Raw genomic sequence first — 72,089 nt, forward strand, 5'->3', positions numbered from 1 at the left:
TGATATACTATGCTGGAGATGAAAAGGTGAGGAAAAAATGCCATTGCTTTCATAGTTAAAATAATTTCTAGATACATCTTGAAATATAATGTTGTGAGTGACAGGATAATATCCATACACATACAAGGAAGTCCAGTGAATATCACCATCATTCAAATGTATGCACCAACAACCAGAGCCAAAGAGGATGAAATATAAGATTTCTAACAACTTTTGCAGTCAAAGATCTATTGAATATACAATCAAGATGCATTAATGGATTAATTATTAATGCATAGTTAATGCATTAATAATGGATGACTTGAATACAAAAGTTGGGAACAGAGAAGAAGCATCAGTAGGTGAAAAACATGAAATTTGTGATAGAAATGAAGCTGGAGATAGAATGATAGAGTTTTGCACAATCAATGACTTATTAGTTGGAAATGTGTTTTATAAGAAACATAAACACAGGCTATCCACATGGATTTCACCTGATGGTGTGCACAGGAATGGGATCAATGGAAGATGGCATAGGAATAGAAATAAAGTGGCATTCTGTTGTTCATTTTGTTGCTGGGACCTGACTACTAAAATGTAGACTTTATTTATATTTTAACAGCTTTTACATTGGAGTGTCCCTGTGTTTGTGAGTGGGTATAGGGATATTTGTGTGTGTGAAAATGTGTGTTTATGCTCCACTATATGCACAGTATCTAAAATTGCATATAATTTCCATTTGTTTTTGTTGTATGCCAATGACTCAGAAACAACTCATTGCTGACCCTGTAGAATATTTTCAAATGATGTGCATTTCACTTCAATAGGTTTTCTCACAGAGAAGCCAGTGAATTTGAACAGTGACAATGTATTTCCTTACCACTAAGCCACCAGAGCTTCCTCATGTCTTCTTAGTTACCTCCAACATGTGACAACTACTTTGAAATAATTTTCTTTATTAAACTTGACATTTGTGAAAGTATCAATCAAATATTAATTAGAATGTTCCTTAATCTGGGTTTCATTGATATTTTATCATCATTATATTGAAAATATTTTTATAAGAATAGCATAAATATTGTTTACTTTAATCGTTCCATGAAAGATTCATAATGTCAATATTCTAATGGAGATACTAAATTTGATAGTTATTTAAGATACTGTTACAAGATAAATCACACACAGTGTTTCTTCCTTTCAAATTAATAATTCTGTTGAGGGAAATAATTTGCAATCAAATATTCTATACCTTTCAGTACTTTAATCATTCATTTTATTATCTAGTACAGAGAGCTCTGATGGCCTAGTGGAAACAAATTGCATGGTGATCCTATAGGAATGCAGTTTGAATCCACCAGCTATTCTGCAATAGAAAGATGAGCAATTGAGTCCCAAGTGATTTACTTCCTCTGAGAACCAGCTGGAGGGTTAGCTATGAGTCAGTTTTGACTTGACAGAACACAATGGCATCATGCTGGATCTTGTATTCCTCAATTAGTACCATGATGTTGTAACACTATTTTTATTTACCTTTTTTCTTCTATATTTCATCACTTCCTACAAAAAGGAATTGTCATGTTTTCCCAAATCAATTATTTATTTTAATAGTATAGGACGTAGAAAATTTATCCCATTTTAAAATCTTATATTGCTATTAAATACTTTTTGGCAATTTTTTTATTTTTTTAACATGAGTATTTTTTTATTAATTTTAAGGAAAGTTTACAGAGACTTAGGGTTTCCAGTCATTCATTGTTGCCCTTTTCTCCCTTTCCACCCCTTCCCCCCAATTCATTTTTCTCCTTGATGTGTAAAAGAAAAACTCTTTCATTGCTATATAATCCTTCCCCCCAAGTCCATTGCACTGCGCAGCCTTCATTCTGGACTTTTGACATTAAAATAATACATAATCATATATCCTTTTTAAACAGTTCCCTCCCTCATCTGTTGCAATGTAGTATACATCATTCCTCTCCTTCTTCAGTGTAGTCCTGTTTTATAATAGTGACCCTACGCAATATATGTCCTTTTGTGACCGAGATATTTCACTTAGCATAATGACCTCTAGGATCATCCACTTAGCCTAATATTTCATGAGTTCCTTGTTTTTCAGTGCTGCATAGTATTCCATTGTGTGAATATACCAGAACTTCTCTATCCATTCATTTGTTGATGGGCACTTGGGTTGTTTCTAGCTCTTTGCTATTGAAAACAAAGCCACAATAAACATGGGCATGCATATATCTTCCTGGATAGCAGTTATGGTTTCTTTAGGGTAAATTCCCAGAATTTTGAGTCAGGAATTGCTGGCTCAAGTGGTATTTCTATTTGCAACCTTTTGAGAAAACACCACACTGCCTTTTACAGTGGTTCACCATTTCATACTCCCACCAACAGTGAATAGGAGTTCCAGTTTCTCTGCAACCTCACCAGATTTGTTGTTTTCTGTCCTGTTAAATTTTGATATTCTTACTGAAGTGAGATGATATCTTATAGTTGTTTTGATTTGCATCTCTCTTAGAGCTAGGGATTTTGAACATTTTTTTCATGTGCTTGTTGGTCATCTGACTGTCTTCTTCAATGAAGTGTCATTTACCTTTATCTTCTTGTGGTGTTTGAGTATTTTATAAATTCTAGAAATAAATTCCTTGTCAGACATGTCATTACCCAATATTTTTTCCCAATCTGTGGCTTCCCTTTTCATCATTTTGCAAGAGTTTTTGAATGTGCATAAGGATTTGATTCTTAGAAGTCCCCATGCATCTGTTTTATCTTCTCCTGGTTGTAGTTTTCCCAGGATGCTTGAAAGACTGTTTATGTTGTGAGGTAATACTTCTAGGGTTCTTCCAAGCTTTTTGTTATTGAGGTTTATAGTCCTTGATTTTAGTCCTAGGTTCATAATCCACTTTGAGTCTGTTTTTTTGTGTGGAGTGAGGTGTGGATCTTGCTTGAGTTTTCTGCAGATAGTTTTCCAATTTTGCCAACACCATTTGATAAAAAGGCTGTCATTTCCCCACTTGGCTGATATCGTCTCATGGTCAAAAATCAGTTGACCATAGGTAGATGGGCTGATTTCTGGATTCTCAGTTCTATACCATTGATCTATGTGTCTGTCATTGTACCAGTACCATGCTGTCTTTACCACTACGGCAGTGTAGTAGAATTTGAAATCAGGGAGTGAGATACCTCCTACCATTCTTCTATTCTTAAGGAGTACTTTGCTTATTCAGTGCGTCTTTCCCTTCCAAATGATATTGGCAATAGCCTTTTACATCTCGTTGAAGAATGGAACTGGTATTTGCATTGGGATTGCATTGAATGTGTAAATTGCCTTTGGTAGTATTATTATTTTCACAATATTGAGTCTTCCTATCCATGAGCAAGAGATGTTCGTCCACTTCTCCAGGGATTTTGTTTCTGCTAGTAATGTTTTGTAATTTTCTTTGAATAGATCCTTCGTGCTTCTGGTTAGATTTACTCCATGTATTTAATTTTGTGATTAGCAATTGTGAAGGGTATTGTTTTTCTAAGCTCCAGTTCTGTTTTTTCTTTGTCACTATAGAGAAATCCAATTGATTTTTGTTTGTTGATATTGCATCTTACCACTTTGCTGAATTGCTCAACTATGTCCAGTAGTTTCCTTGCTGAGTTTTTAGAATTTTCCCATTATACTATCATATCATCTGCATACAGAGATGATTTTACCTCCTCTTTCCCAATTTGGATACGTCTTATTTCCTTGTCTTTTCTTATTGTTATTGCTAAGACATCTAACACAATATTGAATAGGAGAGGTAATACTGCACATCCTTGCCTAGTTCCCATTCTCAAAGAGAATGCCTTTAATCTCTCTCCATTAAGAACAATATTGGCTCTCTGATTTGTGTATATGCTTTTACTATTGAAGAAATCCCCCTCTAATCCTATTTTGTTGAGTGTTTTAATCAGGAAAGAGTGCTGAATTTTGTGACAGCCCTTTTCTTCATTAATTGACAGGATCCTGTGGTTCTTGTTCTTTGCTTTGTTAATGTGATGAATTAAATTGATTGTTTTTCTTACGTTGAACCATCCTTGCATGACTGTTATGAATCCCGCTCAGTCATGATGAATATTTGTTAATATTATTGGATTTCATATTTATTTAATATTAATTTAATATTTAATACAATTTAATATTTATTTAATACTATTGGATTCTCACCACTGGACCAATTGGCAGCATCAGGATGGATGGTGAAGGGATTGAGATTGTACACAGCTTTAGTTTGCTTGGCTCCGTAGTCAACAGTCTCGGCACCAGCAGCCAGGAAATTAAAAGGCGCATTGCCATGGGAAAGTCTTCTGTTAAGGACCTCTCCAAAGTGCTGAAGAGCAATGGTATCTCTTTGGAGACTAAGGTACGTCTGATACAGGCCATGGTCTTCGCAATCACCTGTTATGCATCAGAGAGTTGGACAATGACCAAGGAGGATAGAAGGAGAATTGATGCCTTTGAGCTGTGGTGCTGGAGAAGAGTATTGAGAATACCATAGACTGCTAGGAAAACAAACAGATTTGTCCTGGAAAAGGTTAAACCGAGTGGCTCCTTGGAGGCAAGGATTCTGAGGCTCCATCTAACATACTTTGGACATGTTGTGAAGAAAGACCGGTCCTTAGAGAGGGACATCATGCTTGGGAGGGTGGAGGGACAGTGCAGGAGGGGAAGGCCCTCTATGAGGTGGATTGATACAGTGACTGGGATAATTGGGATGGGAGTGTCAGAGCCAGTGCGATTGGCATAGGGTCGCTATTAGTCTCAGGCGACTCGACTGCACATAACAACAACAACATTATTGGATTCTGTTGGCCAGGATTTTATTCAGGATTTTTGCATCTATGTTCGTAAGAGATACTGGCCTACAGTTTTCTATTTTGGTGGTGTCTTTACCTGGGTATGGTATTAAGGATATGTTTGCTTCATAAAATGAGTCTGGAAGAATTCCATGTTTTTTCCATTTTCTGAAATAGTTTATGTAGATTTCATGGTAGTTCTTCTCTGACTGTTTGATAAAACTCACTTGTAAACCCATCGGACCAAGGGCTTCTTTTGGTTGGAAGTGTTTTGCTACTTTTTCAATTTCTCTTTTGTAATTGGTCTGTTCAGATATTCAAGTTCAGTTTGTGTCAGTATAGATAGTTTTATACTTCTGAGTATTTGTCCAATTTTCTAGATTTTCATATTTGTTTGAGTACAGTTTTTGATAACATTCCAATGTCAACCTTTTTATTTTATTTTATTTTGTTGTGATGTTGCCTGATTCATCTCTTATGTAGATTATTTGTGTCTTTTACTTTTTTCCTATCGTTATTTTTGCTAATGGTTTGTCAAGTTTATTGACCTTTTCAAAGAACTAAGTCCTTGTTTTGTTGATGGTTTCAATTGTTTTTCTGTTTTCTATCTTTTTTTGTTTCTGCTCTAATTTTTATTATTTCAGTTTTTTCTTTTAGAGGGTGTCGGGTTTTCTTGCTGTTCTTTTGCCATTTGTTGGAGGTGTTGGGTTAAATGGTCAATGATCATTTTTCCCTACCTTTTGATGTGTTTATTTATTGCTATAAATTGGCCTCTGAGTACCACTTTTACTGTTTCCCAGAGGTTTTGGTAAGTGGTATTTTCATTGTCATTTGTTTCAAGAAACTTTTTAATTTCATTTTTTATTTATTCTAGTACCCACTCATGTTCAATCAAGTTGTTGTTCAGCTTCCAAATGTGTTTTTTTCTCCTTTACCCTCTTGTTATTAACTTCTTATTTTCCTCTTGTTATTAACTTCTTATTTTGTGGCATTGTGTTCTGAGAAGATACTTTATATAATTTCTATGTTTTTTAATTTGTTGATGCTTGCTTTGTAACCTAGAATGTGATCTATTCTGGAGAATGTTCCATGCACATTGAAAAATAAGGTATACTATGCTTTTTTGGGGTACATTAGCCTATAAATATCTATGATATCTAGTTGGTTTACTGTGTGGTTTAATTCTTGAGTATCTTTGTTGAGATTCTTTCTTTTAACGCTATCTTTTCTTGAGAGTGGTATATTGAAGTCTCCAAGTAGACTATTAGTGTTGTCTATTTCGTTTTTCAGTTTTGTTAATGCTTGTTTTATATATTTTGCAGGTCTTTAATTTGGCACATAGATATTCATTATTGTTATTCCTCTTGTTCTATTGACCCTTTGAACATTATGTAGTGGCCTTCAATGTCCTTTATGATGATGGTTTCTTGATTGAAATTTATTTTATCAGAGATTAGTATCACTACTCCTGCTTTTTTAATTTTTTGTTGGCTATTTTTTTTTGTAAATTTTTTCCATCCTTTTATTTTTAGTCTTTCTTTATCTTCATTTTTCTGATGTATATCTTGTAGATAACATATTGATGGATTTTGAGTTTTTATCCTACCTGCTACTTTTTTTCTCTTTAGTGGTACATTTAACCATTCACATGCAGTGTGATTATTGAGAGGCAAGGTTTTATTGATTTCATTTGTTTCATTCTTTTTGGTGTTGTTGCTATTTACTTTTGTCCATCCTGTTTTTTGGCAGCATCTCTGTATGAAGTACATCTTTCCTTTAAGGCTGGTCTTGTTTTTACAAACTCCCTTAGGTTCTGTATTTCTGCGAATATCTTGGTCTCTATTCATATTTGATGGGTAATTTTTTCTGGGTGCAGTATTCTTCTTTGACAGTTGTGTTTTTTCAGTGTTCTGTGTATGCCATTCCATTGTCTTCTTGCTTTCATGGTTTCTGCTGAGAAATCAGTATTTTGTCTTATCTGCTTTCCCTTATAGGTTACTCTTTGTTTCCGTCTTGTTGCTTTCAGAATTCTCTCCTTATCTTTGGTTCTGTCAAATTTGACAATGCTAGGCTTTGATGTTTTTCTTTTAGGGTCTATTCTATTTAGGGCTTTTTGTTTGCTTAGCTTCTTGAATATATATTCTCTCATTCTCCATTATGCCTGTAGAGTTTTCCTCTATTAATTCTTTCACAACTTTTTTAGGTGCCTTTGCTTGCTTCTTCTTATTCTGGTATTCTGATGATGCACATGTTATTTGTCTTGATGGTATCCCACATTATTCTTAGGTTTTCTTTTGTTTCCTTCTTTTTTTTAATCCTGCTTTTTGCTCAGTCAGATATGAGGTGACAATTCTATCTTTTGTTTCACTGGTTCTGTGTTCTGTCTCTTCAATCCTGTTCATGTGTCCCCCCATCATGTTGACAGCATCAGAAATCTTGGACCTCACATTTTGGATCATAGTTTCTTGTTCTTCCAGTGCCTCTAATGCCCTATTTGTTTTATCTGCATTGTTTTGGAGGTTTTTTTAAAGTTCCTCCTGATTTTTCTTGCAGTGTCCTGTAATTAATTTTTTTTCATGCATTGAAAATATTCAATTATTATTCTTTCAAATGAATTTCCAGAAAGTTCCATCAGACTTTCTGGCTTCAGGAAATCCATTGCAACTGTGTAATTTTTGTGGGTGATATCATGCTTTGGGCTTTGCATGGCAAGTGAAGTAGCCTGCTTTTTTCGGATGTTGATGTGGTAGAATTTTCATGTCTGAAGTGATAGCTTGTTTTTTATATGACTTCACAGCTCAAGGAGAAGGTTGGGTAGGAACATTAGCAGATGCATGTAGGGTGGGTGCACACTCAAATGCTCTCATGAGTCAGGAGGGGAGAAGCACACACTGATACATGCAGGAAAGGGTACAGGAGAACCTGAGTGATGAAGGAGGAAGCCTGTTGTTCCCTTCTGGAAATGGCTTCTCACCTCTGTCATGATTCCCAGGATCTCCCTGTTGTTTGAGTTAGTGTGACCCACATGGTCAGGACAGAGAGTAGTTTGTTCCCCAAAGTAACTTACTTCTCAATGTTACATGAGTTTTTCAGGGGAGGTTGATAAATCCTATAGATTTGGTATATCACAAAATTTATAGATGGTGTTCACCCGCGAACCGCTGGGACTCGTAGTTTTCATACCTTCATGGCATGGATGGGTAGGACTGGGGTGGATCTCTCCATGAGTGCCTAAAGAACCCTGGCCCCACCTCCCTCTCTCCATGCAGGATTCCCTCCAAACCTTGAGCCTTTTTTGAAACTTTTATTTTCCCAATTGTTAACATTGAAAGTTATGTAGAATTATTCCTATGATATTAACATTCCTAATTTCTTTATATTTCTTTGCCAAAACACTCCAAATGTTTCCTTACCTTCTAAAATATGCTCTAGGCATAGATTGATTTTCCTTATCTCAGTCATTGAATCAATCACTTCTTCAAAAAATGTTGTTTTCTCTTCTTATAATTGTTCTAAGAATTACACTTAGAAACTAAAATAAGGACATGATATTTATTCATTATTATCTTTGGAAGTTGATACAACTAAGAAATATGATCATGCATACAAAGTCACATATAATTTTATATCTATTTTTCTTATTCATATATATGTTTCTATTTATATATAAATAAAAAATGAGTTTCTATGTTCTACACACAAATTTATAATCAAGTTGAAAATAAAAAATTATAGTTCAGATATTAAGTAACTTAACATATGTTATTAATACCATTTTTAATGAGAAAAATACCAGAAAATTTATGTTGTTGTTGTTGTTAAGTGCCGTCGAGTCACAGGCGACTCATAGCGACCCTATGAAGGAGAGTCCTTAACGCTTGGGTGACTTTCATCCTCTCTCCAGGTTCATAGGGTTTCCGAAGGCAAGCTATTATGGAAGTGGACGCCACTCCTCCTTCCTTCAATTTATAATTGAATTTATTTTTTAGAGTTAGCTGCACAAGAAAACATCATGCACGTTTCTTCAACTTTCCTGAAACCAAAAACGTAATACACAAAATAAACACAGACAGAGAAAAAATTTGACATCTTTAGTCAATTAAAAAAAAACCAAAAAAGAACAAACAACAAATCCCTATTAAAGAGATCACAGGAGAAAAGTTTTAGAGTAAAATGAAGATGTTGTGAAGCTAGACTAGTTCAGTTTATTTTTCCCTAAAAAACTATCACTCCCTTTCAAAACAGAGCAGTCTTTCTCAATCTTCATATAATGGGATCAAGATCCTGGGATATTTTACGTCTGTGGGTATTTTTATTTTCTTTTATTCTGTTTTTTTTGTTTGGTTTACTTTTAATAACTAGGGAGACTACAGAGTTACCAAAAATTATAGTAAAATTAAAATCATATTCCTGACAAGGCCACCTCTGTTAATGACATCTGTATTCTGGGCAAGCAATTTAAGAAACTAAATTATATGAGGGGAAAAATGTGGTGTCAGGTTTGGAAGAAGACTCATCAATAATGTTGGACACACAAATACTACTACTTTACTTACAAAAGACTACAATCACTTAGTGATGAAGTTTAATGTTTACTATCTTCATTCAAGATTACACAGTAACATAAGAAAATAAAATGTCTCATAATTTGTCTGATAAGCATCATCATGATAGATGGGGAAAATGTTGGAATGATCAATAAATCTTTTCTTTTTTGTATCTATACTGACATTGCTGCTTTTCAGCACTTTGGAAAGGTCCACGACAGCAAAGATGAATTGCGATGGGATAGTCTGCTTTCACAGACCTCTCCAGAATGCTGATAAGCTATGATATCAGTCTAGAGACAAAGGTAAACCTAATCCAGGCCATAGTCTTCTCATTTACTTGTTACACTTCAGAGAGCTGTATTATGACTAAAGATAACTGAAGAATAGATGCCTTCGAGTTGTGGTGCTGAAGAAGAGTCTTGAACATATCATAGTCTGCCAATAAAACAAACTGGTCTGCCTTGGAAACGGAGAAACCAAGTCTGTCCTTGGAGGCTAGGATTTTGAAGTTCCATTTCACATACTTTGAGCACATGGCCAGGAGAGACCAGTCCTTGGAAAAGAACATCATGCTCACAAGAGTAGAGGGATAACACAGGAGAAATAGATCCTGGATGAGATGGATTGATACAGTATCTGGGGCAATCGGAGTTGATGTGTTGGAACTAGTTAGACTGGTTCTGGACAGGGAAGAGTTCAGGGTTGCTATACATAGGGCCACTATACGTCTCAGGCAGCTCAACGGCACATAACAACTACAATGTACTTTATTGTTTTTTTGTTGTTTTGGGTGTTATTTTTTGTTTATTTAAGCCTCTTTATTTAGAGTCAATAAGAGCATAGGGAGGGCCTTTGTATTTACAAGTCGTTTTTGTTATATTTTGGAGGAACATTCTTCTTAGCAGCACAACACTCTTCTGTCAATATGCTGTACTGATGTAACTTGGGTTTGCTATGATGATGCTGAATCTTGTGCCATTGTGGTATCAAATACCATAATGGCTACCCATGGTGGACAGCTCTCAGTTTAAGACAGATTTAGAAGCAGGAGTCGTTCCACTTCCTAACCAACATGCCTCTGGAAACTCTATGAACTTAGTAAATGATGATGGTTATAGAAAGGCTTCAGACCTTTTCTTCATAGGGTAGCTATGAGCTGTACTGGCCTCAAGAGCAATCAACAACAACAAAGTGAAATTACATTAACCACATAGAACTATCACCATTTCTAGTAAAGAATCTTCTTGAATATGCATTTCTAAATATAGTGAATGACTCATTTTACAAATTTAGTAAAGATAAAGGGTGTTTGTATAGATATTTGAAGTTACTTGCTAAACTACGAAAAGATACATTCACTGGTTATATGACTTATTTTGCAGTCTTACCACATTACATCAAACTATTTATTAAATTATCAGAAATGTATATGTTCAAATTATTACATTTATAAGGGTGCTAGCCTTATTTCAACAACATAAAAGTATCTAATTTTCTAAAACAAGAAAAAAGTATCAATTGATTTTTTACTTCCTGGCTTGTTTCTTTAAAGCCAAAGGTCTCTTAGGTAGAAACTAAGAGTTGCAGAGAATTTTTATTTAATTGTTTATTTATTTTTGCAACAAGAATAACACCAACTACAAGAATAGATGCTGATACTGCTAATGTACTATGATAAATTCTTGATGTGATTGCTTTGGAGGGTTAAGACCATGGTTTAGTTTCAGTTAATAGGCTTTATGTTTTGCTTATTTGCTAGTCCACTGTATAGAGTGGAGTCATAAAATCTTGCGAATATACATGGATTTCAATTGATATGTATAGAAACAAGTAATCCAAAATATAATAAATATTCTCTATTTACCTGGAACAAGAGAAGAAGAAAAAATTAGAGGAAAAATTAAAATGCTTACTTAATTGTCTCCAGGAACCATACCGTTTATATTGCCTTGAGAACTAAACATACACACTACTCAACTACCTTTGTTGAATATTTTAATTCTTCTATTGAAGGATGATGATCAAGAGTATAAATAGAATTTAAATTTCTCTTGGACTCCAGATTTTCTTGAGCCATTAAAGCTGGGTAAATATTGATATTATAGTTGTTGTTGCTGTTGTTATTATGTGCTGTCGAGTCACTTGCGACTCATAGCTACCCTATATACAACAGCCCTAAACTCTGCTCTATCCCGTGTAACCTCAATGTCTCTGACACATCTACCCTCATTACCCCAGTCACTGAATCAATCCACCTCATAGAGGGCCTTCCTCTCCTGCACTGTCCCTCCACTCTACCAAGCATGACGTCCCTCTCCAAGGACCTCCTTACGACATGTTCTAAGTATGTCAGACAAAGCCTCAAAATCCTTGCCTCCAAGGAGCAGCCTGGTTTAACACTCTCCAGGTTGAATCTGTTTGTTTTCTTAGCAGACCATGGTACCTGCAATACTCTTCTCCAGCACCACAGCTCAAAGGCATCAATTCTTCTATCCTCCCTAGTCATTCCAACTCTCTGACACATAACAAGTGATTGCAAAGACCATGGCCTATCAGATGCACCTTAGTCTCCAGAGAGACTCCATTGCTCTTCAGTACTTTGGAGAGGTCCCTAGCAGCAGACTTTCCCATGGCTATACACCTTTTAATTTCCTGGCTACAGGTGTCAAGAGTGTTGACTGTGGAGCCAAGCAAACTAAAGCTGTGAACAGTCTCAATCTCATAGTAATGAAGTTTATATTTAAATTAAACTTCAAGACAAAATATCATGTGATGTCCTTTGAAAACAAACAATATTTACTGATTAATAAGAAAGTCTGCCCTGAAAATTGTACTTTCTAAGAGAAAGGAATCAAAGTGACAATAGAAATTCAAGGGATAAAATAAAACTTAGGAGCAGTGGAGCAGTGAGTGAGTGAATATCTACAAATTTAAAATATCTACAATTTAAAAAAGAAGTTGAGAACTATTGGACAACTTGGCATATGTTCTACTATGTATAGCCTAAAGAAAATTAAAAAAAAATACTTAAACATTTTATGAAAATAACTTGCTGACTATTTTAAATTAATTTCGAATGCATCAAAACAATCTAATTGCATGAAAAGTTAAAAAGTGTTGATAATGCAATAGATATCATTTGTGTTGCTTCTCTTTGGCTGGCTGCTCTTAAAAATCTCACAGATAAAGTGATAAAACAACAATAACAACAACAATAAACCCTTCAAAGGAAGACATTCTGTAATTATACTTCCTACATACACTCATAGTTTGTGGCTACTGTATTAGGTTTATTTCGAAAACATTTTAAACTCCTACAGCTATCTGTAGTGTTCAGGTTTATTTTCATATTAGAAGGCATATCTGAGTGCAGACAATAATCTTTTCAAGTTCCACGGTTGCTGTGAGCATATGTTCTTTCTGAGGATCAACTGACTTGAGCTGCAAAGAAATCACAATCTTCATTTTTCTATTAAGGGTGAAAAAATCCAAAATAGCAGAAGACTGTTATTGCTTTTGTTGTTAACTACTAAAATAACTCACCATGACCTTAACTGCTTGAAAGGCTATCATTTATAGGAAAGTAAACGTAAATTCCAGGAGCAGAAACACAATCACCTGAACCAAAACCAAAATAATGCAGAAACAATTTTAAACACGAAGTATAAAGGGCAATAGTGGTGAAAATGAGATTGAAGAAAATAAAAATGACTTTATTTTTTAATGAATTAATTATTTCCAGCAATAAATTATGACCTAATTTTTACCACAGTAAATTTGAATTGTTGTTTTAAGTGCCGTCAAGTTGTAGGCGACTCTAGCAATCCTATGAATGAAAGTCCTTGATACTTGAATGTGTGACTTTCATCCTTTCTCCAGGCTCATAGGGTTTCCCGAGGCAAGCTATTTACAGAACTGGACACCACTCCTGCTTCCAAACTTGTTTCAATAGGGGAGCACAGTTTGACTAAATGAAAGTTTTCATAGAATATATTACTTTTTGACCATCTGGCTTTAAAATGATTGTGATACTTTCTATTGCACATTATACTCTGTGCACATTATCTTATAACAACAGAAATCTATATATTATGAACAATTCTCTGCATATATACCTGTAAAAGAAGCAAGGGCAGCATGAGAACAGCTGAGTCTGACCTTTACTAACTGAACAAAGGGGTACTCTCTCCTTCAACAACATCCATAGTACAAAACCAAGTCCTATGAAGTTAGACATAGTCTCCACACTTCTGAACCCATTTCTTCTAATTCCAACAATAATCTTAACTGCTTTATTGTGTGAATATCCATTTCAACAGCTCACAAACTACACAGAACTCTACTCACAACTATCAGGTTTATTAGGAAAGCTAACGGGATACAATTTTTCAGTCAGTACTCTAAAAAGTTCTGCTAAGGTTTGCTCACAAGACATTCAGCCTTGAACATTGTGGCTTTAGTTTAGCACTGCAAACTCTCTTAGTCTTTCAAATTATAGCATCATCCCCAAGTTCTCCAGCAAGTATGGACAAAGACACCTAGTTCTGGTTTTCTAGAGTAGTAGTCCCAGGTAAACTCATTCTCACATTGAGTCTATAGTTTTCAGCTGTGTGTGGTGCTGTTCTTTTGTAGGCCTGGCTAATCTTTGAACCAAAGGGCATACATTTCATTCTCTGTTCCTTCTTTACTGTGATGATAGTCTCAATTTATGTTGCTGAATCAGTTCAGTTTAATGGCAAAATTAGTCAATCATCTTCTAAATAGACTAGCACACCCTATTCACATGCTCCTACTCATCTAAGTGGGAATGCCAGAGTCAATAAATGGTAAGAAAGTAATTTTGAGTAATAAACAATTGACACCACAATACCATATAGTATTCTATTTTATGCATAGCTTAATAGATAAGAAATGTCTGAATAATAGCTGTTGTTAAATGCCATCAAGTCTGTATGCCTCATAGTAATCCTATAACCAGTAGAACTGAGTTATGTGTACCATTGTTATCATCCTTCACACATTTGAGTCAATTACCACAGACTCTGTACGAATTAATCTTTTTTCAAGGTTTCTATATCCTTTGCTGACCTTCTGTTTTTTTATACATGAAGTCCCTCCCCAGCGAATATTCTGCTAAAAAACATGTTCAAAATCAATGACATGAATTTTCACCATATTTGCCTCCAAGGAACATTCTGGTTACACATTCTCCAAGACATATCTATTTATACTTTTTTTCCCCTTTTGGCAGCCCATGAGATATTCAACACTTATCTGTCATCTTTATTCATTGTCCAACTCTCAGATACATAGCAGGTGTTTATAAAATTTGTGATTTGAATCAGGTGCACTGTAGTCATTAAACTGATATCATTGCTATTCAAGACTTTGGAGAAATGCCTGACAGCAGACTTCCCAGTGCTTTGTGTCTCCAGATTTCCTGACTGCTAGTACCAAGGGTATTTATTATGAATTTAAGCAAGATATTTCTGCCATCTATCATGATGTTGTCTGTTGGTCCAGTGGTGGGGATTTTTTGTTTTCTTATATTGAGGTGTATTCCATAATAACATCTCTAAGATTACTAAAATATTACTCACAATATTTCATTAGTAAATTCAATATTTTAGTTTTTTCATTTTTATTACTTTTTAAATGTTGACTTTAGTATAATGATATTAACAATATGCTAAATAACACAAAAGGAAAAGTAAAAACAAACAAACAAAAAATACTGTTTCCAAAATACAGATCTCAAATCCTAAAGTATTTCTAAACTGCAATTTCATTAACTCTTTTTTTCTCATTGAATGTCTATATTTAGAATTGTGACAAGCTTTCGAAGCTCCCACGATAAACACAACACTTAACTTCTACTATCAAAGTTGTTTCATCCACAATATCCACCATGCCAGCAAATTAATAACTCCAACATTGCAATCAGTCTGAAATAAGCAAATTGATCTTTAACTCCTTTTTCCTTTACTCTCTTTTTAACTTAATTCAAACCATATAAAAATGCTGGTAATTTTGTCATTGAAATATAAAAATAGCCAATTTTTTTCCCACATACACTTCAAGTTAAGGGTAACGTCATTGACACTCTATATGTAGCAATGCCATCATCTTGTTGTTCTTACACGCCATCTAGTCAAATGTGATTTATAGCAACCCCATGCATAATAGCTCTGAACACTGTCCTACCCTAGGTCAGTTTTCACTATCTCCATATACATGCACCCATTACTTTAGTTACTGTTTCAATCCATCTCCCCTTGGGTCTTTATCTCCTGCTCTATCCCTCTACCCCACAAATAATGATATCTTTCTCCAAAGGCTGGTCTCGCTGGAACATGCTCAAATTATGTCAGACAAAGCTTCGAAATCCTTGTCTCCAAGAAGTCACTTGATTTCACCTTCTCCAGGACAAAAAATGTTTATTCTTTTGGCAGTCCATGAGATGCTCAATACTCTTCCCCAGGACTACAACTCAAAGATATTGATTTTTTCTTGGGCCAGCCTCACACATTTCCCAGCATTTTCTGATGCATAATAAGTAACTGTGAAGCCCATGGCCTAAATCAGGCACAACGTAGTCTCTAGACTTACATGGTTGTTCTTTGAGGACACTGGAGAGATTTCTGAAAGCAGATTTTCTCAATGCAATTCGTGTTTTGATTTCTTGACTGATGCTGCCAAGAGTGTTGAATATGGAATGGAGCAATCTGAAATTGTTAACAATCTCAATCTATTCTCCCCCTTTTTAGATGCTACTAACAGGTACAGTGACGAAAATCTTTGTCTTTGACATTGCATTTCAACCCATATTGAAGACTGTAGTCCTTGAACTTCTTCAGTAAACCTCTCAGGTCCTCCTCAATTATGATAAGGAGTTGTTGTCATTGTTGATTTCCTTTGAGTAGAACATGACTCATGACTCATAGTGAACCTATGAACAATAGGCCTGAAGTCTTTCTATAATTATCTACATTTATCAAAGTTGGTAAAGTTTCTGGATGCATGTTGTTTAGGAAGTGAATGCCACTTCTGCTTCCAATATGACAAGGTAGCTTGTGTCAATTGCATAACACAGGTTGATGGTGACTCTTCCTCTAATCCTGTTATCACATTTCTCCTCAGAAAACCCTGTCTCTTGAGTGATCTCTTGTGCCTAAAGAGAGGAGATAAAAATATATAGAGAGAGGACATATCCCTGACACACTCATTTCTTGATTTTGAAGCATGTAGTGTTTCTTTGCTATGTTCTAAGGACTGCATCATGGTCCAAGAATAAGTTTCACATGAGCACAACCAGGTGTTCTGGGGTGTCAATTCTTCTCATTGTTAACCACAGTTTGTTGTTATCCATATAGTCAAATGCTTTTGCATAGACAAAGAAAAATGGATAGAAGTTCCTCTGTTACAGAAGAGGTAGAGCAAAGTCAGTGATCTTAAAGACAAGAAATTCAATGGAAACATACTAGAAGAATAATTAAAGATGAGAGATAAAGAAAATGAATTCAAGAGAATAATATGGAATGACATCAAAAAGAACAAAATACATATGATTGGAATTCCAGAATATGAGAGGGACATCACTGAGAAAATTATGAAAGATATATTAGAAGAAAACTCCCCAGGCATTATAAAGAACAAGAAAATACACATTCAAGAAGCTCAATGAATACATAATAGACTAGACCTAAACAGAAAAATATCAAGATGTATCATGGTCAAAATATCCACTGTAAAAGATAAGAATAGAATACTAAAAGCAGCAAGAGAATAAAAGAGTCTCCTACAAAGGAAAAGTAACTAGATTTAGTTCTGAGTTTTCAGTAGAAGCTATGCAAGTGAGAAGATAATGGGACAGCATGTAGAGAAAGTTGAAAGAACAACTCCCAGCCATGAATCCTGAACCCAGAAAAACTCTCCATCAAGTATGGAGAAATTAGGCTCTTTAGATAAAAGAAGAAATGTAAGGAATTTGTTAAAACAAGACCAAATATACAAGAAGTTTAAGATAAATCCTTCACACCAAATGAAAATGAAAACCAGAAACAATAAAAATGAAACACAGTAAAATGGCAATGATAAATCCTTGCTTGTCAGTCATCACACTTAATGTGAGTAGATTAAATGCATCAATCAAGAGAAAAAAGAGTAGAAGAATGTATTTTTAAAAAATCAATATTTTGTCTACAAGAAACGCATTTAAGAAATGAAGAGTAAGATACACTCAAAATCAAAGGCTTGGTGAAACATATAACAAGCAAAGACCATTTGCAAAAAACGAACAAAATAAAACAAACAAACAAACAAAAACAAAACAAAAGCAGGTGTGGTAATATTAATCTCTGACAAAATAGACTTCAGGATAAAAATCACCATAAAAGATAAGGAAGGTACTATATAATGATTAAAAGAACAGTAGATCAAGAAGACATAACTTCGGTCAACAACTATGCACCAAATAATGTTGTTCTTGTTATGTGCCCTCGAGTCCTTTCCGACTCATAGCGACCCTATGCACAACAGCCCGAAACCCTGCTCTATCCTGCGCCAACCGCACCGCCTCTGACACACCCATCCCGATTACCCCAGTCACCGAATCAATCCATCTCATAGAGGGTCTTCCCCTCCTGCGCTGTCCCTCCACCCTCCCAAGCATGATGTCCCTCTCCAAGGACCTGTCCCTCCTGGCAACATGTCCAAAGTATGTCAGACAAAGCCCCAGAATCCTTGCCTCCAAGGAGTAGCTTGGTTTAATCCTCTCCAAGATGAATCTGTTTGTTTTCCTGGCAGTCCATGGTAAATTCAGTACCCTTCTCCAGCACCACAGCTCAAAAGCATCCACTCTCCTTCTGTCCTCCCTAGTCATTGTCCAACTCTCTGAGGCATAGCAAGCGATTGCAAATACCATGGCCTGTATCATGTGCACCTTAGTCTCCAGAGAGACACTGTTGCTCCTGAGTACTTTAGAGAGGTCCCTAACAGCAGACTTTCCCATCGCAATACGCTTTTTGATTTACTGACTGCTGGTGCCAAGAGTGTTGACTGTGGAGCCAAGCAAACCGAAGCTGTGAACACTCTCAATCTCTTCGTCATCAATCCTGACACTGCCAATTGGTCCAGTGGTGAGAATCTTTGTCTTCTTGACATTGAGCCTCAGTCCATACTGAAGGCTGCAGTCCTTGACACTTCACAGTAAGTGCATAAGGTCCTCCTCAGTTTCAGCAAGCAGCGTTGTGTCATCTGCATAAGGCAGATTGTTACTAGATCTTCCACCAATCCTGATCCCACAATTCTCCTCATAGAGCCCAGCCTCTCGAATAATCTGCTCTGCATACATGTTGAAAAGGTATGGAGACAGGATGCATCCCTGGGGTACACCCTTCCCAATTTTGAACCATGCAGTGATCCCCTGTTCTGTTCTGACTACTGCCTCTTGGTCCACGTATAGGTTTCGCATTAGCACAATTAAATGTTCTGGGATTCCCATTCTTCTCAGAGTCAGCCACAGTTTGTTATGATCCACACAGTCAAATGCCTTTGCATAATCAATGAAACACAGATAGACATTCTTCTATCAAATGATAGACCTGCAAAAAAACATAAAACAAAGGTTAACAGAATTGAAGAAAGAAATAGTACCACAATTGATAAGAAATTTTAATACACCACTTATCACCAAAGGATAGGTCAACTAAAAAAACTTAAAAAGATGCAGAAAATATACACTGTACATTCAGCCAATTTAACCTTGTACTGAGTACTGTGCCCAAATTCACTTTCTTCACAAGTACACATGGTACATTATCCAGAATTTATCACATATTAGGGCACAAAACAAGCCTCACAATTTAAAAATACTGAAATAATACAAAGTATTTCTTCAAATCACAATGTCATAAAACTAGAAATGAATGACAAGACAAAGCTTGGTACTTTGAGGAGAAAGATTGCTATTTAGCTACACTACTGGAAGGGAAAAACAAGCTTCCTGTTTTGCTATTCAGGTACTTTGGGACAAAAACTGCTGTCTGACTAAGAAGGAAGCACAAATATACAGGTCCTTCACAAAATATTGAGATATGCTGGGTTACTATCCAGCTATAATGACCTAATATCTACTAAGAGTCACATAATGTGAAGAAAGCAGCAGACTGCTTCAGTCATCAGTAGAAAACAAAATAACCCTTATTCTAAATAAGCAGACTCAATGAATACCTTAGAAAGAACCAGAAGAAATACTTTGATGTGGGCATATTTGAACAGCTACAGAAGAAGATGCAAATAATGGAATAACAAATAAGAGAGCAAATACCTTAAAGGCAACAAAACAGAAGAAATGAATTGATGAAGAACAACTTGAACAGCTATGGGGAGAAAAAAAATGGAAGCAAGAATTGATAGTATAGATAAAGAGGCATGAGAACTTAAAAAATCGTCACACCTCAAAAGGGGTGCAGGCTACACAGTACTGGAAATAAGAGAAAAGCATGAAAATACAATCCAGAATATCAAGACAGAAATGACAGAAATGTCTAATATGTGGCTAGAACAAAAAAGTATAAATGAAGAGATAAAACAGAGAATCTGTGATCTGTAGGATAAAAATCTTACTGGAAACATATTAAAAGAAAAATCAGAGATGAGATATAAAGGAAATGAAGAAAATCAGACTCCTGTGGGCTGACATCAAAAGGAAATGCATACATATGACTGGAATTCCAGAACAGGGCAAAGACAGGAAAATCACTGAGAAAATTGTGGATTTTCTATTAGAACTAAACCTCCCAGGTATTTTGAAGAACAGGGAAATCCATATTCCACAAGCACAGTGAACACTAAATACACTAGACCCAAAAAGAACAAAAAAACATGAAGACATTCACAGTCAAATTCTACAAATTAAAAGATAATGATAGAATACTAAAAGCAGTATGAGAAAAACCTACAAGGAGAAACAATTAGATTAAGTTCTGACTTCTCAGAAGAAACCATGCAAGCTAGAAGACAATGGATGTCATTATAAGAAGTTGAAAGGAAAAAATTGCCAGCCAAGGAAACTATACTCAACAAAGCTCTCTATCAAATAGAAAGGAGAATTAGACTCTTTGTATAAAAGAGAGAACATAAAGAATTTGTGAAAGCAAGGCCAAAACTACAAGAAATTTAAGTGAAGTTCTTCAAATGGAGACACCTAAGGAAAGTACATGGACTGTAATAACGAGAAACAACAGAAAAAGATGAATAACAAGATAGCAATGATAAAATCTGGCCTGAAAATAATCACACTTAATGTGAATGCAGTATATACACCAAGTAAGAGAAAAAGAGACTAGCAGCATGGATTAAAAAAAAATTTAAAAAAACCAAAACCAACCAACAAACAAACAAAAAAGCAGGAGTGGTAATACTAATTTTTTATAAAATTGACTTTAGAATGAAAACCATCATAAAAGATAAAGAAGAGCATAACATAAAAGTCACAATGGACCAAAAAGGCATAACCTTTGTAAACATTTAGGCACCAAATGATAGACACGAAAAATACGTAAAACACTATTTAACAGAATTGAAGAAAGAAATAGACAGTGCTACAATAGTGGTAGGAGATTTCAATCCACTATCACCAAAGCATAGGTCGACTCAAAAGAAACTGAACAAAGATAGAGAAGACCTAAACTATATGATCAGCCAATTTGACCTTGTGTGTGTATTCATGATACTGCACTGAGAAAATTCAATTTCTTCTCAAGTACACATGGTACATTTCAAGAATCAGTAACATATTAGGACACAAAGCAAGCCTCAATAAATTAAAATACACTGAAATAATACAAAGTATCTTCTCAGACTACAGTGCCATAAAACTAGAAATTAACCACAAGAGAATAAATAAAAAACAAAATTTACAACACCATCAATGTGGAAGCTAAATAACTCTCTGCTAGAACAGAATTGGTTTATAAAAAGAAATAAAGAATGAATTTAAAAAGTTTCTTGAAACAAATGAAAATGAAAATACAACATACCAAAACCTCTGAGATACAGCTAAGGCAGTTCTCAGGGGGGCAGTTCAATGAATTGGAACATACATTAAAACGAAAGAAAAAAAACCCAAACAAACACAAACAGATTCTCAAACTCCACACTTATATCAAGTAGAAAAAGAACCACAATCTAATCCTACAGCTTCAAGAAGAAAAGAAATTTCAAGGATAAAAATTGAAATCAATGAAATACAAAACAGAAAAACAATTGAAATAATCTATAAGAGACTTGAGCTGATTTTTGGAAAGAGTCAATAAAATTGACAAACCAATGGAAAACAATAAAAGACAGGGGAGAAGACACAGATAACTCGATTAAGAAATAACAGAATTGACATCACAACATAATCAGATGAAATTAAATTGACAAAAATCAGAAGACTGGAAAAGCTATACCCTGATAAATTAAAAAACAGCCAACCAAACAAACAAAAAAACCCAAAACACCAAACTCTAGAATAAATGGACAAATTCTTTTAAATTCATGTCCTACCCAGATTTACAAGGACAGATATAGAACACTTGAACAGACTCATCACAAAAGAAGAAATTGAACATGTCATGAAAAGACTTCCCCATAATAAAAGTCTTAGACCACATGACTTCATAAATGAATTTTACCAAACATTCAGAAAGGATCTATCACCAATTCTACTTTATTTCAAAAAATAGAAAAAGAAAGAACATTTCCATAGTCATTCTATGAAACAAGTTTAATCCTAATACCAAAATCAGACAAAGATACTACCACAAAGAAAACTACAGACAATATGTCTCATGAATATAGATGCAAAAATCCTTCACAAAATCCTAGTCAAGAAGATCCAAAAGCACACTTAAAAAAAATTCATCTTGACCAAGTGGAATTTATAACAGGTATTCATGGATGGTTTAACATAAGAAAAACAATCAACATAATTCAATAAGTTAACAAAGCAGATAATAAAACCATGAGATCTTAGCAATTCTCACAGAAAAGGTATTTAACAAAATTTAACACCCCTTCCTGAAAAAGACACTCAGCAAAATTGGAATATAAGGACATTTCCTCAAAATAGTGAAAAGTATATGTATAATTACCAATATGATTCTCAATGGAGAAAGACTAAAAACATTTTCCTTGTAAACAGGGACCAGCAAGGATGTCCACTGCCTAATATCACCATTTCTGTATTCAGTATTGTATTATAAGTGCTTGCTAGGGCAATATGACAAGAAAAGGAAATAATAATATCCAGATTGGCAAAGAGATGGTTAAACAATTGCTGTATGCAGATAATATGATAGTGTACAAAGAAAACCCCAAAGACTCAACAAAAACTGCTAGAGCTAGTTGTTAGTACCATTTAGTAGAGTGGCAGGATGTAAGGCCAATATCCAAAAATCAGTGGGATTCCTCTACAGTAGCAAAGAAAACTCAGAGAAGGAAACCAAGAAAGCAATACCATTTACAATAGCCAACCACAAAATGAAATATATGGGAGTTAACCTAACTAGAAATACAAAGAAAACTGTAAAACATTTCTACAAGACACAAGAAAAGACCTAAACAAATGAAAAAATTCCCTTCTTCATGTATAAGACTCAATATTGTGAAAATGACTATCATATCAAAAGCAATCTACATGTTCAATGTACTCTCAATACAGATACCAAATTTATTTTTCAAGGAGATTGAAAGAGAAATTGTCAAGTTTATTTGGAAAGGAAAGATATTCTGAATAAGCAATAACTTTTGAAAAACAAAAGTGAAGTGGGAGGCATAGCACTCCCTGACCTCAAAACCTACCATACAGTGGTAGTAACCAAAAGAGCATGGTATTTTACAATGACATGAATATAGAACAATAGAATAGAATTCGGAACCCAGAAATAGACCCAGCTATATATGGTCAACTGATATTCCACAAGGAAATAAAACCTATCAAATGGGGAAATGACAACCTCTCAACAAATGGTGCTGGCAAGACTGGACTGCTACCTAAAGAAAGCAGAAACGGAATCCACATCTCACACAATACACAAAAATAAACTCAAGATAGATTACAGTCCTGCTTGTAAAGCCCCAAACCATAAAGTTCATCAGAGACAAACTGGGATCAAGCTTAGATGGTCTGGTGTATGGTATAAAGAGACAGCCAAATACAGCCAGAAATGCACAATCAGAAAAGAATAAAGTTGATGAATGTGATCTTCTTAAGATTAATTCCCTGTATGCATCAAAAGCTTTATTCAATAAAGTGGGGTGTGGAGGATTCCCAAACCTACAGACTGGGAAAAACACTTAGTAATACCATTTTAGACAAGGATATCATATCAAAATATAAAAATTCCTCCAGTGCCTCCACAAGGAAAAAAATTATAAAACAGTTACAAAACAGCAAAAAGCATAGGAAGTATTTTCACAGAGGAAGATATTCATATGGCAAATAGATACACTGAAGAATAGGACAGTTGACTACATGGGAATTATGGCTAGCATTAAGAAGAATAAGAATCCAGAGCACATAATTGTGTTTAAGCAAAATCTATATCTAGACCAGGAAGTTGTCTCAAAAGAGGAATGGAATAATGCATGGTTTAAAATTAGGAAAGGTTTGCACCAGGGTTGTATCCTTTTTACATACCTATTCAATATATATCCTGAACAAATCATTCAAGAATCTGGAGTTCATGAAGAAGAATGTGGTGTTATGACCAAAGGAAGAGTCATCAAGAACCTGCATTATGCAGATGACATAACCTTGCTTGCTGAAAGTGAGGAGGATCTGAAACACTTGCTTCAGAAAATCAGCTTTCAGTTTGGATTGTATCTCAACATCAACAAGATATCAAAATATTAAATCCTGGTTCAACTACTGGTGGCTTCTTTTATTTGTTCCAGCTATCATAATTATGTATACTTTGTCAATTTCATAAAAAATGTCGGTTTATTTATGAAAAAAAAAATATTAAATCCCTGTGTGCATCAAAAAAAATTTCTGACAGAGTGAAAAGAAAACCTAAAGACTAGGGAAAAGCATTTGGCAGTATCATTTCAGACAAGAGTCTCTTACCAAAAGTTTACAGAATCCTATAGGGTCTCCAAAAGAGAAACTTGATAACTCAAATACAAAATGGGCAAAAGACATAGAAAAAATTTTCACAAAGGAAGATATTTGGATGGCTAACAAAGACATGAAGAAATCCTCAAAATTACTGACAATGAGAGATGCAAATCAAAGCCACAATGAGATACCCTCTCACTCCAGTTGCAGTGGCAAAGTTTAACAAGACTGCAAATAATAAATGTTGGAGAGAATGTGGAGAGATAGGAACCCTTCTACGTTGTTGGTGGGATTGTAAAATGATACAACCACTCTGGAAGGAAGTTTGATGTTTCCTCAGAAAGCTGAACATAAAAATCCCATATTTTCCACCTATTCCAGTGCTTGGAATATATCCTGAGAGAATGAGAAGTGAAGCATAAACAGAGACATTTACACCAATGTTTATAGAAGTGTCATTCAACATCACAAGAACATGAAAACAGCCCAAATGTCCAAACACAATCTAATGGATTGAGAAATTATGGTACATTCATACAATGGAATTACTATGCAGCATAAATCAGCAATGATTTTGTAAATTACTGCCTAACTTGGGAGGGACTGAAGACCATTATGCTAGCTGACCTAACTCAGTTCCATATGGGCAAATACTATATAAGACCTTTTTTGCAGAATGAGTATTAAGATCCAAGGGAAAGAAAAAAGGTGGGAGCAGTAGAGTGAGGATGGGTGAGGGGAGGAAGGGGTGTTAATTGTAGGTTCGTACAATTTGATGGGTGGAGGGAAATGGGAAACGATTGGTGTGAAAAACAATGTATATGAGCTTTGCAAATAAACCAGTATAAAACATCATTTTTTAAGAAAAAGAAGACATCAAAATTCTCACGACTGATTATAATTATCAAGGACTTCATTTTCTTTTCTTTAAACTGTTCTTTATTAATGATTTTTAATGCAACATATATATATATCACATATTCTTTCCATTTAATTTTTTTCCTCATCCATTAACTGTTGCACAACTTCCTCCCTGCCCACCCCTCCCCTCCAATTCGTCTTTCTTTTGGAAGAAGAAAAAAATATTTCCTTGTTATATAATCCCAACTCCCCCAACCCCCACCCTGAGTCCACAACAAGGACTTCATATTCTTTAGACCCACAATCAATACCCTTGGTACCAGTACTCAGCAAATGTATTGCATTTAGAAAGTCTGCAGTCAAGGACTGTGACAAATTACTGAATAGTGATGATATCATTTTGAAGACTAAGGTGGACCAGATTCAGTTTATGGTCTTTTCAATAATCTTCTGAGAGCTGGAGGTGAATTGACACCTGTGAGCTGTGGTTTTGGAGAAGAGTACTGAATATTCCATGGATTACCAAAAGAACAAACAGATATATCCTGAAGATATATCTCCAGAATATAGCCTCCAGGATTCTTTTTGGAGTCTAAGATGACAAAGCTTCATCTCATTCTTTGCACTTATTATTAGAAGAATCAATTCCTTAGAAAATTTCTGTAAATGTGGAGGGTACGTAAAAGAGAGGAAAACCTTTATGAGATAGATGACATAGTGACTGCAGTAATGGGCTCAACTATATCAGAAAATACTAGGATGGCATAAGATAGGATAGAGTTTAGATCTATCATTCATAGAGTCCCCATGAATCATATGGAACTCAACTGAATCTACAAACAGTAATATCTACAAGAAGAAAGGATTACATTAGGGGCTATCTGTTGTCAAGGAACTCTCCATGGCTAAAGAGCCATGATGCCAGTCTTTCATTTAAACTATGCCTGAAGCAGGCCATGGTCTTCTCAAGTGCTTGACTAAAGATGATGAGGAAGAATTAATGTTTTTGAGTTGTATTGGAGAAGAGTTTTAAACATACCATGTACTGCCAAAAGATCTAACAAGTTTGTTCTAGAAGGAGAAACCAAGTTTCTCTTTGGAGGCAAGGATTTTCAAGCTCTGTCTCACATAGGATAGGCATATTGTCTTTGAAGAAGGACATCATGTTTAGAATGGTGGAGAAAGAAGAAGAGAGAAAGACCCTGATCAGATAGATTGACTTAGTGACTGTGGCAATAAATGTCAGATGTATCAGAGATGGTGAAGTTGGCTCAGATTAGAGTAAGTTTCAGAGCCATTCACAGGGTTACTATGAACTCTAATCAAGTAGATGACGCACAATAAAACAATAACAAATGAGTATTAATCCAAATGATTAACAAATAATGGAAATAATAAATGACCACTACTTTCTGTGCTTTTAATTAGTCTTATTTTGTCACTGAGAGTAGCTTTAAGGAAAGTACTAAAAATGACGTCTTAAGAAACAAAATTTCATTTTCTCACAATTTGTGAGATGAGATCTCAAAATTCAGGGTAATGATTCCTGTAGGAGTTCTTTCATTGTCCTCTATGGAGGAAAATACTCATCTCTTTGTTTTGGGACAGTTATTGTGTGTTTCGGTAACTATCTTCCCCTATCTCTGCTTCTTTTGCTTCCTTGCTTAATTGTAATATCTTAAAAGATATTGATTTGAAAAATATTCTATGCTAACCTTGTTTCATTAACATAAAAAGACAACATATTTCTAGTGTGCAATGGCTTTAGTCATCAATGTAGAGGTTAGGATTTATAATGTGTATTTGAAAAAGGTGTATTTTCATCCATTACATGAGAAGTCATGAATTTAATAATTAGATCTCAACTGTCATGGAGTTAGGAAATAATATCTTCATTGATTATCAAATTTTTAGAGTAACATTTTTACTTTAATTGTGATTTTAATGGTTTTACAGAAAAGTTAGATTTTTATTTATACATTATTGCACATTTTTACTCCCCTCCCTCCCTTCCCTGCCCTCCGTTCACTCTTTTGCTTTTTAAAAAATATTCATTCATTGCTGCACATTTACCTCTCCCCCCAAGTCCTCTTTGCAATGTTCTTATTATTCTGAGCTGTTGTCTTACACATAAAGCTTAATCATATATTTCTTTTAAACAGATTACCAAATGTATGGGTAGATAGAATAAGAAAACTTTATATAGCTTTACTTTCTAATAAATATTGCAATGTATTATTTTGAAGAAAATATTGTTGAATTCAGGAAAAAGTTAAAAATAAAAAGCAGATAAATCATTACAATGGACTTCCAAAAGCCAATACGACTAAGGATATAAAATCATTGGGAATATCACTAAAGAACTATTTCTAACTCTAAAGAAAAAATGGGTTTTTTTGTTCTGTTGAATATAAGTATGAAGTATGTAAGGTCAACATTAAAAAATAATCTAAAATTCAAGAAGAAAATATGATATGTAGAAAAGAAATTTCTAATTAAAAATAGTATAATATTTTATATTATGTTTATATTCTATTAATTATATTATAATAATTATATTTTATTACTAGGTTTTATTAAATGTTTCATAACATTTCATACTATTTAATAATCAGAATATCATAGTTATATTTTCTTAGAGTTCAAAAGTTATCCTCAAATATTAATTATATGATTATATCTCTATGTAGGAATAAAGTAGATAAAAATTTAAGAAAGTATCCTGTTTTAAAAAACATTCATATACTTTTATATTAAATGTGGGTGTCTTTTTCCTCATTCTCTGTTTTGCTGGCTTTTTATTTTTTTCTAAAATAGGAATTAGAAGCATTTAGAGTGAATTAGTGCATTGTCATGAGGGACAACACTAAAGGCATAGTGTTTTCATGTGTGCTGTATGAGAGCCAGAGGTATTCAATTTTACTTCAAGATTCTTTCATAAAAACAACCCAAGAGACTGTACTCATTTACTACTGGGGTTAGCTCTTATGGTACATATTAATTTATATTGGCAGTAAGTTTTGGAATACGGCCATTTGCCAGCTTTCCAAGTAGAAATTTCACAGCTATAGATGCTACAGCAATAGGTAGGTACAGACAGGAAGAGGCAAAAAAAAAATAATAATAATCAGAAACTATAAGTGAATCACTATTACTCTTTTAGAATTGTTTCACAAGGAATGAGAACTGAAAATTTCTCTTTCAGAGTGACTAACCATCACCCTATTTGAGCAATTTAATCTAACGTTGTTCTTAGGTCTGGGGAGTCAGTTATGACTTGGCAACCATATGAACAAGAGAGCTGAGCTTTGCCCTATCTTGTGCCATCCTCACAATTTCTGATATGGTAAAGATCATTGAATAAATAAAAGAAACTAGGTTGATAAAATACCATTTCTTTCTGTAGTGTTGTTGACGTCTTATTTTTATATTTTTGATCTACAAAAATACATAGCATTTATATATATATAAATGGAATTGCTTCTGAAGAAGCTTTCTTTGTTCATGAACTTTCAACATGTCTGTCTCAAGGTTTATACAACATTTTATATTTTTAGAGTCATTGGCATAAATCCTGTAAGATCATTTTTATTCAATAGTTTATTGTAATGTCGCTAAGAATATGAAATTGGGGATGGGGTGGTAATGAGTATTAAAAAATGCTATCTATAACCTGAATTGTACACACAGAAACATTTTACAAGAGTTTTAAAAGCACTTATTCAATCTCACTATTTCGAATTTGAAAGATAATCTATTTCACCTATTCAAACCTTCTCACAACCCAACGTAAGCCAGTTCACATTAAGAAATATCAACTGTCATTATTATTGAAAATTGTATATCTTTAAATAAACCCTTTGATTTTTCTAATTATACATATTTTCTTTGTACATTTTCTTTATGAGATTTACAAGGGACAGAAAAAATATAAAGTATATTTTGAATTTTGGCTGTTTTTATCTGTAGAAATGATAGTTAAATTATGTTTATGATTTAAATGCCAATGAAGATGGAAGAAACGTTACAGAAATCTAATTGCATTTTAAAGAGATACATAGAAAGAAACACATCCCCAAAGCACTCATGTTAGGAAACTTCAAATCTAATAATATTTTTTATGCTTTAAGACTTTGTATTTTAATTTAAAAATTGGTTTTAGATTCTATTGTAGTAACTAGTCTTCCTTAGAAGGCACATTTGATTTTTAAAAATGAAAATGCAAGATTCCTGTTCAAAATAAATAATACCAAATAGCAGAATATCCATTATTGGTGTCTTTGTATGGCTTCTCTAGAGAAGCAAAACCAGTAATTTACATATAAATATACACATAAAAATTAGTTTTTTTAAGCGATTGGTTTGTGCAATTTTGAGTAAGTAATCATGTCATTGTGGGGCTTGGGAAGTCTAGATTTTGTGAAGCAAGTAGAAGACTAAACACTTGCTGTTTCACGGGGTTGTCAGAGATGATGAATCCGAAATCTGCAGATCAGACAGCAAGCTATAGGAATCTGCTAGTTTATAGGTTGGCAATCTAAAATCTATAGAATAAATTGCTACAGACTAACAGTTGAAAGGCTCTTGTAAATACCCGTCACAAGACAAGAAAAGTGAAAGATTTAGAAAGAGCTGGCCAGAACACATTTTTTATACAGTGGAGGCAGATCATGTTGTTGTTATGTGCCATTGAGGCATCTGTGACTCATAGCAACCCTACACAGTTCTGAAGCCTGTCCTGTCCTAAGCCAGTCTCACTAACCCTGACACACCTACACCCACTGCCCTAGTATCGATATCGATCCAGTTCTTCCGTGACATTTTTCTCCTACATTATCCCTTCACATCATATTCTTCCCCAAAGATTGGTCTCTTCTGGCCGTGTACTCAAAGTATGTGAAATGGAGCTTTAAAATCCTAGCCTTCAAGGAGAAACTTGGTTTCACCCTCTTCAAGACAGACCTAATTGTTGTCTTATAAGTCTATGGTAAGTTTAAGAGTGTTCTCCAGCACCACAATTCAAAGACATCAATCTTTCCTGTCATCCTTACTCATTATCCAACTCTCTGACGCATAGCAAATAATTACAAAGACCATGGCCTGGATCAGGCATACCTTAGACTCCAGATTAATACAGTTACTTCTCAGAACTCTGGAGAAGTCCCTGACAGCAGATCTACCTAATGCAGTTCCTCTTTTGTTTTCTGATTGTTGGTACCAAGGGTGTTGATTATGGAACCGAGCAAGCTATAACTATTAACAACCTCAATATCATCTCCATCCATAATGATGTTATCAATTGACCCAGTGATAAGAATCTTTGTCTTCTTAATGTTGAGCTTCAATCCATATTGAAGACTGTAGTCTTTGACCTTTTGCAGCAAGCATTTCGGGTCTTCCTCAGTTTCAGCAAGCAAGGTTGTGTCATCTGCATAATCCAGGCTATTGATGAGTCTTCCTCCAATCCTGGTTCCATAATTCTCTTCATAAAGCCCAGGCTCCGGATGATCTGTTCTGCATATATCCAGAATAGATCACATTTAAGGTCACAGGCAAGTATCAATACATTAAAAAAAAAAGAAATAAAGCATTATCTCAATGCAACAAATGCAACAAAATTAGAAATTAGTAACAAGATTATAAACATATATTTAGAATCTGAACAACACTTTGTTTGAACATGAATGGGTACAAGAAGAAATAAAAAATGAAATTAAAAAGTTTCTTGAAACAAATGACAAGTGACAATGAAAACACCACTTACCAAAACCTCTGGGACACAGCCAAAGTGGTAATCAGAGGTTAATTTATAGTAATAAGCAAACATATCAAAAGGCAGGAAAATATTATCATTGACTCTCTAACCCAACATCTCCAACAAATTGAAAAAGAACAGCAAGAAAATATGACACCCTCTTTAAAAAACTGCAATTATAGGAATTAGGGCAGAAATAAATGAAACAGAAAACAGCAAAACAACTGGAATCAGCAACAAAACTAAAAGTTGTTTCTTTGAAGAGTTCAATAAAATTGACAAACCACTAGGAATACTAACAAAGGAAAAGAAGGAAATGACCAAAAAAAATCCAAATAAGAAACGAAATGGGCAATGTTGCAACAAAACCAATTTAAATAACAAGGTTAATATTTGAATAATATAGAAAAATTATACTCAAACAAATATGAAAACCTAGAGGAAATTGACACATACTTGGAAATTCACAACTTACCTCACTGACTCAAATAGAAACTGAATATCTTAAAGACCCATTACAAAAGAAGAAGTTGAAAAGATAATAAAACAACTTCCAGTCAAAAAATTTCCTAGACCATATGGTTTTAAAGGTTAATATAATAAAACATTTAGAGAAGTTCTGTCCCCAATTTTACATAAACAATTTCAGAAAATAGAAAATGGTGGTTTTATCTCAGACTCATGCTATGAAGCAAACATATCCTTGACACCAAAGCCAGGTAAAACACCACCAAAATAGAAAAATATACACTAATATTTCCTTTTGGTCAATAGTATCCAACAATACATCAAAAAAATAATTCACCATGACCAAGTGGGATTCATAACAGGTATGCAAGGATGGTTCAACATAAGAAATACAATGTAGTTCATCACATTAACAAAGCAAAGAACAAGAACCACAAGATCCTATCATTTGATGCAGAAAAGGCCTTAGACAAAATTCAACACCCTTTCCTGATTAAAACACTCAACAAAATAGGATTAAAGGGGAATTTCATCAACATGTTAAAAAGCATATATGCAAACTTGAGATCCAACATTGTTCTCAATGGAGAGAGATTAAAGGTATTTTCTTTAAGAACAGGAACTAGACAAGGATGATCATTATCTCTTCTCCTATTCAATATTGTATTGGAAGTCTTAGGAATATAAATAAGACAAGAGAAGGAAATAAGAGATATCCAAATTGGCAGAGAAGAGGTAAAATTATCTCTCTATACAGATGATATGGTAGTATACTTAGAAAAACCTAAAGACTCAGCAAAAAAACTACTGGACATAGTTGATCAATTCAGCAAAGTGGCAGGATACAAGATCAATATACAAAAATAAATTGCATTTCTTTACAGTGACAGAGAATACAGAACTGGAGCTAAAAAACAATACCTTTACAATAGCTAATCACAAGATTAAATATTTCAGAGTGCATTTAACCAGAAACACAAAGAATCTATTGAAAGCAAATTACAAAACATAACTCAAGAAACAAAAAGAGACCTGGAGAAGTGGAAGAATATCCCTTACTAATGGATAAGAAGACACAATACTGTGAAAATAATAATACCACCAAAGGCAATTTACACCTTCAAAGCAATCCCAATACAAATACCAATCCCATTCTTCAACAAGATGGAAAATACAATGTCTTGTTTCATTTGTAATGGAATGAGACCACGATAAAGCAAAGTTCTCTTTAGTTCTCTTTAAAAAGAGAAACAAAATGGGAGGCATCTCAGTCCCTGATTTGAAATCCTACTACATTGTCGCGGTGGTCAAGACAGCGTGATATTGGTACAATGACAGACATAGATAAATAGAATAGAATTGAGAATGTAGAAATTAGCCCATCTCCTTATGGTCAACTGACTTTTTACAAGGAGATAAAATCAGTTAAGTAGGGAAATGACAGCCTTTTTAAGAAATGTTGTTGCTGTTATGTGCAATCAAGTCACTTGCAACTCATAGTGACCCTATGTACAAGAGCTCTAAATGCCATTCTATCCTGTGCCAACCTTGCCATCTCAAACACACTTATTCCCACCACTCCAGTCACAGGATCAGTCCATCTCATCGAAGGTATTCCTCTCCTTTGCCGCCCCTCCACTCTGACAAAAATGATGTCCCTCTCGAAGGACCAGTCCCTCCTTGCAACATGCCCAAAGTATGTCAGACGAAGCTTCAGAATCCTTGACTCCAAGGAGCATCCCGGCTTCACCTTCTCCAGGACACACCTGTTTGGTCTCCTAGCAGTCCATGGTATACTCAAAACTCTTCTCCAGCAACACAGCTCAAAGGCATCAATTCTCTTTCTATCAACCCTATTCACTGTCCAACTCTCTAATGCATAGCACGTAATTGTGAAGATTATAGCCTAGATCAGGCACACCTTAGTCTCCAGCCTGACATCGTTGCTCTTCAGTATTCTTGAGAGGTACCTCACAGCTGACTTTCCCAATGCAATTTATCTTTTAATGTCCTCGCTGCTGTTACCAAGAGTGTTGATTGTGGGGGCAAGTAAATGAAAACTGTTAACTATCTCAGTCTCTTCACCATCCGGACTGATGCTGCCAATTGACCCAGTGGTGAGAATCTTTGTTTTCTTGATGTTGAGCTTCAGTCCATATGGGAGGCTGCAGTCCTTGACCTTCTGCAGCAAGCGCTTCAGGTCCTGCTCAGTTTCAGCAAGCAGGGTTGTGTCATCTGCATATCGCAGGTTGTTGGTGACTCTTCCACTAATCCTGAAGCCACATTCCTCTTTGTACAGCCCAGCGTCTTGGATGATCTATTCTGCATACAGATTGAAAAGGTATGGGGTCAAAATACATCCTTGATGAACCTCCTTCTTATTTTTAACCATGTAGTGTCTCCTTGCTCTGTTCTGATGACTGCCTCTTGGTCCAATTACAGGTTTCACATTAGCACAATCAAATGTTCTGGGATTCCCATTCTTCTCAGAGTCAGCCACAGCTTGTTGTGATCCACACAGTCAAAAGCCTTTGCATAGTCAATCAAGCACATATAGACATTTTCCTGGTATTCTTTGCTTTCTGCCAAGATCCATCTATAATACCCCTAGTACCATGACCTCTTCTAAATCCAGCCTGCCCATCTGGAAGTTCTCTGTTGACATATTGTTCCAAACGATTTTGGATAATTTTCAGCACAATCTTACTTGCATGTGATATTAATGATATTGTTCAATAATTTCCCCACTCTGTTGGGTCACCTTTCTTTGGAATGGGAACAAATATCGATATTTTCCAGTCAGTCTGCCAACTGGCTGTTCTCCAGATTTCTTGGCACAACTTTGTGAGCACAACCAGGGCAGTGTCTGTTTGTTGAAATGGTGTTTGCAAAATTCAAAAACTATCTGTGGAAAACTCAAGCAACATCCACACCTTACTCCATACACAAAGACCAACTCAAAGTGGATCATGGATCTAGGGCCAAAACCAAGGATTATAAACTTCAGTAAAGAAAAGCTTGGAACAACTCTAAAAGTCCTAATCCACAACATGAACAGTCATCCAAGCATCATGAAAGATTTACAGCCAGGAAATAGATGAATGGGATCTTCTAAGAATTAAATCCCTATGCAAATCCAAAAACTTCTCCCATAGGGTTAAAACAGAAACCACAGACTGGAAAAAATATTTGGTAATGACATGTCAGATAAGGAACTTAAGATAAGGTAAACAACCCAAATTAAAAATAGGCACAGGATATGAACAGACACTTCACCAAAGAAGACAGTGGCAAACAAACACATGAAGAAATGTTCAAAATCTCTAGCACTGAGAGAGATGCAAATCAAAACAACTAAGAGATATCATCTCACCCCAGTAACAACAACAAAATTTAACAGAACAGCAAACATCAATTGGTGGTGAGGTTGCAGAGAAACTGGAACCCTTATTCACTGTTGGTGGGAGTGTAAAATGTTGCAACCACTAAGGAAAACTGTATAACACTTTCTCAAAAGTTGCAAATAGTAATCCCATTTGACCCAGCAATTCACTACTGGGAATATACCCTAAAGAAACCATAACTGCTACACAAGCAGATATAGACACAACCATGTTTATTCTGGCTTTTTTCATAATAGCAGAGTTGGAAACAACCTAAGTGCCCATCAACAAATGAATGGATAGAGAAGCTGTGGTATATTCACACAATGGATCACTATGCTGCACTGAAAAACAAAGAACTCATGAAATATTACACAAAAAGGGTGACCCTGGAGAACATTATGCTGAGTGAAATATCTCAGTCAAAAAAGGACAAATATTACACAGTGCCACTGTTGTAAACAGGTCTAACATCAGGGCTGGGGGGGGGTCTGAACAAGAGGGAATAAATAATATATAGTGCATTGAAATAGATGAGGGAGAGAACTGTTTAAAAGGGATATATGATTAGATAGTATTGTCATGAAAGAACTCCAGAATAAAGCCTGCATAGTGGAGTGGACTGGGTGGGATGAGGGGGCAGGGGGAGGGATTGTATAATAAAAAAACAATTTTTATTTTACTTTTCAAAGAGAAGAATGAATTGGTGGGGGAGGGGTGGGCAGGGAGAAAAGTGCAACAATGAATGAATATTAATCCACAGTCTTTGTAAACTTTCATTAAAACTAATAAAAAAAGGAAAAGAAAAAAAATAACTCTACTAAAAAATTTTACATAAACACACATACACAGAGACACATACAAAAAGTCTTGCCTCCAAAGAGCAGCCTGTTTTCACTCAATGATAAACCTTTTCCCTTGGCAGTCCATGGTAGGGTCAATATTCTTCTCCAGCAACAACAATAAAGGACGTCAATTCTTCTTCTGCCACCTTTGTTCATTTTCTAGTTTTCTGATGCATAACAAGCAATTGAGAAGAATATGGCCTGAATCAGGCATACCTTAGTCGATGGACTGTTACTGTTGTTGTTCTTAAGAACTTTTGAGAGTTCCCTGACAGCAGCAAAAAATCATTTTTAAAAATTTATTATTATTATTATTATTATTGTTAATCTTAACAGAGACCTCAGATTTCCATTCTTTCAGTGTTTTCAGGGTAAATGGTCTATTCATTTCTTGACCAATGATGTCAAGAGTGTTTATTGTGGAGCTGTGCAAGCTGGAATTGCACAATTCCAATAACAACCTCAATTTTCTTCTCTATCTTCATGGTGCAGTCAGTTGGCTCAGTAATGAGAATTTTTGTCTTCTTGATGTTGAGCTCCAATCCAAGAATGAAAGACTACAGTCCTTGACCTTTTCAGTAAATGTTTCCGGTCTTCCTCAGTTTCTACAAGCACGGTTGTGTCATCTGCTAACATATGTTATTGAAGAGTCTTTCTCCAATCTTGATACCATATTTCTCCTCATAATATACATCCTTCAGAATGATCTGTTCCAAATATAGTTTGAAAACTTATATAGTATGTCTCTCTAATGGACTACTTTCCTGAATTTTAACATGCAGTGTTTCCTTATTTTGTTCTGACTACTGCTTCTTTCCCTCCGTGTAAGTTTCATATGAGCACACTCAAGTATTCTGGGATTCTCACTTTTCTCAAGGTTAGCCACAATTTGTTGTGATCCACACAGTCAAATGCCTTTGAATAGTTAATAAAAACTTCTGGTACCCTTTGCTTTAAGTCACGATCCAGCTGACATTGATAATAAAGTCTTTGATGCCACAGCCTCTTTTAAATCTGACCTGCCTTTCTGGGAGTTCATTGTCAGAGTCATTTTGGGGTAATCTTCAGCAGGATTTTACTTATGTGATATCAGGAATATTGTTGGATAATTTACATACTCTGTCGGGTCACCTTTTTTTGTACTGAGAACAAATTTGGGCCTCTTCCAGTAATTTGGTCAGGTAGTTGTCCTCCAGGTATTAAGGAAGTCAAAATCAGTTTAGAAGAATACTAAATTCAGGACAACTCCTAAAATATACTCTCAGGCACCTCAGTCTTGGGCCTTGTATCTATCTTTAAGCTCTCGATTGTTACAAAGCTCACAGTTCTGCCAGTTATGACATGTTCCTTCCAAATCTCTAACCCCAGTTCTTGTAGCTCTGATTTCCCTTACCGTAGCAGTCTCAAGATACACTCCATTTCATAACAAGTCTCTGATTCTCTAGTTTTGCTGCTATGGCTGTTGCTCCCATAGTTCCTGGTCAGGTTGGCACAAGAATCTGTTTTCCTGAAGAACACATTACATTCTCTTGCTGCTTCTTTGCTGGTGGGGAAGACTCTCCAATTCTGCTGAGAATGAAGAATAGTGTGGAACACAATGTACATAAACTTGGCAAGCATTTGTTGTATTTCAACAAACAGATATTGCCCTGGATGTGCTCAGCAAGTTGAGCCAAGAAGTCTGGAGGTCAACTTCCTGCTCAAGTAACTGGAAACAATCCATATTTATTTCGATTCCTAAAAAAGGTGACCCTACAGACTGTGGAAATTATTGAATAACATTCCTAATATCACATATTAGCAAATTCCTGCTCAATATTATCCAGAAATGACTGGAACAATATATTAACAGAGAACTACCAAAAATAAAAGCTGGGTTTATAAAGAAGAGGTTGTGGCACTAGAAACATTATTGCCAAGGTAAGATGGATTTTGGCACAAAGCCAAGTATCAGAGAAATGTCTGTATATGTTTCACTGACTATACAGAGGCATTTGAATGTGTGGATCACAACAAACTGTGGCTAACCTTGAGCAGAATTGGAATCCCGGAACACTTGATTGTGCTTATGTCAAACCTATGCTTGAACCAGGAAGAAGTCCTAGGAAACACTGAATGGTTCAAAATCAGGAAAGAAGTGTGTCAGGGATGTATCCTGTCTCCATATCTTTTCAATCTATATGCAGAACAGATCGTACAAGAAGCAGGGCTTTAGGAAGAGGAATATGGCATCATAATTGGAGGAAGATGCCTCAATAATCTATGTTACGCAGATGAAACAATCTTTCTTGCTGAAACTGAAGAAGACCTGAAACACTTGCTGCAGAAGTCAAAAAATATAGTCTTCAATATGGATTGAAGCTCAACATCAAGAAGTCAAAGATTCTCACCACTGGGCCAATTGACAGCACTATAATAGATGGAGAAATCACTGAGGTTGTTAACAACTACAGCTTACTCACTTCCACAATAAACACTGTTGACACCGTTGTTGTTGTTGTTGTTGTTATGTGCCATCAAGGTACTTGTGACTCATAGTGAACTTGTGTACAAGAGCCCTAAAATCTGCTGTATCCTGTGCCAACCTCACTGTCTCCGACATACCTACTCCCATTATCCTAATCACTGAATCAATTCACCTCATTGAGGGTCTTGCTTTCTTTCACTGTCCCTCCACCATCCCAAACATGATGTTCCTCTATAGGGACAATATCAGATGAAGCTTCATCATCCTTACTTCCAAAAAGAAGCCCAGTTTAACCTTCTCCAGGATGAATCAGTTTGTTCTCGTATCAGTCCATGGCCAATTCAACACTATTCTCCTGCACCACAGCTCAAAAGCATCAATTCTATTTCTCACCACAAGCCACTGTCCCACTCTCTGACACATAGAACACAATTGCAAAGACTATGGCCTGGATCAGGTGCACCTTAGTTTTCAGCCTGATACATTTCTTTTCAGTATTCTGGAGAGGTCCCTGACAGCTGACTTTCCCATTGCAATTCATCTCTTGATTTTCTGGCTGCTGGTACCAAGAGTGCTGATTATGGAGCCAAGCAAACTAAAGCTGTTAACAATCTCAATCTCTTCGCCATCCATAATGATACTGCCAATTGGCTCACTGGAGAGAATTGTTGTTTTCTTGATGTTGAGCTTCAATCCATATTGAAGACTGCAGTCCTTGACCTTTTTCAGAAAGTGCTTCATGTCCTCCTCAGTTTCAGCAAGCAGGGTTGTGTCATCTGCATAATTCAGGTTGTTGATTAATCTTCCTCCACTCCTGATGCCACATTCCTCCTCATACAGCCCAGCACCCTGTATTGTTTGTTCTGCCTCCAGATTGAAAAGTATGGAGACAGAATACATCCCTGGAAGACACCCTTCCTTATTTTGAACCATGAAGTGCATCCTTGCTCTGTTCTGATGACTGTCTTTTTGTTCAAGTATAGGTTTCACATATCGTAATAAAACATTTTCAGATTCCAATTCTTCTCAGAATCAACCACAGTTTGTTATCCAGTCAGGACATAAAAACATAAATTACACTGGAAAAATCTGCGCTCAGAGCCCTCTTCAGAGTTTTTAAAAGCAACAATATCTGTCTAGAGACTTAGGTGTGCCTAGTTCAGATTATGAACTTCGCAATTATTTGCTATGCATCAAAGAATTGATCAATGTCTAAGGATGACAGAAGATGAATTATTGCCTTCTAATTGTGGTGCTGGAGAAGGGTCTTAAATATACCATAGATTGCCAAGAAAACAAATAGGTCTGTCTTAGAGAGGGTAATTAAGTTTCTCCTTAGAGGCTAAGATTTTGAATCTCCATATCACATACTTTGAGCACTTGGCCAGGAGAGATTGGTCCTTGGAGAAGGACTTCATGCTTGGAAGGGTGGAGGGACAGAGCAGGGAGAGGAAGATCCTGAATGAAATGGCTTGATACAGGAATTTGGACAATGGAGTTTGGTGTGTCGAAATTAGTGAGAGTAGCTCAGGACAAGGCAGGGTTCAGAGATGCTGTACATATGGTTGCTATGGGTTGTAGGTGGCTCCAAGACACGTAAGAACAACAAGCAAACCAATTGAATAAAATAATGTAAAATAGAATATGCATGATTATATGAAATAAATGTAAGTGAAAGATTGTGTAAAACGGTGTATATTAATGAAACATAATGTAAAAGAATTATATGAAAACCAATAAATTTTTTAAAAAAAATGAAGCTAGAAAAGTATATATACAAGACATGAAATTATCACTGTCTTTTAAACATTTATAAACAATGAAGTCAATCACAGTAGAATCTACATTTAACTTTCCAAAGTAAAAAGGGGATTATTTATCCAGATAAATATTTTCACTCATAAATTAAGGTCCCATAAGTGTAAAATGAATGAGTTATACATTGAACAAACTTCAAACAAAATAGAATTAAATAGATCAACATCAGAACACTATTTGGAAAATCTCTACATTTAAAAATTGCCCAATAAGCTTCAAGACATTTCTTTAATTTAGCAAGAAACAACCCTGAGTTTTTAAAGCAATTTAAATTATTCCCGCAAAATTGAAATGTATAAGGAAAATAAAGCAATACTTAGGTTAAATATTATAATTCCGAGCTATTTTTGAAAATTTTCAATTTCTTAAGTCATTGACCTAAACTTTCCTTTTTAGGTATGAAGCAAAAAGGGAGAGTAGGTTAACTTTGAGCTGCTAAACGATTGGTAATAGGAACCTCACCGCTGCTTTACGGGTAGGCATATAAAGCAGTCAACTCTCATTTTTATTTATTGGTTTAGAAGCTCTCTGCAGAACCACTATAGGTTGATTTTTTTATTTTTATTTCAAAAGCTTCAAATGAGGGAAAAAAAGGAAATTAATTAAGAAAGATAAATAAAAAACTAAGAAAACTGAAATTATTGTCTCTTTTTTTAAACAATTACATAAAACAAAAAAGTGATATACAATAACAAAATTTTGCTAGGTTATCCAAGAAAGATATGTATTATATAGAGAAAGAAACAGAATTATAGATGTTACAGACATTATAAAGATAGTGAGGAGATTATAAAAAACTCTGTCAATAAGTCAGATTTTTTGAAAGAGAGGTATAACAAATTTATCTGTAGAACATGTAACCTAAGCAACTTGTGACACCTACTCAAATTCGTTAAATCCTATCTAACCTTAATAGAAAAATGTTACAGGAAATCTGTTTAATCTGGTACAGAAAATTACAGGATAATTCATTATATGAGTCTAATATAAATACTGAAAAGAAAGATATTATAAGAAATGAAAAATAGTATTATCTATACAGACTCTAAAAATTTAACATTTTGCTGATGGCCAGGTTCTTTCCTTCTGCTGTATCTGCTAAATTTAGTGAAAGACTAGTGAAACCCCTTGTGGATTGGTGAAGCTATTAAATACACACGTGGATTGATGAAACTGTCTAATCCCTTTGTGGATAGGCTATCATGCCCTATTTGGATATTTCTACCCATTACAAAGCAAAGTCAATAAAACACAAGCACATTATTCTTGTACTCTCAGCTTCCAGCCAAAATTATCTTACGTCAACAATAATATCTCTAGTGAGACAACTTCTTCTATATCTTACTTTTATATCTGACAGTTTGTCAAGGTACTATTTTAGTCATTTTTGGTTAATCTTCAGGAAGATTTTGTTTGAATGTCATTTTAATGGTATTGCTCAATAATATCCACATTGTATCAGATCACCTTTCTTGGAAATGGGAATATATATGGCTCTTTTCTAGTCAGTTGGCCAGGTAGTTGTGTTCCAGATTGGCACAACCTGGTGAGCTCATCCTGGACTGCATGTGCTTGTTGAAAAAGGTTAATTGGTATTTCATCAATTCCTAAGGCCTTATTATTTTGCTAAATTCTTCAGAGAATCTCAACTCCTTTCTTCATTATCTACTATTTCTTGAAATGGTTCCATTTTAGGCAGTTCAGATTCCCCCCTTCTGCTGCTGCACCTGCACCATTTAAATCAAGTTGGATTCACAAACTGGTGAATCCACTCACAGATAGATCAGAACTCTCTATTTGATATTCCACTCAATCATGTGATAAACATTAAAGTCAATGGATTAGGAAAGCCATTTGGAACAATAGATCCACAAAACAACATCTGCTTTCAGCCAAGATCCATCTAGTACCAGCAGAGATAACTTTAATATCTCCAAAATCTTTTTAATCTAGCGGAACTTTCTGGCAGTGTCTTGTTGTTGTACTTTCTCAGCCAGTCGAATAAGCTTCAGTAAGATTTAATTTGCACTTAATATTAATGATTTGCTTGATATTTTTTGCCCTATGCTACGACATTATTTTTTTTAATGAGATCAAATATAGATCTCTTCCAGTCTATTAGCCAAGTAGAATCCTTCCAAATTTCTTAGCATATTCTAGTAAATATATCCAGGGCTATGTCTGTTTCTTGCAACAAATCCCTTGGTATTCCACTAATTTCTGAGACCTTGTGTTTTTTCAATATCATTGTTTCAGCTTAAACTTCTTTCTTCTTGAACATTTTTTCTTGATTATGTGTTATTTCTGGAAATGATTGAGAAGCAACCAATATATTTTGAGATAGTGATTCTATGTGACTTATGAGCCATCTTACTTTTAACTGGCTTCCAAGCATCTGAAAAGTAGAGAGTAAATAAAGTTAGTAAAAAAAGATTTGATGTCTTTGAATTGTGGTGTAAAAAAAGAGTACTGAAAATTATATGGACTGTAAAAAAAATAAACCAATTTATCTGGGAGGGCATGCAACCAACGTATTCCTTAGAGGCAAAGTCAGGAAAACTACATCTCATATATTTTTGGTATGCCATCGAGAGAGGTCAATTGACATATTTCAACAAACAGATGTTGCCCTGGATGTGCCTATCTGCTGCATCAAGCAATCTGTAGGACAGGTACGTGGCCAACTGACTGCAAGAGATTCACATTTATTTTCATTCCAATAAAAGGTGATCAAACAGGGTGTGGAAATCATCAAATAATATCACTAATAATACCTGCTAGCACTGTTCTGCTGAAGAGTATCCAAAAATGACTGGAACAGTATTTTAACAAAGAACTAGCAGAAATACAAGGTTGGTTTAGAAGACTCCATGACATTAGAGACATTATTGACAATGTTAAATGGATCTTGGCTGAAAGCAAACAGTGCCAGAGAAATGCCTATCTTTGCTTCATTGACTATGCAAAAGCCATTGACTGTGTAAAACACAACAAATTGTGGCTAACCATGAGAAGAATGGGAATACAGAACACCTGACTGTGGTCATGTAAAACCTATACTTGGACAAAGAAGAAGTCATCAGTACAGAACAAGGAAATACTGTATAATTCAAAATTAGGAGGGAAGTGTGTCAGGGATGTGTCCTTTCTCCATATCTTTTCAATCTGTATGCAAAACAGGTTATTCAGGAGGCTGGACTTTATGAAGAGAAGTGTGGCATCATAATTGGCAGAAGATTTATCAACAATCTGCATTGTGCAGATGACACACCTTCCTTGCTGAAACTGAAAAGGACCTGAAGTGTTTCCTGTAGAAGGTCAAAGACAGTACTCTTCAATATGAATTGAAACTAAGTATCAAATAAACAAAGATTCTCACGACTGGGCCAATTGGCAGCACCCTGATTGAGGGAGAAGAGATTAAGATCATTAACAATTTCAGCTTGCGCGGCTCCATAATCACCATTCTTGGCACCAGTAGCCAGGAAATTAAAAGATGACTTACATTGCAAAAGTCTGCTTTTAGAGACCTCTCCAAAATGCTAAAGAGCAATGATGTCAGTATAGAGACATGTATAGATGTATGTGTGCAGAGGTATGTGTGTCTAATGCAGGCCATGGTCTTCCCAATTAATTCCTATCCATCAGAGAGCTAGGCAATGACTAAGAACGGAAAAAGAAGAATTGAAGCCTTTGAGTTATGGTACTGCAGAAGAGTATTGAATATACCATCGACCCTTCAGAGAAGAAATATGTCTATCTTGGAAACGGTGAAACCAACTTTCTTCTTGGAGGAAAGGGTTTTGAAGCTCCATCTCACATACTTTTGCAGGTGGCTAGAAGGGATCATTCCTTGGAGAAAGACATCATGCTTGGAAGAATGAAGGGACAGCACAGGAGAGGAAGACCTCAGATGAGATGGATTGCCATGATAACTGGGGCAATGGGATTAGATGTATCAGGGTCAGTGAGCCTGGCCCAGAATAGGACAGGGTTCAGAGCAATGGTACATAGGTTCAACATGGGTCAAGGGCAATTCAATGGCACATAGCAACAACAACAATCAGGAAAGTTCAGTCCTTGGAAAAAGATTTTAAGCTAGGGAAGTTGGAGATTAGACAAAGAGAGGAAGACTCTCAACAAGGTGAACTGGAATCATCACAGTGGGCTTCAGCAAATGATAGGGTAATGTTCTGATCTGTTCTCACAGTTGCACAGGACAAGGGCACCTAACAAAGAACAACGCAATATTTCTTTTTAATTATTCTCTGAATAATAAAATAAAAATACAATCAAACATGTTAAGTAATGTTAATATTATCAAAATAATTTTTGACTTTTTATATTTTCAAGATGGATAGTAGTTATAATACTTTATCAAAGAACCCTAGTGCAACAGTCAATTATTGGTTGGAGTGCTAACTGATAAGACAATAATTCAGATGCTCCAGAAATTTAATGGGAATAAGATTAACAGTTTGATTCTATAAAGACATAGACCCTAGAATATCTGACAGTAAATTACTTTATGAATCGAAATTAACGTCCTTCCTCTTTAGCACTTTAAAGAGGTTCTTGACAGCAGACTAGTTAAATAAAATAAGGGTTGTTTTTTTTTTTTAATTTTTGATGTCTGCTACTCTAGAGTTTATCTTTCAATATTCCTTTATTAGCTATTATTTGACTTTGCCGTGTAAATGGGAAGGAATATGCAAATAGGGCATGTTAGTCTGTCCAAAAAAGGGATCGATTATCTGCAAATCTACAACCATATTGACTAGTCTCACCAATCCTCGAGGGGATTGGCTAACCTCCCCACTAAATTGAATTCATCCAACAGCAAAAAGAGAACCCTCCCCATTGCCGGTGAAGATCAAGAAAGAGACTATAACATGCCCTTCATGCCCCGAAATTCTTGCCAGGCTACACCTATAGCAGGAGCAGCTATAGCCAAAGCAGAGAACCAATGAGACCTAACATGCGATAGAGCTGACTACTACCTTCCAGGTATGTAACCAGAGCTAAACTAATAACCTTTGCTTAAATTTTTTGGACAACTGCGGGGCGGGAGGGGAGAACTGAGAATTTTGGAACACTGGTCTAAAGCCATGAATCTCTGAGCTGAGGAGCCTATAAGAACCTTTTGGAGTTGTCTTGACTATATCCTATTACTAATCTGAATTGTAAACCTTTGACTTACCCAACATGGTTCTTTGTGGTCTGTGAGCTAATTCATTGGATTTTGGAGCCAGTAAAGCCGTAAGATTGGTGTTGAACTGATTAAAAAGATTCACAGGAGCATGAGGAATATGGTTGACCTTATCAAAATGGGTTTTGTGGTGTTGATGTTGTTGACAGGAAGAGTTTCCCTTTGTGAAGTTAGTAAGGTCAGATATAGATGTTTGCATGTGGCCTTTGCTTTTTTACAGCCATCATATGTGTTTATTGATTGTGGCTCTAATGCTTCTTACAAGTCTAGTTGTGAGTACTTTTGTTTCCTTCTTTTTGAGGTGTAACACTTACTATAGACTATAATCCTTAACTTTCATTTACTTCAGTTACTGATTTTCTTCACTTTCAGAAATCAAGTTTGTGTCTTCCACATAGGTTGCTTATGAGTTTTTCTCCAACCCTTATGTCATATTCTCCTTCATATAGTTTACCTCCTCATTTTTTTCCCTCAGTATACATAATGAATAAACATAATGAAAAGATACAACCCTGACATATTTTGTGATATTAAACCAATCAACATCTCATTGCTCAGTTTGAACAACTGCTTCTTCGTCTGTCTAGGTACAGGTTCCAGAACATTACAATTAAGTATTTTATGAAGCGCATTCATTTCAAAGTTATCCATCTTTTTTTTATTATTATAATTATTCACACAATTGCATATCTTTGTATAAACAATAAAACAAAGAGCTAACATCTTTCTGATATTCTCTATTTTCTCCATCTGACATCAACATGATCTATTTTGATTCTAATTTGAAAGTCTATTGATTGATTAACTGCCAATGTACTGATCCTATCAGCTTTGAATAATCTTCAGCAAGATTTTACTTGTCAAGCATATTGATGACATGGTATGATAATTTTCACATTCTGCTTGATTATCTTTTTTATAAGTAGAACAAATATGGATCTCACTCAGTAGTTGAACTGCTTTCAAATTTCTTGGCATAGACAAATGAGTATGTGCAGAGATGTAGGAGTTTGATGAAAGTGCTCAACTTTTTTGCCAGTTATTTTCATGTTTTTATTAGAAAAAACTTAGCTTGTTTTTTTGATTTTTTTGTCAATGCATTAAGTAAAATTTGTACTCTTTGATTGCTTAGTATCATTGGTTGTTTACCATATGTTACTTAAGGAAATTATTCAGTGATGACTTTCTTTTTTGGTACAGTGACTATTTTTCACATTTTATGTTGATGCTTCTTACATTGTTAACAATTTGGCTAATGAAATCATTCAGTATTGCAAATTGAGGTTGAATTCTCTCTTGAATTCTTTCAACTTTAGAAATGTCAAACATGTTCTTCCGTTTGGGTTTTCTAGTTATAGGCCTCTGCACATTTCATTTTTTTATAAAAAGATACCATAGTTGCTCTACGAAATGACCATTGAATTTTTAAAAATTTAGCAGTGTTAAGCACAATTTAATTATATACTGTCTTGAACAAAAGTTTGTTTTTTTTAATTGATATGCGATTTTGGAATATAAATGACTTCAACAAAATGAACTATTTTTTTTGTTTTTAGATGATGTCTAGTCAAGTACAATACATATATATCCTATGAATGACAGAATCATGGCCTATCCTGTGTCATCCTTACCATCACTTATGTACTTGAGGCAATCAATGTAGTTATTGTGAGTCAATCCATTTTATTAGGGGTCTTCTGCTCTTTTGTTGACCCTTCACCTTTCCAAGGTGATTTACTTTTCTAAGCATTAGCCTCTCCTAGTAACATATCCAAACTATAAGAAATAAAACTTTGTCAAACTTGCCTCCAATCTACATTCTGGATGCACTTTTTCATAGATATATATGTTTATTTTTGACATTTGAAAACATTTTTTTTACTCTTCTCTAACACCAAAACTTGAAGGTATCAGTTCTCCTATCATCCTTATTCAATTATCTAAAACTCTGGTATGTAGTAAATGATTGAAAAGGCTAAAGCCTGAATCAATTATACATTAGTTTTCAAATTGATATTATTGACTTTCAGCGGTTTGGAGAGGTCCCTGACAGAAGACTTGAAAGTTGGGAAGAAATTGAAAATCAAATAATAATAAAACAAAAAGTTGGCAAGTGTTCAAACTATAAGATAATGACTTAGAATATACAAATGAAATTATACTCCCAGAAAAACATTTAATAACTACTTATTGACTAACATGTTAAAATGAATTAATGAGTTTAACACATTTCAAGACTCTCAAATATGGTCGTGGTGAAGCTGTGATAGAAATCACTGAGTTGACACTAGAAAAATCTATGTTTTAGTTCACCAATTTACTGAAAGAAGCAAGTTTGTCCCTTTTCTCTTGAGACAGATCAAATTTTTGAAAGTGTATCTAGAAAGTTGTGGCACTATGAAAGAGAAAGCACATCAACTCTTTGCTGAAGAGATTAAGTCACATTTCCTCGACTGTTCTGTTGTTAAGGGCCGTCAAGTCTCCTGCAACTCATAGCCACTCTATGTGCAAGAACTCTAAACCGTGCTCTGTCCTGTGCCAATCGCACTGTCTCTGAAACACCCACCACTACTCCAGTCACTGAATCAATTCACCTCATAGAGGTTCTTCATCTCCTGCGCTGTCCCTCCACCCTACCAAGCATGATGTCCCTCTCCAAGGACTGGTCCCTCCTTGCAACTTGTCCAAAGTATGTCAGACGAAGTTTCAGAATCCTTATATCCAAGGAGCAGCCTGGTTTAACCGTATCAAGGACAAAGCTATTAGTTTTCTTAGCAGTCCATGGTACCCTCAATATTCTTCTCCAGCACCACAGCTCAAAGGCATCAATTCTCCTTCTATCCTCCCTAGTCACTGTACAGCTCTCTGACGCATAGCAAGTGATTGCAAAGACCATGGCCTGTAGCAGGCGCACTTTAGTCTCCAGAGTGACACCATTGCTCTTCAATATTCTGGAGAGGTCCCTAACAGCAGACTTTCCCAACTCAGCTGTTCTAGAACTCATTAAATATTTTCTGTGTTTTGTAAACTACCACATAAATTTAAAATAAAAAAGGACATTTAAAATTATTCATCTTTGTGAATATTATTAATTCCTGAACTATTGGTTTCATAGGAAATTTATTCAACAAAGAGATATCAAGATATCAGCAAAGAGAAAGAATTATAAAAGAGATATCACTCAATCAACAAAGAAACAAAATCAAATACTCTTGTATCACTTGTTTGTACTATGGATTAAATGACTTTGAAAAAAAATATTTTCTACCCAGTCCATGGTCTTTGTAATTACTTGCTGTTCATCAGAGAGCTGGACAATGACTACGGATGAAACAAGAAGAATTGATTCCTTTGAGTTGTGGTGCTATAGAAGAAACTTGAACATACCACGGACTGCCAAGAAAACAAAGAGGTCTGTCTTGGAGAGGGTGAAACCAAGTTTCTACTTGGAAACTAGGTTTTTTAAGTTTCACACACTTTGGGCATGTGGCCAGGAGACCAGTCCTTAGGTAAGGACATCATGCTTGTAAGGATTGAGGGGCAGTACAGGAGAGGAAGATCCCAGATGAGATGGTTTGATATAGTAACTGGGACAACAGAGGTAGGTATGTCATAGTCAGTGAGGCTGACTCAGGACAGGGAAGGGTTCAGAACTGTTGTATACAGGGTTGTTATGAGTTGCTGGTGACTCAAGGGCATTTAACCACAACAATACTTTCTATTTTCAGAACTTCCCATAGTGTTTGTTCTATATTACAAAGTTTCTCCAATATTTTGTCTTTCTGCCTCTGGCCACCTCAGTAAGAAGAGCTGCCACTAAGTCTGCCCAGCTGCAATGGAAGGCCATAATTGCTCTAGCTTCTTGATCAAGAAGAACAAGCAGACATACAGCACATAACTAAATAATCTCAAAGTCCCCAACTTCTTCCGCTACAACCGGCTAATCCACTACCAGACCTTGGGTGTGGAGCCACTCCTCACAACAAGGTGACTGTGATGGTGATGAAGTGAAGGTCAGACCATAGGAAGCCAACCAACTCCCACATGTGAAGAACCATCATTCACAAGAATGCCCAGGCTTCAGTGTAAATAATAAAGGTTATGAAAATATTTTGAAAGAAAAGAAAAAGTGGCACTTTATAAGAATTTATATAGAAGTTATTGGTGTGTGAAATGAGAATAAATTAACTTTTATCAACTTAGAATGGACTCCCATCTGACCTTCCAGTGGATTTTCTCAGAATTTGCACTGCACTTTAAGAGATTGTCAATCTTTCCCTAGCAGAGCATCTGGTGGATTTGAATCACTAAAGAGGCTTGTCTTTTGAGTACGAAGGTAACACCCTTATTTATATGATTGGTCTATATCATAAGAGAAAGGTAAGACAAATTAACTAGAAGCAGTTAATGACGGTCCTTGTGAATAGTGCTAAGATATTAACACTGTAATCCTGTAGCAAAGAAGTATGAGAAGTTGTTTTACATGGCAGATTTTTCTACTAACAAGAGACAGAAATTATGTCTTGAAAACCTCTGATTTTCAGTATGAACTACATGTTGGTTTAAATGTGCCCTTATTTAAAATATAGTTCACTCTCCAATTTCCTCAAAGATCTGCTAAATATTGCCCAGTCTGGTATATTTGTTTCCCTGATACATATATTAAATAATAGACCATGGTGATCTCATATCCCAGATTTCTGTCAGAGCAAGAAAACCCACTTCTGTGGCTCTTAGGACAACTAGAGAAGCTAATCAACAAAAATCATACTAATTTTATGTTTTAATACTAAACAAGAATTTTTGAAACAAAATGAAGTATCTGAAGTTATCATGTTTTAAATAATGCCACAATCCTAAAAACAAATAAAACGATACTAGGAAAACTTTTTTCCAATTACTAGTTGGGCTCATATTCTATTATAAGAAAGGCCAGATAATACAAAGTGGCCGTTACTTCCACATTGGGGTTTTTAGAACTATTTTTAATCTCTATCAGATACTTTCTTCCTAGGAATTTAGCCTAGATTTCTAAAGATACTACCAAAATTTCAAACATTTCTGTCTCTTTAATTCCATGTTCATAGATTTTCAAATCATGAAATTGAGTAAGCTTTTAAAAATTACATATTTATTCTGCTGAAAATATTTGACAAATGTATAAAGATAGGATTTTGGGGCAGTGACAAATAAATGCCAAGAGAGATGTGTTAAATATTGTTGTTATGTGCCATTCAGTCACCTGCAAACTATAGCGGCTCTATGTACAACAGCTCTGAAGCCTGCCCTGTCCTGAGACAGTCTTACTGATTGTGACATATCTAATTCCATTTCCCCACTTACTGTATCTTTCCATCTCATCCGAGAGCTTTCTTTACTGTGCTGTCCCTCCACCTTTCTGAGCATGATATCCTTCTTCAAGAACCAGTCCTCCCTGGCCAAATGTTCAAAGTATGTGAGACAGAGGTTCAAAATCCTAGCTTTTAAGGAGAAACATGGATTCACCCTCTCCAAGACAGATCTATTTGTTTTCTTGGCAGTCCATTGTATGTTCAAGAGTCTCCTCAAATACCACAGCTTGAAGGCATCTATTCCTCTCCTGTCATCTTTAGTCATTGTCCAGTTCTCTGATGTGTAACAAGTAATTGTGAATACAATGGCCTATATTAGGCACACTTTAGTCTTTAGACTGACACTGTTGCTTTTCAGTACTCTGGAGAGGTCCCTGACAGCAGACACTCCCAGTTCAATTTGTCTTTTGATTTCCTAATTGCTGGTACCAAAACTGTTGATTGTGAACCCATGAAAGCTGTAATTGTTGACAACCTCAATCTCTTCTCCATCTATCATGGTGCTGTCAATAGGCCCAGTGAGAATATTTGTCTTCTTGATGTTAAACTTCAATCTATATCAAAGACTACCATCCTTGACCTTATGCAACAAGCACTTCAGGTCTTCTTAAGTTTCAGCAAGCAAGGTTTTGTCATCTGCATAGTGTAGGTTGTTGGGTCTACCTACAGTCCTGATGCCACATTTCTCCTCATAAAGCTCTACTTCTCCAATAATCTGTTATAGATTGAAACGCTTTAGAGACAAGATGCATCCCTGACAAACTCCTTTCTTGATGTTAAACCATGCAGTGTTTCCCTGCTCTGTTCTGAGGACTGCTTCCAGGTCCAAGTATAGGTTTGACATAAGCACAGTCAAGTGTTCTGGAATTCCCATTTTCCAGATGTGAGACAATTTGTTGTGATCCACACAGTCAAATGTCTTTGATTGTCTGAGTTTTCACTTTTGTCCTGCTTAGCTCGGGATCAGGAACTCCACAGATTCCCACAAAACAGGATCTGAGACTGTCTCCTAATCCTTTTGATCAGGTAACACCCATTCTCCCAGAATTCCATCAGCTTCATTAACAATCAGGCTTTCTAGGCAGGACATTTATTCCCAAGCCTGCTTGGGAAACACTGGGCTCCACAAACAGCCAAGGTTTTGGTTTTCACCTTTGGCCCTTCTAACTCAGAATTGAGAGCCCAATATATTCCCACAAGATAGGATCTGAGACTGCTTCCTTAAATGTTAATTATTTAAATTAATATTGAGTCTTAGTTATTTGAATTTATTAACAACTGTAATACTTTGTTATTGTTTTGTGCTGTGACGTCAGAAATGACTCAGATATGACCCTCCAGTGGCTTTTCAGAATCAGTAAACCACAGGGGAGGAGATAAACCTAAGTTCTTGAAGAACAGCCTGTGAAAAGAGAAAAGGTTACAAAAATCTTTTGAGAAGAAAGAAAAAGTGGCACTTTATGAGACTTTTAAAAGAAGTTATTGATGTGTGAAATAATACTTGAAAGTTACTAAGAAAAAATTCACTTTTATCAAGTTAGAACTGACTCATAGCTGACTCTCCAGCAGATTTTTGAGCTAGTGTCTCTTGGAGCTAGCAGTACAGTTCCTTATCATTAGGCCACTATGATGTTCCCTAAAGAGATGCTTAAACTGTTACATTCCCCCCTTGTATTGAAAAACTGCAAAGTGAGTCACTCTTAAATTCCTATCTATAATCATCGTTAATCACAGATACTTAAGGATTCTGCATCATGATGATAACTTCCTTTCTCACTTTACATTTCCTTATTCATTATATTTTCTTTTTAAGAATGACAGAATTTTGTTTATTTCACTGTTTCTCTTTAATAAGTTTACAAAAGTAAGGCATTTGTACTATATCCCTTTAAAAGATTTTAAGCCCACATTGCTTCAATAATAGCCAGATGACTTCCCTCTGTCTGGAAGACCTAATTGGTATGAGTGAAACACAGTGGACAACATCAGATAAATTTCTATGCAAAACTAAGAGTAAGAAATGTGACACAGTGAAAGCAGAAACAGCAAGCCAACAGTTCAGGACAAATGGGCTTCAAGATCATTTTTGTTTGTTTGTCTACATTTCTTAGAACATCTTATTTCAAGATAAGATATATAAGAAGAAAAAAATTAAGAACTATAGGACAAAGTAAAAGGTATAAAAACATCTATTCTACTGTGTAGATCTAGAGCAAAACATTTGGCCAGTGTTCTACACAATACCACAAACAAAGCTTGCTGATTTGCTAATTTGTTCTACCACACAGTTGAATAAATCTGGCAGTGACTAATAATGTATAAATTTCTCTGAGGCCTAACCCTAAATGATAAAGGAGCAAGGAAACACGTCTTCCATCTATGTTTAAGGAATGATTCATAATTATAGGTGCCAAGAGCAGTATCTAGAACATAACTTTATATAGTATAGCACATAACATTATTTTTTAATTACCAAGGAGAGAGCCACCCACATAACCATTTAATTCTTGGGAAATTGGTAATATGCTCACTGCAGTCATAATATCATAGAGCTCTAAATCACATTTGAATTTAGAATGTATAAAAGACACTTTTTAAAGTATGTTAGTAGATGTCTTCTTCCTTAATGCTGAATTGTAAGCAAATTTTATAGGGCCCTTTGTGAATCCTTTGCTATTATATAGATAAGAACAACATATTAAACAAAAAAAAAAGAAGAAGAAGAAAAGAGGGTGATTGGGGAAAACAAGGAAGAAGAGAGGTTAGTGACAGATTCTACAGTATGATACATGATTATGTATTGGTGACAAACTAAAGTTACAGTGAACTTAATGGCAACTAGCCAGTAGTATAACAAGTTAAAGGCATTTTAAAATCACTCCAATAACATATGTTTAAAATGTTAGAGCAATATTCAGCTGACATTAAATAAATACAATATTATCAAATAAATATTTGATAGGTTAATCTATATTAACCCTTTTCTTGTCTACATACTTAATATTGTTTAGTTTTATTTCATAAATCCTAATACAAATGAATCTTATTTCTGTGTGAGTTGTTAGACTTTCTCTGATGTTTTGCTTGAACCCCTTCCTTTTTCATTCTTTTTTTTTCTCTTCTTCTGCTTTCCTCTCTTTGTTGTTAATTTGTCTTTCTTTCCTTGTTCTTGATTTATATTTTTTGCCTTCCGTCTTCTCACTTTATGCAATGGTGTACATTTTGATTATCCAAAGAGAGTTCAGGGTTTTTTTTAATTAGAGGTCTGGTTATTATTAAAAGTTGTGTCATTACCATCTATATTAACAAGGTAAAAAGAGGCAAAATGATTAAAACTGCCTAAACAATGACAGATAATTAAACAGATGAATGAAATTAACTGAAAAAAAAGTTGAAAGAAATAGCAGGCAAATTAAACAGCACCTGCTTTTGTTCCTAATCACCATGCATTTTAACGCCTTAAAAAATGATGAGCCATCAAACTCTGTTACCTTAGGGATTATGGCAGAGGTGTAGAAGTGAATGAGCTCCTTCATCTGAATTTTAATCTTCTTTAAAAGAATTGCTTTTAGAATATGATATAAGATTGTGCTTCAAATAAATTTGATACTTAATATTATTATGAAAAGCACTGACAACTATTCTAAGTCAGAAATAATAGAAAATGTTAGGCAAAAAAAACACTAACGACTGAATTGCCTTTAGTAAGACAATAATATGATATTGAACCACAGTAACTTTTAGTCTCTGTTATCTTTACAACAAATGCAAGGTACAGAGCTTTTGTTCCTACTGAAGCTATAAGAGCTTAATAAAAATATATACTCAGTATATATTATATATGTAAATGATAAAATCGGAAGCAAACTCCCTCATTCTTACCATATACCCTTTAAATAGATGTTATTGTGTGAAATTGAGTCAGAACTGACCCATAGCTGTGTCTCTAATTTAAACAGATTAAGTACTTAAAGCCTCACTTTTGGTGACTCTGAAAGTGAAAAAAGTTTCATTTTGATCACAATTTCATGTTGAGAAAAGATCATCATAATTCAAGTCCCTAGTTTCTCTTTTATGTAATGTATATAACTCACACATTCTGGCTTCTAGTTGATGAATCTATATAGAATATATTATTGGGGAAAAAATAGCAGGCAGTATGCTTATCAAATTATAATTATTCACCCACATGAAAAAATCTAAATATGATACATATGGCACTCATCTACACCCACATACATGCTGAAACATCTATCTGTTGACAATCTGGAGCATATGACATAGGTTAAATTTATGGATTGGTTGCATTCTTTTACAGTTCCTCTATGAGTGAACTCTTCTTCAGTAACTATAATCTAGAGCTCTCAGGAATCCTTAAAACTAATTGTCGTCCAGTCCTTCCTGACTCATGGTACTTTCTGATTGTCAGGAAATAGTTGGGCTTAATAGGGTTTTCAAAAACTAATTTTTTTAAGTATCTAGTCAAGTATTTCTTCTTTGATGCCTCTGGATAAATTCAAACCAACATATCACTTAGTATATGAGAGAATTATCAAAGGATTCAAGTGTGTATTGGAACTATTTTAAAATGGAATCTTTATTTACAATTTCCTAGTTTAGACACACCATATATATTCTGATAATTCTTAAATTATCATTAAGAATTTTATTACAAGGAAACCAGTGAAAGCCAGGATTCTATTAGAGAGTTCAATTTATTATAACAGGTCTTACAACTTTTTCAACTTCGACAAGTGACGTCTTAATACTTTTTTTAAACTTTGTATTAATGGAAAGAAGATAATACCACAAAGATGTTTGCTACATTTTATTAACTATGCAAAAATTTTAATTCAATAACTTAGAAAAGAATGATAACTCTAGAACATTCAATTGTGCTTATTCAAAACTTATACATTCACCCATAAGAAATTATCTGAACAAGGAAACACTGCACAGTTTAAAATAAGTAAAGGAGTGTGTCAGATTTACATCCATTTTCTGCATCTATTTGACCTGTTTGATGACAAAATCATTTGAAAATCTGGATCATATAAAGAAGAATTTGGTGTTACAATTTAGAGAAGACTGTTAATAATCTGCATTATACAGATGACACAAACTTTTTTGCAGAAATTGAAAAGCACCTATAGCATTTGTTGAAGGACAAAGACTAAAGCCTTCAAGATGGATTACACCTAATATACAAGAAAATAATTTCATCCCTGGGTCAATAGGAAACATTATGCTGTTGTTAGATGCTGTCGAGTTGAATATGACTCATAGGTACCCCATGAATGACAGAGCTCAACCTCATCCTATTCCAGTGACATCTTTAAAATCTCTGACACACTCAAGTGCATTGATGCAGTAATTGTTTCAACCCACCTGGTTGAGGATCTTCCTTTTCTTCACTACCTTTCCCCCTTCGCAAGCATGATTTCTGTCTTCAAGGATCAACCTCTCCTAAAATACTCAAATATGAGAGACAAAGCTTCAACATCATTGCCTCACAGGAGGACTCTGGCTGCACCTTCTCCAACATATACATGTTTGTTCTTTTAACAGTCACTGGAATATTCTCTTCTTCAACACCACAATTTAAAGGCATCTGCTCTTCTTCTGTCATCCTTAGTCATTGTCCAGCTTTCAGATGCATAGCAAATAACTTAAAAGACCAACACCTGAATCAAGTGTGGGTTAATCCTCAAACTGATATTATAACTCCTCAATTCTTTGGGAAAGTCCTTGACTATAGGCTTTTAAAGTACAATATATCTCATGATCTCCTGACTGCTAGCAGAAAGATTGTGGATCTGGTTAAGATGAAGTCATTGATATTCTCAGTCTTTTCTCCATTCATCATGATGTGGCCTATCGATCCAGTGGTAAGAATTAGTGCTTTCTTGACAGTGAGATTAAATCTATATTGAAGAGTATGCTCTTTGATCTTCTGCAGCAAGTATTTCATGTACTCCTCACTTTCAACAAACAAGGTTTTGTCATATGTATAACACAATTTGTTACTGAGTCTTCTAATCCTGATACCATATTCCTACTCACAGAGTTCAGCTTCTCTAACAATCTGCTCAATATACAGTTTAAATAGATATAGAGATAGGATACAACCCTGACACACACCTTTCCCAATTTTAAACCATGTTGTATCTAGGTATAGATTTAACATGAGCACAATAAAGTTTTCTGGAATTCCCATTCTTCTCAATATTTGTCATAATTTGCTATGACCCACACAGTCAAATGTCTTTGCATTGACAGTAAAGCACAATAACTAGACATTTTTCTGGTATTCTTTGCTTTCTACCAGGACCCATTTGACATCAGCAACAATCCCTGGTGCTACAGATACTTCTAAACCCAGCTTAAATATTTGACAGTTCTTTGTCTATGCACTGTTCTAACTATATTTAAATGATCTTTAGCAGTATTTTGCTTTCATGTTATATTAATTATTTTGCTAGATAATGTCCACATTCTATTGCATGACCTTTGTTCTGAATAGAAACAGATATAGATCTCTTCCAGTCAGTTGATCAGTAAGCTGTCTTCCAAAGTTCCTGGCATAGAGTGGAAACAAAACAAAACTTCAAAGGAACTGAACATTATGATAGGTGGAAAAACCCCTGAGATTGTAAAGTATTACACACTACTTGGATCCATAACCTATACACAGATCAAAGATGTGTTGCACTGGGAAAATCTGTTAGCACAGACTTCTCCAAAATTCTAAAGAAGAAGGATAACAGGTTAAAGTCCTTAGACTTGATCTAAGCCATAGTACCATCAATTGCTTTTCATGAACCTGAAAGTTGGACAATGAATAAGGATAACCAAAGAAGAACATGTATCCTTGAACTATAGTGTTGAATAAGAGTACTGAATGTCAATGGACTACCAAGCAACAGAACCTGTCTTTTTTAAAAAAAAAAAATTAGTTTGTTTATTCTTCATTTCAATGAACATCTACAGAGATTTTGGAATTGCATTCATTCATTGTTGCACCCTTCTCCCCGCACAAACCCCTCCCCCTCCGTTTGCTCCTCTCCTTGAAAAGCAAAAGAAAAATTCCCTCATTGGTACACAATCCCCCCGCACCTCCCCAAACCTCACCCCCTACCCCCAAATATAATCCGCTCTGCAACCCTCATTGCGTACTCCTACGATAAAAATAATGCCCTAACCTGTCTTAAAGAGAGAGCATTGAGGTTGTTCCTTAGGGGCAAAGATGGTGAAATTTTGTTTCATACTTTGTATCTATTGTCAGGAAGAGCCAATCCTTGGAAAAAGACATCATGCTTTGATAGGTAGAATGTCAGCCAAGCAAAGAAGAAAGGATCCTCACTGAGATACAAAGCTACAGTGACTAGAAAAATGGACTTAAGCACAGTAGTGAGCATAATGATGGCTCTTCATAGAGTATGAGTTATAGCAGGCTTGAGAAGGCATAATATCAATAATAATTGTTGCTAAAATCTGCCTCTGTGGCCTCTTCCATGTTCTAAGACTATTCATTTATGATATTCAATAGAATGTTTCCTAGAAATCTTTTGTGCTCTCAATGTTTCATAATTTCTTGTCTATTTGTTACGCTGCTTTCAGAACTTGAATATTATTATGATAAATCTCTCCCTGGTTGAGATAATATTACAAATATAATGTCCGAACTAAGCATGTCTTGAATCATGCCAACAGAGCTTTTAGTGAACTCTTTCAGTGAGTTTACACAGAAGATCATTTTACAGACTTTAAAGAATTAACATATTTAGTAGGTAGCAAAACTTACACAAACAAGTTTATATCTCCTATAACTACTATTAGTAAGTATACTTTATATTTCAATGCTTTTAATTTAAGAGAATAAAATAGATTTATAAGTGTTATGAAACAAAACTATGAATGCACTTTTAACAGAAAATAAAATAAACAGATGAAGAAATAAAGAGCATATGCATCTCAAAATCAAGCTCACGGTTGGCACAAATATTTAAAAACTCAACTACTAGGGAAAGAGTTGGCAGTTTAAAGTCACTCAGAGATGCTTCAGAGCGAGACTTTGCAATCTGTTTCTGAGAAGTTACAATCCTCAAAACTATGTAAATTTTTTCTACTCTGCATACATTGGATCATCATCCATCTAAATTGGACCAAATGCTAACCACAGCAATATTTAAAGGTAATATTTAAAATAAGACATAATAAATAATAGAACTTTAATAATTTTCTTTGATTTTTTAATAATTTTAACACATAGTTATAATTTTAAATCATGTAATTATAATGATGATACTCAAGCAATCTTAAACCCTCTAACAATACAAAATATTCTATGACTTATTTTTCCATTCTCAGTAATAAAATAATTTTTCAATAATATGAAAAGAATCATGAAATATAATCTTTATTAAATAAATTGAAGGTGTCAACCTTCCAGTACATTATATAACATTTTCTCTGAACTATGGTTGTAATATGCCAAACCAATAGTAAATATTTTATTGTTCTTGCTGTGTACCGTCAACTTGGAACTGATCCATAGCAGACTCTTAAGTGAGTTTTTAGAGGCAGTTAATTGCATGGTAGGAGATTGCCCATTCTTCTCCCATAGAGCAGAAGGTGGATTTGGACAACATGCCTTTGGGGATTGCTTCTTGCCACTAAGCCATCTTTTAAGTATTGCACATTTACAAGTGATTTTAGAGTATTTAAAATATTGAAAATATATATAAGTATTTATAGTATTATAAAGTTCTTGAAATTAATATCTGTATTTATAATTTTATCTAATCAACAAATATCATTAATAATTTTCTTATTCTGAATTCATAATCTTGAATCTACTATACCTCTTTTAATGTCTTACACCTTGCATGTTTGTAATTGTGATTTGATCCTGGAGGGGTTCATACATATATTTGACAGACTACTTAAGATGCAGCCAGAGTGCCCCTTAGAGGCAAAGACGATTAAACTTTGTCTCACCTACTTTGAATATGTTGCTAGGAGAGACTATTTATTGGAAAGTGACATCATGCTATGCAAGTTGGAGGGACAGAGAAAGAGAGGAAGACTATCAGCCAGTTGGATTGTCACAGTGACTGCAGCAAAAGGCAGACATGTGTCAGAGATTGTGAGAATAGCACAGGAGAGGAAAGGGTTCAGATGTCTTGTTTATAGTATTGTTATAAGTCATATTCTACTTTATGACCTCTAATGACAACAGCAATGCACAGATGCAATACCCAGGCAAATACCAGAGAACTAAGGAATGAGAGTGATGGCCTTATGGAGACAAATGGAGCCACAGCACCAAGACACACTCTGAGAAGTCATGCCACCTAGCCTGGAGACACATGGAGGTGGTCTGGCCAGGAGCCAGACTGTCCATGTTTAACACCTAGGAAGAGGTCTCAGGACCTGGCATCAAAGGAAGTCACAGCCGCAGATGCACACCAGGGAGTCTGGATGACCAAAATACCATCTTTATTCCGGGGAGCACTACAACTATGGACAGGAGTGATGAGCCTGAACTTTCTTTCATCATAGGGGTTAGTTAGAAGCCTTACCTGCGGGTGGGAGAGTTTATAAAAATTAAACACAGAATTGCCAAATTGATCTGTCAATATTTGTATTGCATGTTCTTGCTCTTAATAGCTTAGATATGTATGTTTGATTATCATTTGTGCTTTTGTCTGTGCATTTTTTTCTGTACATCTGTGCATTTTGTCACTTATCTGTCAGATACTGTACTAAAGCAGAACTCCCAAATTAAGATATGCAAGGAAGAAGAATTGGCAATTACCTTCTGAAATAACAGGCCTTGAAAAACTCTATGAACAATAGAACATATTTAGACTATTAGATACAGCACTAAAGGCTGATATCTCATATTTGGAAACAAAAAAAAATGAGAAAGTTGCAAATATTTACTAATAATTGGAACATGGAATGTGTAAAATATATATGTAGGGAATATTTTATATTGTTTTAAAAAAATGAAACACATAAATATTGACATACTAGACTTTGGTGAGATAAGATGGATTGACATGGGCCAATTTGAATCAGACAAGCATATGATCTACTATGCTGGGAATGAAAATGTGGAAGAAAAATGAGGTTCCATTCATAGCAAAAAAAGGTAATTTCTTTCCACAGCCTCTTCTAAATCCTAAATTAACACCCTTGGTACCAGCAGTCAGGAAATAAGGAGTATTGCACTGGGAAAATCTACAGTTACGTATCTTTCCAAATTATTGAGGAGTAATGAAGTCAGTTTGAGGACTAAAGTGCATCTGATTCAGACCATAGTTTTTCCTATTACTTTCTATGCATCTGAGAGTTGGACAATGAATAAGGATGACAGGCAAAGAATCGATGTGTTTGAGATATGGTGTTGGGGAAGAGCACTGAACATCCATGGACAGCCAAGAGAACAAACATCTGTCTTGGAGAGATTGCAACTGGGGTGCTTTTTGGAGTCAAGAATACTGAGGTTTCTCTTCACACACTTTCGACATGTTGCTAAGAGTTGCTATTTCTTGAAGAAGGACATGATACTAGGAAGGATGGAGGGAAGAGGAAGACCTTCAACTAGATAGATTGACACGGTGATTACTGCAATGTCTTCTGTGTGTCAGGAAATGTGAGGATGGTGCAGGATAGAACAAGTTTCAGAATTTTTTTTCATAGGATTTCTAAGAGATGTCCTGGACTTGACCTCAGATAACAGTATAACTTCAAGAACCCTGGCAGTACCATAAAATAATATTATTACTCAACATAAAATATCTTGAATAATACTTAATTAGACTAAAAGAGATTGGAACACCTTATTCAAATAATTGTAATCTCCTTAAAGTAACCAACTATTAATTAATTTATTAAGTAGTCTTAATTAGTTAACACCTAAAGAAGAAAAAATTACACTTATAAAATAAAATGTTATTTTCTTAAAAAAAGAAAGATAATTTCTATATCTATCCTAAAATATAATGTTTTGAGTCACAGACCTTCTATACATAAACAAAGAAAACCTGTTCCTACCATTTTTCATTGAAGTATATGTACTAACACCTAGAGTCAAAAGGAAGAAATAGAAGATTTCTACCAACTTTTGTAGTTAGAAGTAAATCAAACATGCAAGCAAGATTCATTAATAATAATTTGTGAATGGAATCCAAAAGATGGGAATAAGGAAGAAGGGTAGTAGTTGGAAAATATGGACTGGGTGACAGAAATAAGGCTGGAAACAGAATGATAGAATTTTATGCGATCAATTATTTATTAATTGCAAACGACTTAAAACAAACAAACAAACAAATGAAACATCAATACCTGAATGGTGACTATGCATATGAACCTCACCTGATAGACTGACCAGGAATCATCACTGGTTATATCTGTGGAAGTAATAACTAGGAAAATCCAAATTAATTTGTAAAAATCGGGCCAGGTACTGACTGTGGAACAGAATTTCAATGACTCATCTGCAAGTTTAAATTGAAGGTAAAGAAAACGAAAACAAATCCATAAAAACTAAAATCTGATCATGAGTCTACCTTATCTGAATTTAAAAACCAACATGTCAATAATAGGTTTGAGGTACTAAATACTAATAAATGAAAGCTTGATGAACTGTGGGATGATACCAAGAATATCATCCATGAAGAAAGCAAAAATAGCATTAAAGAAACAGAAAAGGAAGAAAAGACCAAGATGGAGGTCAGAGGAGACTCTCAATATTGTACTACAATATCAAGAAGCCAAAACAAAGGGAAGAAATAAAGAAGTTAAACAGAAGACCAACAGATTTTAGAGGATGTGAAGAATAAATTAATGCCAAGAACTGTAATATTTAAAGGTGTTATGGGCAATATATTGAATGATTCAAGAATCATCAAAAGAAAATGGAAGGAATAAACAGAATCAATGTACCGAATTGACTGATGCAGAACCATTTCTGGAATTAGAATATAATCAAGAAACATTGATAATAAAAGAGGAAGTTCAAGTTGCTCTGAAGGAATTGGCAGGAAATAAGGCCTAATGAATTGATAGATTACCAGTTGCCATATTTCAACAAACAGATGCAGTCCTGGATGTGCTCACCAAGTTGTGCTAAGAAATCTGGAGAACAGCTACCTAACCAACTGACTAGAAGAAATTCACATTAGCTCCCATTCCTCCCACTCCAAAAAATATTCAACAATATAACTAATAAATTAAGCTAACAAAATCTTGATAAAGATTAAAATTATTAGAACAGGATATCGGGGGAAAAACCCACAAAACAAACTATAAAACAAAAACTACTGGAAATGCAGGCTGGATTTAGAACAGGCTGTGACACTGGGGATATCACCACCAACGTCAAATTAATCATAGCTGAAAGTATAGTGCACCAGCTAGATATCTATTTGTGTTTTATTAAATATTCAAAGGCATTTGACTGGTTGGATCACAACAAATTGTGGCTAATTTTGAGAAAATTGAGAATCTCAGAACATCTGATTACGCTCATGCAGATCCTAGCCCTAGACCAGGGAGTTGCTGTCTACTAGACCATAAAGTTGCTGTCTGAACAGAACAAGGGAAGACTGCATGGTTCAAAATCAAGAAAGAAGTGTGTCAGGACTGTATCCTGTCTCCATGTCTTTTCAGTCTATATATCTAGCAGATTATTCAGCAGTTAGGTTTGATAAAGACAATTTTGTATCAGGATTAGAGAAAGTCTCATGAACAGCCTGCACTATACAGATGACACAAGCTAGCTACCCAAAACTGAGCAGGACTTGAAGTGTTTGCCAAAGAAGATAAAAAACAACAAGTTTCAATATAAATTACATCTAAACAAGAAGACAGGAAAAATTCTTACAACTGGCAGTATCATAACAGATGGAGAAAGGATTGAGATTGTAAACTATTTAGTCTTGCTTGGATCCACAATCTACACTCTTGGCACTGTTGTTGTTGTTATGTGCCATTGAGCCACTTGTGACTTAAATCCTGCTATCCCTTGCCAATCTTATTGTCTCCAACACGCCTACCTCCATTACCCCAGTGATGGAATCAATCCATCTCATTGAGGGTCCTCCTCTTCTGTGCTGTCGCTCCACCTTCCAAGCATGATGTCCTTTTCCAAGGACTGATTCCACCTTACAACGTATCAAAAGTATGTAAAATGGAGCTTCAGAATCCTTGTCTCCAAGGAGCAGCCTGGCTTCACCCTCTCTGGGACGAACTTATATGTTCTCCTAGCAGTCCAGCCTATAGTTAATACTCTTCTCCAGCACCAAAGCTCAAAGGCATCAACTCTTCTTCTATCATTCCTATTTATTGTCCAGCTCTCTGATGCATAGCAAGTAATTGCAAACATCATGGTCTGTATTAGGCACACCTAAGTCTCCAAACTGACATCATTGCTCTTGAGTACTATGGAGAGGTCTCTGACAGCAGACTTTCCTAATGCAATTCATCTTTTAATTTCCTAGCTGCTGGCACTGAGAGTGTTGATTGTAGAGTCAAGCAAACTGAAGCTGTCAAAAGTCTCAATCTCTTCACCATCTATCATGATACTGCCAATCGGCCCAGAGGTGAGAGTCTTTGTTTCTTTATGCTGAGCTTCAATCCACATTGAAGGCTGCAGTCCTTGACCTTCTGCAGAAAGTGCTTCAGGTCCTCCTCAGTTTCAGCAAGCAGTGTTGTGCCATCTACATAATGCAAATTTTTGGTGAGTCTTCCTCCAATCCTGATGCCATACTTCTCACAGAGCCCAGCCTCCTAGACAAAATGTGTGTCAAGAATGTGTCCTAGCCCCATATCTTTTCTTCTCTTGGCACTAGCAGTCAGAAAAATCAAAAGACAAATTGCATTGGGAAAATCTGTCAAAGATCTCTCTGTAGTGTAAAAGAACAAAGATATTAGTGTAGAGACTAAGGTCCACCTAATGTAGGCCCTGGTATTCTCAATTTCTTGTTATAAAACTGAGAATTAGACAATGAATAATGATGACAGAAGACTTGATGTATTTGTGTTGTAATGGTGGAGAAGAATATTGAATATGTCATAGACTGCCAAGAGAACAAATAAGTCTATCCTCCAGAGGGTGAAACAAATTAACTTCTTGAAGGCAAAGATTTTGAAACTCCATCTCACATACTTTGTGCATGTTTTCAGGAAGACTAGTTTTTAGGGAAGGAAATTATATTTGGAAGGGTAGAGGATCAGTGCAGGAAAAGAAGATCCTGGATAAGATGGATTGATACAGTGACAGTGGCAATAGTTCACGTATATCAGAGATACTGAGCTTGGCTAAGGATAGGCCAAAGTTCAGAGTCTTACTCATTAGTCATTATGAGTAGTAATTTACTTAATGGTACACTACAGCACTCAAATGTCAAAGAAAGCAGGATATCAAGGAAAGCAAATAAAAAGAGGTACTTTTATACCTGTATTTTAACATAATTTAAAACACTATTTATTATCAGTATAAGAGAATAGAAATACAGATATTTCATGTAAAAATATACAAATATTCCTCCTCCAAACATCATTGTCTTAGATAAAAAGGTTATAACTCAGAGTGTATTACTTGTATGATTTTTCTATTTAAAATAATTTATTATTGAGTAGTGTCTTATTCTCTTCATCATGCTTAATGAAGATTGAGAAATCTCAGAGAGTAATTGCAAACTTTTATCTTTGCAGTTTCCATTATTTGGGGACTAAAGTGTGCTTATTTCAGGCCACAATCTACTCAATTCCTTGCTATGCATAGAGAGCTGCAAAAAGAATAAGAATTTGATGAATCCCTGTGAACTGATGGATTTATGCTCTGATTAATTGATGCCTTTTAATTGTGGTGTTGGAGAAGAGTGCAGAATATTCCATGGACTGCCAAAAGAACAAATAGGTATGTCTTAGAAAAAATACAGCCATGTACTCCTTGGAGGCAAGGATGATGAAGCTTCATCTTTGATATTTTGGACATGGAACTAGGTAAAGCTATTCCTTGGGAAAAGACACCATTCTTGGAAAGATGGAGAGTCAGCAAAGGAAAGGAAGATCCCAAATGAGATTAACTGACATAATGACTTCAGCAAGGGCTTCTAGTGTATCAGAAATAATGAGGATAGCCCAGGACAGGGAAGGGTTCAGATCAGCTATTCATGGAGTCACCATGAATTTAACTAGTCTGCACCTAGCAACAATAAGAGCAACAGTGTACATCTGTGTTTCTGATCATAACTCAGTATCTGTGCATGTGGGAAATATACTATAATTCATCTATGAACTTAAATTTTATCTGATATATACCAACTATTTTTTCCATAGTTACTTCTTCTGAAGTTAATGTTTCATGTATAGCAGTCTATGTCCATCTTCTGCAGCCCAACATTTTCTTTTAACATTGGGTTGGATTTTAGTGACACTGTAGCATATATACCTTTTTTTTAGAGAAAAATTTAAAATTAGGATACTTTATTATCTTGAAAATGTAAGGATAAAGGACATAGTTCTACTTTAAAGCAATGATACATTATGAAAAGTGTTACTATTAATATGTGCATCCTCAAAAGAATCAAATTCTTGAAGAAAAATAAGAGTGGATCTTACAGAAACATAGTTTATTGACATTGAAGAGATGTCAAGCCTTGAAATGATTTTGAATAACTGTCAAGATATTTCATTGCAAATTATAGAAATAAAAATTAAATTTGTTTGAATATAAAGAGGATTATGAGGAAAATCTTGTTTTAAGTAGATAAATGTTCAAGTCCACAGAGTTGTGAAAAAAGAGGAAATAATTTTATGTTATTACTTCTTTAGATCATATTCCCACCCTAATGACTAAGAGGAAGAAATGAAAGTTAACGGGAGAGTCTGTGTTATTCATGTTGCTATTTTTGTTATGTATCATTAAGTTTGAACTGACTCACAGCTAACCCTCTAGTGAGATTTCAGAGGCTGTTAATTGCTTAGAGGACATTATTCATATTTTTAAGTAGAGCAGCTGGGAGATTTAAAGCTCCTGTCCTTGGACTGGTGGAACAACTCTACCCATTATACCATTATAGCTCCCTGTATTATTGAGGATAAATCTCACTAAGACTACATTGTCTGAAGGAGAAGTACTTCTTGATAAAACTTATTTCAACTCTGTTTAAGACATACGGTGTACTGTTACGGTTTATTATTCAAAAAGTCTTGCATAGCCATTGACTTTGACTTTGTCAATGAACAAGAATATGCTTATAGGACCTCTTAGTCTATTGACAAGGGGATTGGCTAATCTCACCAATAAATTGAGCAGCATTGAGGGCAAGATAATAAAGTATCCTAATTTTCAGTTTTTCTCTAAAAAAAGGTATATATGCTACAGTGTCACTAAAATCCAACCCAATGTTAAAAGAAAATGTTGGGCTGCAGAAGATGGACACTCAGCCGCAGATTTGTATAGTAATACCATGATCAAGAAAAGAAGTAGAGAATTCAGGGCTCAGATTCTTGTGCCAGCCAGACCTATAGGAGAGCAGCAACTGTCAGTAGATGAGAATCAAAGACCTGAAGTATGGCAGAGCTGACCAGGGACTACTAGTCTATGAAACTGGAGCTAAGAATCTTTACCCAAGTCTGTTGGCAGAGGGAGGGAGAGGAAGAAATCTGAAATTGCTAGGATTAAGGGCTTTTTAACACAGACCTAAAGCATGAGGCTGAAGTCTCATGTCCTGAATTTGGGATTGTATTCTGTTACTATCCTCAGTTTTTATTTCCCTGTTGTGGTTGTGTGTGTTCTGTGAGCTATCACAATGGATTCAGGATCCAGGAGAGAAGTTAAAATTGATGTTGGGATGGTTAGAAATAGGTGAAATGCCTTTTTTGAAGGAGAACTTTCTGGTTAATGGATTGGAAGACATCTGTTTTTGTTTCCATTCACAAGAAAAGTGATTCAATAGAAAGTGGAAACTAGAGAACAATATAATTTATCATAGATTCAACTGAGATTCTGGTGAAGGTCACCATAAAAAGGCTAAGAGAGTACATAGATAAGGAAATGCCAGAAGTTCAAGAAGGATTTAGATGAGGCCATGGTCCTAGAGACATCATTGTTCATGTCAGATGGATCCTGGCTAAAAATAGAGAATACCAGAAGAATGTCTATTTATGTTTTATTGATTATGCAAAGGCATTTGACTGTGTGGATCATAAAAAAGTATGACTAACATTAAGAAGGAAGGGAATCCCAGATCACTATTCCTTGGAAAGGAAAATGATGCTTGGGAGGATGGAGGGTCACTGAAGGAAGACCCTTAACAAGATAGATTGGAACAATGACTGCCATAATGTTTTGTAATGTGTCAGGAAGAGTGAGGAAGGCAAAGGAGAGGACAGGGTTCAGATCCGTTTTACATAAGATCACTATGAATCATTCTCTATTTGATTGCACCTGACAAAAACAACAGTAACAACATTCAGGGATGACTCAATAGTAAAAAAAAGACAATCAAACTTCCACATGAATAAACAGAAAAAGAAAAACTATAACCATACATGAGTATTTCAGTTAATGCAGAAAAAGCATTTGACAAAATTAAGTGTCCTTTTCTGATTAAACAATACAACAATAACAACAAAAATTCAACAGGATAGGAATAGAGAGGAAATTCCACTACATATTTAAAAGTATCTAAACTAGGCCACTAAGAAAACAAATAGGTCTGTCTTGGAGAGGGTCAAACCGAGTTTATCCTTGAAGGCTAGTATTTTGAAGCTCTGTCTCACAAACTTTGGGCACATGAGCAGAAGGGAATCAATCCTTGGAAAAGGACATCATGCTCAGAAGGGTGGAGCTGCAGTGTAGGAGAAGAAGACCTCGGATGAGATGGACAGATGGACAGATACAGTAACTAGGACAATGGAGGTTGCTGTGTTGGAATTGGTAAGACTAGCTCAGGACAGGACAAGGTTCAGAGTTGCTTTACATATGATTTCTAATGGGTCATAGGCAACATGACAGCACATAACCACATACTAGAACGATAGTAAACATTACTCTCAATGAAGAAAGATTAAAAGCATGACCTTTGTGAATGAAACCAGTCAATGTGGCCAATCATCACTGCTATTAATTACCATATTACATGTCTTAGTCAAATTAATGAGGCAATAGAAGGAATTTCAAGGTATCAAACTATCAAAGAGGAAATAAAATTAAAAAAAATGTCTATTTGTAGATGATCCTATTTAAAGAACATTACAAAGACTTAGCAACAATGCTATTGTTGTTAGGTGCTGTGAAATAAAGTACAACTCATGAACAACAGATCTGAGTCCTGCCCTATCATATGCCATCCTTACAAACTCTAATACTCCCAAGTGCATGACTTCAGTGACTGTGTCAAACCATCTGGTTGAGTGTGTTTCTTTCCTTCTGCATCTCTCCACCTTTCCAATTACGATGTTCCTCTCCAGGGAATAAGTTCTTCTAGCAATATGGAAGACCTGCTAATACCATTATCATTCAAATTTATGCACCAATAACCAGAGCCAAAGAGGAGAAAATAGATGACCTTTACCAACTATTGAAATCAGAAATCATGTTTAATATACAACCAAGATACCTTAGCAATAATGACAGACTAGAATGTAAAGTTGAGAATAAGGAAGAAAGATTTGTAGCTGGGAGACCTGAATTTGGTGGCAGAAGTGAGCCTGGTGAAAGAATGATAGAATTCTGTATGATCAATGATTTATTTATTGCAATTACCTTTTATAAGAAACATAAATGGTGAATGTTCACATAGACATCACCTGATGGCCTACACAGATATTAGTTTGATTACATACACAAGTTCAAACTGAAGCTAAATAAAACCAAATCAAATCCACAACAACCAAAGTTGGACCTCATGTCTATCCCTACTGAATTTAAATAACACCTCAGACTTTGAATACTAATGAGCAAATGTTGGGGTCTGGCTAACTTGTAAAGCAAGATTAGCCCTGTACTACAAGACCATCAAGAATAATCCCATCTTGGCTATAATGTCTGCTTGGCGGTAAACAATTCAAGGAAGTAAGATGTTAAAAAAAAGAATGATGTAAATGTCTTAAACCTTAAAGAATGTTGTGTCTTTATCAACCGGAATCATTTGTTCTTTAAGGCACACAGTGAAGTAGTCCAGGTGGTCTACATCTTGTGACTGTATGGGCTAATATGATTGTTAGAGCAGATGTGCTACTAAAGCCTATATTTGCTTTGTCTAAAAAATAAAAATTTGCTATTTTCCATCAGTGATAGCCTCTCTGTATCTTCATTTAATCCTAGTCCCTTCTCTCGGCAGAACTGTTCATTATAACGAGGTAGGATCCCATTAAGCAAAGACCAGGTGAACTGTGAGAGGATATAAAGAATAACATCCATGAAGATATCAGAAGGTCATTATGAAGAAAGAGGAAAAAGAAAATACCAAAATGGATGTCAGAAGAGGCTGACTATTGTGCGAGAGTACAGAGAAACCAAAGTAAAGGGAAGAATTCAAGATGTTAAAGAGCTGAATGGAAGATTCCAAAGGACAGCATGAGAAGACAAAACAAAGTGTTCTATTGAAATGTGCAAATAGTTGGGATTGGAAAACCAAAAGGGACGAAGTTGCTCAGTATTTCTTAAACTAAAAAAACGTAAAGAACAAATTCAAGCCTCAACTTTCAATACTTAAGGATGCTGTGGACAGAATATTGAATGGCCCAGAAATAGTCAAAATAATATAGAAGGAGTATACAGAGTCACCATATCAGGAAGAATTGGCTGACACAAAAGAATTTCGTGACACAACATACAATCAAAAGTTTTTGGTGATGAAGGAGGAATAGCAAGCTGATTCGAAGGAACTGGCAAAAAATAAGTCCCCAGGAATTGACAGCACAATAATGGGCATATGTCAACAAACAGCTGATGCCCTGGACATGCTCACCAGGTTGTACTAAAAAATCTGAAGGACAACCACCTGGGCAACTGACTGGAAGAAATTTACCTTTATTCCCATTCTAGAATAAAAAAGGAATCGAACAGAGTTTGTGAATTATTGGCAATTGTATTAATACTGCATGCAAGCAAGATCCTGCTGAAAATTACCCCAAAATGACTTGAACAGCACATCAACAGAGAACTGTCAGATATGAAGGCTGGATTTAGACTGGGTTATGGCACTAGGGATCTTATAGCCAATGTTACATGGATCTTGGCTGAGTACCAGAAGAATGTTTCATTCTATCTGTGTTTCATTGACTATAAAGGCATTTGACTGTGTGAATAACAACAGACTCTAACTGACTCTGAAAAGAATGAGAATCCCAGAACACTTGATTGTACTTATGTGGAACCTATATTCAGTTCAGGAAGTAGTAATAAAAATTGAGCAAGGGAGCACTGCATGATTCAAAATTAGGAAAGATGTACACTAGGAATGTATCCTATCTCCATACCTATTCAAACTATATGTAGAGCACATTATCTGGGAGACTGGGCTCTAGGGAAAAAAATGTGGCATCAAGACTGGAAAAAGACTCATCAACAGCCTGTGTTATGCAGATAGCAGAATCTTGTTGGCTATAATGAGGAGGATAATGAGGAGGAACTGAGGAATTTGCTGCAGAACGTCAAAGACTTTATCCTTCAGTATAGACTGAAGCTCAAAATAAAAAATTGTCATCACTTGGCCAATCGGTTGCATCATGATAGATGGTGAAGTTATTGTGATTATTAACAGCTTCAACTTGCTTTGCTCCACAATCAATATTCTTGGTACCAGCAGTCAGGAAATAAAAATACAAATTGCATTGGGAAAGTACGTTGTGAGGGACCTCTCTAGAGTACTGAAGAGTAATGATGTCATTCTAGAGATTATGATGTTCCTGATCCAGGCCATGGTCTTCAGTTACTTGCTATCCATCAGAGAGCTGTACAATGACTAAGGATGACTGAAGAAGAATTGATGCCTTTGAGTTGTGGTGCTAGATAAAAGTATTTATCAGACATATTAACAGACTTAAACAGATGTCCCTGAGTCCTCAAAATGACATGATTGTTCCTCAATATTTGGACAGGGACCTGACTTTCCAAATGCAATATATCTCCTAATTTTCTGACTGTTGATACAAAGTGTATTGATTATGAATCCAACTAAGATAAAGTCATTGACAGTCTCAAACTTTTCTCCATCTTTCAATAATGTTTTCTATTGGTCCCGTGGTAAGCATTTTTTGTTTTCTTAATGTTCAGAAACAAATCATATTGAATACTATAGTGTTTAACCTTTTGAAGCAATTGCTTCAAGTTCTTTTCACTTTCAACAAGCAAAATTATGTCATCTGCATAAGGACTGATATTGATTAGTCTTCAACCAATCCTGTTGTCATATTCTTCTCAAGAGAGTCCACGTTCTCGA

The sequence above is a fragment of the Elephantulus edwardii genome, unplaced genomic scaffold (assembly GCF_000299155.1).
Source record: "Elephantulus edwardii isolate Elephantulus edwardi_28Jun2011 unplaced genomic scaffold, EleEdw1.0 scaffold00034, whole genome shotgun sequence".
NCBI classification, from domain to species: domain Eukaryota; kingdom Metazoa; phylum Chordata; class Mammalia; order Macroscelidea; family Macroscelididae; genus Elephantulus; species Elephantulus edwardii.